Here is a 72,089-nt window from a genome sequence, read left to right on the forward strand (position 1 = left end):
GCTGTATAAACCCATGCAGTGTGACCCAAGGGTTCTCAGCCAAGAGTAACTTTGACTCCTGGAGGACGTTTGGCAATGTCTAGAGACCTTCTTGGTTGTCATAAGTGAGGAACTATTGGCAGGTAGTAGGTAGAGACCAGGGATGCTGTTAAACATCCTTTAACGCACAGGACAGAGTCTTTCCCACCAACAAAGGATTTTCTGGCCCCAAATGTCAGTAGTGAAAGGTTCAGAAACGCTGATGTGGCCTTGGCATGACAGACACTGGTTCACAGGTGTATGGCTCAGCGCTATTACTGCCAATCACAGTTATGCAGGAACACTTGTGAAGTTGAGTGATGAGGGCTAAGCAGGCCAAACGGCCCTGAAGAATGACGCACCAGGCCCATTTCATCCGCCCGTCCCTCCACCCATCCACCCGCTCACTCGTCCATAGGTGTTTATTGATCATGGCCTGTGTGTCAGGCGTGGCACCATGTTACAGATCCACCTGGAGACAAGGGGCACCCAGGGTTCTTGTATGTAGGAATAAATGCAGATCAATACAAAGGCGATTTTGCCTGTCTGTGTCCTGATAACAGAAGTGCTGGGTTTTATGAAGGCCAGAATCAAAGACAGTCATCGAATCCAGATATGAGGGTCAAGAAAAGAGGCTTTCTAGCCAAGATGTGCAGAATGAATAAAAGTCAACAGGAAGAAAAGGTAGAGAAAAAACCCCAAAGTGGCCAGAGGCTAAAGACAACATTCCATACTTCCAGAATTATGAGCGATTAGGAATGGCTGACCTACAGAGCGCAACGAAGTCCCCAAAAGTGACGGGTCTAGAACAATAAATATGAATCATGTTAAGACGTTCGAACTTCTGATAACATTATAGGATTTTTAAACTGAGTTATAAAAGAACATAACGTAAGATATTACTGTTATTTTTGTTATTACTGTGAATGTTATTCTTACTCCTTGAAAAAGTTGAAGGGAGGACAAGAAAATTGAAAATAAAGCAAAAATCCTCAATAGGGTTTATTTTTAAATAAAAAGTTCAAGTATTCCTAAATGGTAGCAAGTGTCATTTTACTTTTAGTCCTATTTCGTCCCTACGCCTGCACCTTACACAGTTTTATGTCAGCCCTTAAAGAAAACCGGAGCTACCTAAATGTGCTTTATTGGGCAAATGGTGCTCGACTGTGAGACTTTCCATAGTCACAACCGCCGTGAAAACACCCACAATGGGAAAATGGAAGGTATGATAACCTAATCTAATTTGGTTATATGTTTTCAAGAGGGAGGAAAACGTTTTTATTTATTTATTTATTTTTAATTTATTTTTTTAATTTATTTTTTTTAGGAAAATCTTTTTTATTTATTTTTATTTTTTTAAATTTATTTTTATTTATTTATTTCTTTTTTAAGGAAAATCTTTTTTAAAATGGAGGCAAGTCCTCCAGGATTCAGGTGGCAAAGTGAAAAGCTGGGGGCAGAAACTCCTTATGAGGCTCTCTTGAGTCCTCCCAGGTGCCTGTGAACTGGAAGCCACAAGATGAAAAATGTCCTGCTATTTGTTTTGGGGGCGGCTTTATTTTCATTTCAGTTCTGGCCTCCTGGAAGTTGACTTAAACATCCTTGGCGGTTCTAACCATCTATTGGTCTCCCTCCTCTCTGACTCCTATGCTCAGAAGGATGAAAATATAATTAAACTGTTGGCACTGCACTTCACAGTTTATCAGAGGCTGCATTATTCTTTAAGGATTTTATTCATTTATTTATTTTAGAGAGAGAGGGGAGTGGAGGAAGGGCGGAGGGAGGGGGAGAGAGAATATCTCAAGCAGACTCTGCTGAGCGGAGTCCTATGTGGGGCTCCATCTCATGACCGGGGATTATGACCTGAGCCGAAATCAAGAGTTGGACACTCACGGGACTGAGCCCCCAGGCCCCCCTCCACTGCGTTACTATGCGCCGTCTTACAGAATATCGGACGCTTGATTTTCGCCAGGCTTCACTGAATCACCATATTACTTTCTTTGGTTAAAGAACTCGACAGGGTGAACAAGAGAAAAAATGGAATCCGTGCCATTCAAATAATCAGCAACTGGTCGGACCTCCTTACCCTTACCCGAATATTCAGTCTTAAAAATTATAGCTTATTGGAGTTTTAATCATATGTGTTCTAAAACACATAGTGATATTTAATCATGAAAATAGCTTTTTTCTTTTTGCTTAATCTTTTGGCCTTCGCGATTGGCATTGTTTTAAAACCAAGAGCTCAGAACAAATACATCTTCTATGTTTTCGTGAATAAGCTGATCTATCAGTCACGCATGTTTAAGGCAATACATGCCAGTAGGTAAGGTCTGTATGCTATCTGTTAAAAGCAAAATGCATTATTTTAGTTTCAGGTAAAAAAAAAATACTTGTGAAGATAATTAAAGTGAATTCATTATGTGGTAGCATTTTCCTACTGAAGTAGAAATCATTTTCTGATTATTTATTCGGAAACTATAACAGAAACATATTGTCTTGAAAAATAATGGCATAGGTAAAAGCAGTAACACGCGAGATCGTCATTAAAAAGGCAAATAGAATCAGCAGCAGAGGAAGAGTGAAAAGACATTCGCTGTGTTTGGCACAACCCGTGAGCAGCAGGAGCTGCTGACACACCTCTCCAAAAGGAGGTTTATGTAATAAATTTGGAGGATGAAAGGACGTACAACAAAGGAGTTAGCTCCAGGCTGTACGGAAATTTCACACACGGGCCTTAATATCACCTGCATACAATTGCAGTGTCCTTTCCAAAATATGTAATTTTTTCTTCCAAATTTTTGAGGATAAAATACTTCACCTTCAGAATACATAGTTTCCCCTTCTAAGTATTGGTTTTCAATCAACTTTATGCTGCAGAACCGTTTTTGATTTACAGAAAATTCGTAATGTTAGTACCTGGATTTCGTAGACGCCCTAGACTACTGACGCCCTCGTTAACATTTTATATTAGTTGCTACATTTGCGACAGTTAATCATACCAACACGTTATTGGTAAAGTCTATACTTGAGTCGGATTTCCTGAGTTTTCAACATAAGGTCCTCTTGCAGTTCCAGAACCCTAGGCACCGTGGATACCACGTGACATTTGGTTGTCACGTTCCCTGAAGTGTCACTTTCCCCGTGAGCACTTGTGCTTCCCTTGCTTGGGAAGACGTTGGCAGCTGTAAGAGCCCCACGGGTGGCGCCTCAAGTGTAAGAGCGCCACGGGGGCTTTCCTGTGGGCAGGTTGGGGCCACGGTGGGAGGCAGGCAGGCAGGCTGCGGGGGTGCTCACGAGCGATGCGAGCCCCGGTGACCCGGTGACCTGGTGACACGGGGTTTGGTGGCCTCCTCTACTCATTGCCTTACGAAGAGCTGGTCATGCACCTTGACCGCCTTGGGCGAAAACACCACCTGGGGCGCGTCCCTCGCAGGCCAAGGCTCTTTCTGCTGATTACCTGCACCCAGAGGTGCAGGGCTCAGCGGAGACCAAGGCCACAGCCCATCTTGATCAGGCTCCTTCCAGCCACCATCAGCCCCACCACATTTCTGTTCTTTGCCATGAGGGCCTACAGGTGAGACCCCAGCTCCCTGCCTGCCAGCCCTGGACCCACTGGGAGGGCAGGACCTCTCTCCCCAGGTCTGAGAGTATGGGGCTCTGCTTCGGCGCTGCCCCATGAGGCCATGTTCTCCTTGCTCAGTGTATGTTGTTTTGTTTTTAACAACTGGACTTTGCACACCTGAAGGTCATTTGGTCTGTAAAAATAAATAAATAAAAAATAAATAATAAATAAAAAGACGTCAATCATCAGCTCCTGGGCACATTCTGGGAGCTCCCCTGAAAACAGTCCTGGGCAGCCTGACAAGATGGTGAACGGTGGCACCATAGTTTCTGGGGGTAATACTGTTATCAAGAATTTTGCAAAATAAATAAATAAATAAAATAAATAAATTAATTAAAAAAAAAAGAATTTTGCAGCAGTCTTTCAACACACACCGGTGCCCAATCACACAGTTCTTGCCAACGTGAACATAAGAGCCAATCTGAGCTGCGTTGACCACACGATCTTCCTCAATAAAAACATGGTCCCCGGTATGTAAAGGGAAGAATGCGACACCTTTGCTGGATTTCTTGAATGGTGGCCTATGGCATTCTGACTTTTCCCAACACAGTGGCGTCCAACCCTTACAGTGGGAAGTGCGGCTTCCGTCCTGCCCACTGTACACGGCCCAGGACTCACGCTGATGCGGATTCGATCCTTTCTCATCTTAGCAGCAGGGATCCACGAATCGTTACTTAACACTGTGGCTCATAATCTAATACCACTTCATTTATTTTTTTGCTCCCATGGTTTCAGCTTTGGCCCCTGGTAGCTCTTTCAACTGGCTTCTGAGTCCCTTTGGCATGACTCCATCATTGTGGAGTTCTTTTTTTCTTTTTTAAGCACTTCTTTTCTTTTTTTTTAAGTATTTTCTGATACTACAAGATGCTACAGGCTCATCTCTGTGTTTCCTGTCCATTCCTAGAATAAGCCATTTCTCTAAAGATTCTGGTTCCCTTTACTCACGGAGGGTGTTAGAAACCAAGACCTAGGCACCAGGTGTGCTCATTGCTTCTGGGGTGCCAATGCTTCTAGGCTCTTCCAGGTGATAGCAATGGAATACACGTGCGTATTCTATTCATCTCTGTGTATACACGTATCTATAAGTATTTCTATGTGTAACTCTCTTTTTTTTTTTTTTTAATTTTTATTTATTTATGATAGTCACAGAGAGAGAGAGAGGCAGAGACACAGGCAGAGGGAGAAGCAGGCTCCATGCACCGGGAGCCCGATGTGGGACTCGATCCCGGGTCTCCAGGATCGCGCCCTGGGCCAAAGGCAGGCGCCAAACCGCTGCGCCACCCAGGGATCCCCTATTTCTATGTGTAACTCTCTTTATCTGTATTGAGACATGAGTCTGTGCTAAGTTCTCCGACTCTAATCCATTACCACGTGGATAATTTTACCCTAGTCCACTTGTTCATCAGTGATGTCCCAGTCAGAGGTAATAAACCTGGCTCATACCATCTACCATCCTTTTGCTGGAACTTTCAAATCTAGTATGTAGTATTGGAGCTGTTAACCCGCACCCCTGTTAGGATCAACCTTTTCAACTAGACTATAATTTTTATGTACTGGTTCTTTTGCCTTTCTTCTTATAGATTCTGCTCCTTACCAGAGTTACTTAGGACTTTCTATCTTTACCCCCTTCACTGAGGTTGTTTCCTATAGTTTTAATAAGGCTACGTTGTGCAGTTATGTTCTATATTCCATGCTAAGATTCCCTACTCTCCGAATTTTTATTTTTATTTATTTATTTATTTTTTAAATTTTTATTTATTTATGATAGGCACACAGTGAGAGAGAGAGAGGCAGAGACACAGGCAGAGGGAAAAGCAGGCTCCATGTACCAGGAGCCCGACGTGGGATTGGATCCTGGGTCTCCAGGATCGCGCCCTGGGCCAAAGGCAGGCGCTAAACCGCTGCGCCACCCGGGGATCCCTGAATTTTTATTTATTAATTATTTTTTAAAAATTTGCATAGAGGTTTACTCTGTGCTCTAAAGCCATAAGGATTTTGAAAAAGGGGGTAGTATCATATGCATATGATGAAGGTGTCATACAGCGTAGTTTTACTGCCTTAAAAATCTGCTGTGCTTCATCTGTCCATTTTCCTCCTTCTTGCCATCTGATCTCCTGGCAACCAAGATCTCTTTACTGTCTACAATTTTTACCTATTCCAGAACATCACATACTTGGCCATCAAGCCAGCCTCTGATCTGGCTTCCTTACTCAGCAATATTCATTTAAGATTTATCCATATTTTTTTCTGTGCCTTGGTAGCTAATTTCTTTTTATTGCTGAATAACATTCCACCGTGTGAACGAACCACAACCCATCCACTCACCTATCGAAGGGCATCTTGCTTGCTTCCTGTTTCTGGTAATTAGGACTAAAGCTGCTATAAACATTCACGCGGAGATTTCTGCGGAGACGTAAAGCTTCAGATCAGTTTGGTAAATACCTCGGAGCACAGCTGCTAAATATTATGATAAAATTATGGCTACTTGTGTAAGAAACACCCAAACTGCCTCTACAAGGGCCTGGACCGTTTTACATTCCAGTCAGCAGCAAATAAGTTTCTGTTGCTTTCATCTTAACACTTACAGCATGTTTTGCAAATATCTACCCCCAATTTATGTTTTTTTTTTTCCTTCTCTGAACAATGGCATTTATATATAGAACTTTTTAATTTGATTAAAAGTCCAACTTATCAATTTTTTTCTTTTTGGATTATATTTTTGAGATTTTGATATTAATTGATACTTTTACACCAGTTTACTAAAAACATATTCTAGATTTTATTATTCATTGAGATTTTCCTTGGGGCCTAAGGATCTATTCTAGAAACACTCTATTTGTTTATGAAAAGAAGTAGCACCTTCTCCTGGCTTTCCTTTTACCCGTCTGACCTTTTTTAATCGTCTCCTGTGATGCTGGGGCTCAAACCTTGACATACTTATCTTTGCATTTTACTTTTCATTTCATCCATTCTGATAAGCTCTCAAAGCCTTGCATATATTTGCTTCCAAATTTATTTATCTAGTGAAGATACTTCTTCATTTTTGGTCTCGTATATCCCGCTGTTTACTTACATTATCACACATATGACCTACAAACATCTCAAATTTTCCACACTCAGTACTGAATTTTTGATATCCATTTACTACCATCACCTTAACCCCACTCAGTTGCTTGGGCCAGAAATCTTGGGACTGTCCTCCACCATTTATTTGTCCCTCTTCTGAACTCTGACTTGAAATCCCTCAGTAATTTTTTAACTTTAATCCATCCCCTGCTCTGATTCTCACTCCTATTACCCAATCTAAGTTGCCACCACCTCTCTGGGAACAGCCACGTGTTTCCTGGTTTCCCTGCTTCCATTTTCACTCTCCTCTCCCATTTTTCATATGTAACCTCAACTTCATACCTCTCAAGGACTTCTTATTTTGGTCAGGAAATGGTTCAAATCCTTTACATGTTCTCTCAGGCTTTACCTGTAACTACTTACCTGAAGCCACTTTTTCTCTTTCCTCATTACACTCTAGTCTCCTCTCAATTTTCAGTTTGCCCTCCTGCTCTTTTTTTTCTTTAAAGCTTTGACACATATACTTTGGTTTATCTTGAATGTCCTTTTGGCCACGTTTATTTGGCCGGCTACTAATTATTCTTTAGGATACAGCTTATTGCAATATTTTGGAAGAAAACTTCCTTGACTTAACAATATAAAACAAATGTCTCTCCTTTGTGTCCATTCACCCCGCTTTGGCATTTTCCTGGATATTTTCTTCTACACTCCCACAGGAGGATTTTCACATTCAATTACACACAAAAAACGCTGATAAAAAGGTATACATCCTCTTTTAGAGATTTTCATCTTCCACTTCGAAGACGGTGCCCTCACCTTATTGTCAGCTTACTTATTTCAATTAAGAGTGAGGGATTCTTAGTACTAAGGAATGAAATTCTTTCTCCTTTTTGTTTCAACGTGGTTAAAACTTTGATCACTGAAAATAACAGATGCTTTTGGGTGTGTTATCCAAGGTGACCTTTGTGTATTAAAAATATTAAGATAAAATATTCAATCGGGATACACAGTTAACTTTGGTTGGGGACTTTATATATTAAGTTTAATGCTTAAAAACAAAATATTGCTTTGACTGGACAGTTTATATCACCAAAAGCAGAAGGAAGTCATTACTTTCTTAGCTTTCAGGTTCATCTGCAGTTAACAGATTTTAACAATAAGAAGAACATCTTTATTCTTCCAATGAGTATTATTAGTCTTATTCGTCTAATGAATCTTGGTCTTCTGATTTCAACTTTGTGACCATCATTTTCCCCCTTACTTCTATATGAGAAGGCTATGCCCCATGCAGCTGCCAGAGGATGGGGTATGTATTGAAGCCTGAGCGACCACAGCTCATCATACCCGTCAAATTCAAGTCTGATAAATGTTATCCCCCTCATTCTACCTCACATTCATGTTTTGTGTCCAGTTTTTTTTTCTTTTTTAAGATTTTATTTATTTATTCATGAGACACACACACACACACAAAGAGGCAGAGACACAAGCATAGGGAGAAGCAGGCTCCACGTGGGGTGGGGAGCTGGACGTGGGACTTGATCCCGGGTCTCCAGGATTAGGCCCTGGGCCGAAGGCGGTGCTAAACTGCTGGGCCACCCAGGGATCCCTATGTGTCCAGCTCTCCATAGCATGTGTTTGTACTTCAGATTTGAGGGGGTGATCAATTGTTTGTACTTCAGATTTGAGGGGATTGATCAATTGTCAACTTCAACTACACATGATGAAGATCAATTCCCGCCACATCTTTCCTTGACTTTCTCCAACTTGTACAACATCTAACCAGATGGAAGGGTATCATTTTGCTACCAGCTCAGGCAAGGACACAAAGTGATTCTCAGTACACCTCCCTTTTGATTGTCATATACATTTGATTCAACATCCTACTGCTTCTTCATATAGTTCCCCAGACACTCCCTGCCCCGTCATCCTCAGCACTGCCCTAGATGTCATTTCTTGTAAAACAATTTCTGAAATGGTCACTTCACTAGAGATTTTTATAATACTCTTCACCTCACCCACTGAGCCCCCGCCCTAGCAGTTCACCTTTGTTTCTACTGCCACAGGTGTTCCAGACCGGGTTATTTTGAACACATCAACTCTTAGCTCCTGGAAGTTTATTTCCGTCTTCCTATTCCACTATAAATCAAGTCCCAGGTCCTCATTCTATAACCATATCCTCCTAATAAGCATTCCTCTCCTCTTCTTTCTTTTTTTTAAAGATACAAACAATTTCCTGAACTTCTTCCCAGGAAGCCTAATGTCAATTTTTCTTTATTCCCATTTTTTATTTTTTTTCCTTCTCTCAAAGTAATGTCATATGCCTAGAGATATTCTTTTAAAGACTACCAAAATTTCTGATTATCATTCTCTTTCACCTTAAATAATGTTTACCATGACTTCAGTTCAGAAAATCTTCTGGATAGGTCATAAAGGAGTTAATAATTTTTGCTTAGTTTATTATAGGCAAGGACATTTTATAAGGTTATTTCTCTCATCTTTTTCCATTTGTTTATATTTACCATTTATTCTTGAAATGTGTTATCCTATATTTTCATATAATTTATTTTGCTGTTCTCTTTTATATGATGGCCACGTATCTTTGCTCTCCTTATCCTGTAAATATGTATTAGTAAGACTGTTCAGTTTGAGGTAACAGAAAACACTTCTAAATTAAGTCCCATATGAAATTGTTGATGGATATAGTGTGATTCTTGGAAACAACACACCTGGAAAATCAGAATTGGGATTTTAGCAGATACAAGGGGAGGAAAACACAAGACACAGCTACCTTCATAACCCAATACATGTTTGGTCAGAATAATTGGACAGCCACAGGAGGATCTGCAAGTGGACTCTCCCTGACTCCACCGAGTTGCTTCTAAACTTGCCCAAACCTTCACCTTACCGCTAAGATCCCGAGTATAAGCACCAATTACTTGAGCAGAGGTTCTGTATAATTGAGTACAACTTCAGTCGCATGGGGTTAAAGAGAGACAGTATGTGACTCCTTGGCTTTTTGTCTTGGAATTCAAAACATATTCCTCTCAAATTGGAAGAATATTCAAATCCTGTTGGTTAAAGTTCCAGACATACATACATTATAGTAGCTCTCTATATTTTTGTCACTATTTTAGATTGTAGTCTAAGGAATAGGAAACACATTTGTATTATTTTTATATGCTACCATCCTGATTGCTAGGCATGATTTTATGTTTTTGAACAATGCTAATAATGTGATTCGTGCTTCAGTATGAATGCCTCCTTTTACAAGGTAAGGGAAAATTTCCTCTGTGATGTAGCATTTAACAGTGTTACATGCACTAAAATAATGAAATAAGCTTGCTTTTTTAAATATAGCATGTGTGGATGCTGATTTGAAGCATTCGGCTTCAAATATTTGTCTTACTTTTGGTCCCTGATTGATTAGAAACTCAAAATAGAATGTGTGAGTTTATGTGTCTTGTATATTAACTTAATTACCTGGTTTTAATGTGCAATCTGCTAGGCTTTATTGGCAGGGTATATCAGAACTTTTAATGAGTCACATCTTGTATCAAGCCACACTTTAAAAAGAAAGAAACCACATAATTAAATCAGGTTTAGTCCATTTAAACACATTGGACTGATTAGACACTTTGTTTTAATTTTCTGGGAAAAGATAGGAAGTTTTAAATTGTATTAGTTATTTACTTTGTGCTTTTATCCATTTGAAGTATAAATCCATTTAGGCTACGGAAAAGGAACCTAATATGTCTTTGTTTTTCAGCAAAATAAATGTTTGCACCAGATGGAAACTGAGAGCATATATACATGTATGTGCATTATTAAAATACTGAGATAATTGGCTCCTCAGATTTAATTTAATTTAATTCCAAATTATGTATATTTATATGTTCATTACATTCTCAAAGGGACCCTGGCCCGAAAGAGATCCAGAATCACACTTTAGTGACTTATTTTATATTTGTTTCTTACTACTTCATAAAATACATTTTAACAAAGTATCAAGTTAACCAGTTATTGAAAAATATTTTGTATTTGTACGTAAACATATAAACTACTATCCCTATAATATTATTGTATTCATTAATCTTCTTCAAATTTATTTTGGTGAAAGATGAAGTAAAAATGGAATCTTCATCTTAACTCATGAGTAAACTAGATATATACACCCAGTAGGAATATCTTGATAAATTATAAACTCAATAAATTCTCAAATTATATGTAATGGGTTAAAATGCTAATAATAAAGTGTCAACTTAAGAGGGTGTGGATTCTATAAATCTCATAATGTAAATAAAATAAAAAAATGGAGGAAATGTTCTTCAGAATTTAAACATTATTGCCTAATTAAGCAAAGTCTTCATTTACACTATTGACAAACAACTGAAATCTTGGTATACGCCTCTGTTACACACGCATCAGCCAACATTGGCACCGGAACTGCGCTGAGCTGAGCTTAATTGTTAATATTTTGGTGGCGAACGGCTGCCTGAACACTTGAGATCGATGGGCCTGGACACGGATAGAGAACAAAACTGCCAGTTCCACACTGGAGTGGTTCTGCCCATTTTGCTGTTAGGGGACGACCTCCCCACAACAGCAGAGGATACAAACGACTTATTGTTCCAAAACCACTGCTCTAAAATTAAACTCATTGCTTCCTTTGTAAGCCTTTGGGTATAGCAAATATGACTGTTCTTTATACATGATTCATGGATCTATATGAATAGATATATTGATCTAAAGATGATTCGCATATCTTTTTTTTTCTTTTTTATGATTCACATATCTTAAAAGCCATCTCTTCCCTGGTTCTGTTGGTCAGTATCGAGTCATAAGTTTATATGTATATGACGACTGACTGTAATCTTTACTGAATTATTTGACTGTGTTTGCCATTGAGACACAAATTCCAATTAAATATTGTTTTTTCTCCTCCAGATTACCTCTCAGTTCTCTAGCTAGTTACAGATTATAAAAGTTGGAAAAATGTATTTTTCATTAAAAAATTTTTTTTAAGATTTTTTTCTTTACTTATTCATGAGACAGATCGAGAGAGAGAGAGAGAGAGAGAGAGAGGCAGAGACAGAGGCAGAGGGAGAAGCAGGCTCCATGCAGGGGCCTGACGTGGGACTCGATCCCGGGTCTCCAGGATCAGGCTCTGGGCTGAAGGTGGCGCTAAACTGTTGAGCCACCCGGGCTGCCTGGAAAAATAATTTTAAAAAAAGTCCCCAAACCACACACACACACACACACACACACCGAATGGTATTTGTAACTGTAATTAATATTGAAAAATTCACAATAGTCTACAGGAATGATTTGTGATTCACTCAGTCTAGTGGAGAGTGTGGTGGGGAGGAGGGCGTCTAGCTGTGTGTTCATAGAGTTCAGACGTTTTTGGTGGCAGCAGTGGGCATCCAGCTGGAAAATGGTCAAATCCTGACTAATCTGTGACTTGGCTCTTGCAATGGGCTTGTATTACAGGCTTGCTGTCAATTGCCTCAGTTTCCCTATGCCATTCTCACTTTTCTGTTTAGGTTAACTGCAGTCAGAGTGTATTGCTTGCTTATGTTAGATGAATTGATAATGGGATTTTCACTTTTAAATAATTAAATATATCCTGTACCGGATGGGAGATTTCTCTCCTATAGGCCACTACTATTCAGTTGTTCAAGATTTTATCCATTCTAAGTTTTGTCACATAAGAATTCATTTCTTAAAATCAACCAATGGTTTGATGTGAAGAAGAGTTTGGATTCTATACCTGTGAGAGGTAAAAAGTCAGGTGGGTCTGTAGACAATGAGATGCCTTCACAATATTTGGTTATCTAAATAAAAGGTTAACTTCTTTTTCAAGAAGTACCAAAAATATGTTCTGTATTCCAAAATAAGAAGTGGTCAGAATCAACATGTTGACCACTACAGGGTTAGTTATGCAATAAAGAATCTTCCTAACGATTAGGACAGCTTGCAATTTGTATTTTTAATACAGCTTGGCCATTTTATTTCCTCCTTTTAAAAGATGCATGGTGGGTTCCCTGGGTGGCTCAGCGGTTGAGCGTCTGCCTTTGGCTCAGGGTGTGACATTGGGGTCCTGGGATCGAGTCCTGCATCGGGCTCCCTGCATGGAGCCTGCTTCTCCCTCTGCCTGTGTCTCTGCCTCGCTCTGTGTCTCTCATGAATAAACAAATAAAATCTTTTAAAAAAATTAAAAATTAAAAATGGATGGTTTCACCTAAAACCAATATTTCCTTGTATGTTAATCACCTAAAACCAGTATTTCCTTGTATGTTAATGAACTGGAATTTAAATAAAAACAACAAAAAAATAAAGGATGGATGGCATTAGGAACTAAGCATTTGTTACAAACAAACACCTCCTGAGACAGGAGACTTGCATACCATTACATATAAAGTGTAATGAGCATTATACAATTTCAACGACTACATTAGAGTTAATACTCTTCTTTAACTATGTTCAAGTAATTAATCTTTTTAACTAGTAAGTTGGACATTTTATTCCAATTATTCATTGAATTTAAACAACAGCACATCTCCTATAAAAGTTATTGTAATGGGAGCCCAATGGGGTGGAATATTAGAATTTGCCAGGATTCGTTGTGCATATTAACTCTTATCTTCATCTAATAAAGAAGAAAGAACATTTAAACTCCTACGAGAGAGGTTAATGGCCAGATGAGTGTTGAATTTCCATTTTCAGATCAGCAATTTTCAAGTTGGGGAAAAAAAAAGAATTGCAAAGATCTAATCACACTCTTTAATATTAAACATACCTCCTACAAATAGTGAAAGTACTGTACTTGGCAAAATTTCCTAATTCAAAGCTGGGTTTTCCACTGGAAAGAGTTAAATTAAACAAATATTTGATATGTGTTATCCCCAGGCAGGAGGAGCAAAGAAGAATATGGATGAGAGAGAAAGCTTACAATGGTGAGACAATAGAGGACAATCCCAGAGGAGAAAAAATAATAGTTGTGCTTTAGTTGTGCCAGGAATGGTAGTGAGTGGGGTCTGCAGATAAGTTTGGATTGGAGGTTTTATTTAATCTAAGCCTTGATGGAATTAGAAAATAATTGACCTTTAACACTTTATAGTGCCTATTAGGGGTTGGTATTATTCTACGCGCTATATGTATGGTCATTTAATGCTTAGAATAGTCCTATGAAGTTGGTCCTTTTAGGGAACTTGTTTGGAGGTCCTTGCAGAGGAGTGCAGCTTCTCACATACCCTTGACCCAAGAACCATTCTTTCTTATCAGGGAAGTCCATCCTCTCCCATCGAGTACACGTGTCCTGGAGGGATGCATGCGGAGTGTAAGGGAAGAAGGGGACGTCGGCCTCGCCAGTCAGAGCAGATGAATGAAGCCATGATCAACCCCGTCCATAGACAAGGACACCGAGGGTGGAAGATATTGCAGCCAGATCACTCTCACATCCCAGATCGATCTTATTAGAATCACCAGGATATAGATGAAGAAATTAAGGTAACGAAAGATTAAGAACCTTGCCCAAGAATACACAGCCTGCAACAGCTAGCCGGGCCGACTGAACCCAGCCCTAGTGCCTGTCCTTCCACGTTATATTCTCAGATCCCCTGCTCTGCCCACAGGCCTGCTAAGCTGGATCTTACAGGTCATGTCTCTTAATCATAAGATGCTGCCTCTTTTCCGTGTTCTCAGAGAGCAACTATTTTGTGCGAATCATCAAGCTGAGCCAGTGAGTTTGAGCTAAGAAATACAGTAAGAAGAGGCCAGTGAGCGATGGAGATTGAAGCTCAACTGTCATGATCTGGAGAAAAATCTGAAGGGACCACGATGGCTATGACTAGAAAATAAAAATGGAATCTGATGGACAGAAGAGTTCAGGGAAGACAGCAGACCCATGGGAGAGCCGGTGACACCATGAAAGAGGGAGAATGGTTTATCCCATTCCGGCTAACGTGTATTCTTATTAAACAAGGGAGAAGTTGAGTGTGTATGTGTTTCTGTTTGGATTTTAACATTGATTGTATCATTTGGGAGTCACTGAGAATTTTCAAACCGAGGGGTGAAATGGTCGGACAGATGGAAAGCACGGGAAGGAAGGTCGCGGCCAATGTAAGAGATGGAAATGGGAGAGCTTAAGGTAGTCATCGCAGAAACCTGTGACTGTTGTTGAGGGAAAGTGTAGTGTCATTAAGAATGGATCGGAAAGGGGCCCCTGGGGGGCTCAGTTGGTTAAGCATCTGCCTCCGGCTTAGGTCGTGATCTCAGGGTCTTGGGATCGAGCCCTGGATCCGGCTCCCTGCTCAGGGAGGAGTCTGCCTCTCTCTCCCTCTGCTCCTCCCCCCTGGCCTCTGTGTTCTCTCTCTCTCTCTCAAATGAATAAATAAAATCTTTAAAAAAAAATGGATCAGAAAATTATAGAGAAAAACCTGAAATTTTTCATATGCTAATTTATTTCATTTATATATTTTTAAAGACACAATACTTTTGGTGTATTGTTCCTAAAGATCTTCTGAATCGTCTAAAGATCATCTATTTTCCCAAATATATGTTTCACGCTTTATAAATTGGGGGTGAATACATTTTATTTTCTCCGTGATGGCCATGTCTCACAGTGCCACCATGAGGTAGGTCATCATGTGGAATTCCCCAAATTCTACTGCACAGGTAGCTACTCCTTATAGTTAAAAACAAACTCAGTTCTCAGGATCTGAAAGAGATCCCCACTGTTCTCAGGGTCAACATGGTCCGTAAAGCCCTGACATCAGAGCCTCACTGCCTCACTCATAACTTTTTTATAGATACGATGATAATTTGGGCTAGTCTCTATATTTACATGCACACTAATTATTTTAAACTTAGGAATTACCCCCCATTGCTTCCTTTCCTAGTCACCACATCTCACACATGCTCACACATACATGCACTCACTACCGTGGGTGTGCATATTTGTTTAAGGATGCATTCTAATCTCCCAAAAAAGGATTGAAGGTAATTTTACCCTGAGATATAGGAGATAGTCATCATGTATTTTGAATAAGTATAGAATCTAGATTCTGGAAGCAGTTGACGGTGGAGAAGCACACATTTTGGAGGTGACACAGAGGATGATGATGAAAATGTAGTGGGAATACATATTGCTGTAGTTTAGGTTTCCCAAGTAAACCAAGAGCACAAACGGGTGATGTGAAAAGCAAATCCGAATAACACCAGGTGTCCCCGGTGGTGGATTTCAGCACGATGAAGGCCAGGGAAAATTCCAGCTCTGGCTACTGCCCAGCGGCTTCTGCCTCACTGGCCGTGCGCTTGGTAGAGCTGACGAAGGGACGCGGTGGGTGTTCCAAAGGTGGTAGGGAGCACGGATGACAGACTTCTCCGGAGGCAGATACCCAGAAGAGCTGAAATAGAAATATTCGAATTTCAGGGTCATGATTATCTAAAATAAAAATTTTAAAGAAATTCAAATGTCATACACTGAGGGCATTAGGATGTTGTTTGTTTAACAGGTTGCATGAATCTTCTGCCTGTATTTTGATTGAGATAAGCATGTCTGATACCTATAGTTTTGTTTCATGAGTACTAATACGATTAGATTTTAATGTTTATTTATGCCCTCTAAAAACCATATGGGGAATATCTTTCTAAAGGTCATCCTTTGAATTTTTAAAGCTTTATAACTTTCAGTATTGCTTTAGGGCTTTCTCCACATTTGTCATCTAAATCTTAGCTGCGCGACCATTTGTCATTTATATATACATACACATGATACCAATTTGATTAATGATCTTCTCATTCTTATTCTGCAGCCCTAATGGACAAAATAGGGTGTTGACAAGTGTCCTGAGGTAGGTATGAGACATGCCAATTGCATTTCTTTAAGGCCAATGGAACATTTTCAGTCAAAGAACTTTCTGGTATTCTAAATGTCGACTATTTTTAATGCTTAATCTTTCAAAGTGTTTCAACTGTGAGGATGGTGAAATAATGATAATTACTGCAGTTGTTTTTGTTGACCCAGACTCCGACATTAAATCTATGTATGTCCAACCTCTTCAGGGAATGTGATCAGAGCATTTATCATCAAGTAAGCAAGGTCATTATTTGAAAAACCAACTAATGTGTAGTTAGATTCTCTTTTTCTCGTTGCTAACTTTAATTTTGTCAGGAAACCACATTCATTTTTGATGTTTTTTGACAATAATCCTGATTATAATATAGTCTTGAAGAACTTTATATCTGAATGGAGTTTTCAATAGCTTATTAGCTACATACCACAGAAACCTTATGAGGTCAGTATAATTATCTGCCATTTTATGGTAAGCTTATTAGAAAATATTCTCCAAAGTAGCATTACCCTCAAAGTAGCACTGTTATTTTAATATTCATTTTGATAGTAATAGCAGAATCTGTGTTTAATATTATATCCGCAGGCATACTGTACTTAATACATCTTATTGCCTGACACTTTTTTCATTTAGTTCCCATAGTTTCATGCAACTGGAAAAAATGGAAATGGAACTGCAAATGGAAAACAATAAAGACTAAAAGATAAATATATGAACTTCAACATTAGATATGAGTCCATAAAGGAAATTAGGAAAGAGAAGGCTGTGAAAATATGGTCAATCTGGAATAATTTTAGCTAGAAATTATTCATATGCAGTTATTTAACTCATTTTTTTATTGCCTCAAAATATATGGGAAGGTAACTATTTTTTAAAATCTGTATTATATAAATCAATATGAACTAATTAATAATATTATGAAATTCACACTAAAAACCTCTTTATTGTATGATAAATTTTTCAAATTTATCCTGCCCCTTGCCACTCTTATACAATTATCTAACATGGGCAGAGCCTAGTTGCTTTGGTCTTCCATTTTTGTTTTTTCAAGTATTATCCATTCTGAAAAATGTGGGTATAAAATATATGTGATACTTTTCTTCAGTCTGACTAGGAATACCTATATTTATACACGTACATATATTCATCCTAGATTTCAAAGGTATATCCATTTTTATTTTACATGAAGTCTTATATATCTGCACGTGTATGATCATTTATGTAATATACAATCTAACCAAAGTCTTTACTACAGCTAAACTAGCTCAAATGAATAAATCTTTCTCTCTTTATATAACTTTTCCCTATCAAAAAGCATTTCGAAAACCCATCTATTTTCTTGCCTGAAAGTAATTTCCAATGTTCTCAGTAGAGAACTACATATACTCTTTCTCTACAAGTAATCCAATTATTTTTCTAGTTTTCTAACGTTTACAGTTTTTCATTACTGAAACCTACCCCTTTTTATTTAAATTACTGAACACTTGCTGGGAGCAGTTCAGGCCTGAGTCCTTGCAAGATTCCCACCAACAGATGCCACTGGAAAAGTCTACATTTCTTGGACCATCTCTGGCCTAGAACGGATTGGGCCAGAAACAATTATAGGGGGGAAAAAAAGGATGGTCATCTATATACCGAAAATTTCATTAGAATTAAAATATGAAAAAAACCCCGAGTAATTTATGATCTTCATTGTAATTTAGAGTCATCTTATGATCTGTTGCCATTTGTCTTCTATTTCAATGCTTTTGCAATGTCTGAAGGAAAACAGTTTTGAACCAAATTATCTGGATGTTACTTTCCATTATTGCTGTGGGTGGGTAGACAGATAATTATCTGAGGTCACTGTATTTGATTTATAAACTGCAGGAAGAATGCTTAGATGCTTTTCTCATCTTGTCATTTTGAGAATTCAATGAGTTAATTAATATATGTTAAAGGGTTCTAAACAAGGGGTGAAACATGTAAAGTATTATTTTAATGACTTCTGAATTCAGCAGCAGTACCTATCTATAATTACATCAATCAAGATAATTGCTGCCAAGCATATAATGTAATAATGGGAAATGGACATGGTTAATAGTATAGAAATTATTTAAAAATACAAAAAAGTAATAAAACAGCCCATTATTAACAAGTAGCAGACTTGTTGCCTCAAACAAGTAATGAAAGTAAGTATATATTTAAAGGAAGTTGAATAAATTTAGATTGGTCAGTGTACGATGGGTAGGGTTTAGAAAAGAAAATTTTATATCTGATTTTGGAAATAAGAAAAAATAAGCATAAATATGTGACCTTACCTAAAATTAAATCTTGTTACTTAATCAAAGTAGCAATTAAAATTTTAACTAGGACAGCATAGACTCTTCCTTTTTCATCTAGCCATTGCTATGACTTATAATATACTGGTATTATTGAGCAACTACATATCTCTGAAAAGTTAATACAAGGCAAGTATTCTATTTTCCAAACTGTGTATTTTTTAAATGATTCTTTTCTTTTTTTAAATTTTTATCCATTTATGATAGGCACACAGTGAGAGAGAGAGAGAGGCAGAGACACAGGCAGAGGGAGAAGCAGGCTCCAAGCACCGGGAGCCCGACGTGGGATTCGACCCCAGGTCTCCAGGATCGCGCCCCGGGCCAAAGGCAGGTGCTAAACCGCTGTGCCACCCAGGGATCCCTAAATGATTATTTTCACCTTCATATAAATGAATATTCATAGCCATCATAAAATTTCATTAATACATTTCAGGTAATAGGATAGAGACCGCTCCCTCATAAAAAGCAACAACCTGATAACAGCCATATGGTTAACTAATCAATAGTTGTTGGTCATTTATTTTGAGTCATCCTCATTAACTGTGCTTAACCCCACGATTTCATGAATGACTATGTAAAATTAAGTATAAGGCATTATTCTTTTCATCCCTATGAAATTTGGATTTTAAGCATATCTGGACTCAGAAGAACCAATTCATGACTTATGCTAACAATGGCACATCAGGTTCTTGACGCTTATTCTCCGCTGTACATGCAAAAGCAAAAACAGATAAATAAAACATGAACATATCTAAAAGACATACCAGCCTCAAAAATAAGTTACGTATCTCTGTGAGCCAATAAGAGAACCAGAAATGCAAAGGAGCAAGTGAGGCTGAAGAGTCTGGGTCTGGAAGCCAACAGAAGTACATCCATAGTTTGGCCCCTTTGAGATAAAAGGCATTAAAATATTTAACAAAACATGAGAATTGAAAGTAATCAAAACCAGGAACGCTGCTTTACAGCTTAGGTAGGAGGTAGCTGGCACTTTTCCACTTATAAAATAAGACTGCAAAAACATACTAGTTCTGTGTTTTTGCTTAAGTTTTTAAGTCTCCTCTATACCCAGCATGGGGCTCGAACCCATAACCCCAAGATCAAGAATCCCATGCTCTATTGACTGAGCCAGCCAGGAGCCCCAACATGCTAGTCATTTGATCTTCTGCCCAAGGTTCTGGTGGCTCGTGTGACAGACGGGGAAGGGAGCATTCAGCCCGGAGTCTATAACTTGAGCCAAGCGCTGCCCTGAAGACTTAATCCACAGTATCTCTAACATCACCTTGGTGCAGGAACCCATAAAGCACAATCATTAGATCTGGTTGTGAACTACAGTGACTCAGGGATAATTATAGACAATTAGGAAAAAAAAATGCCCACTAGGCAAAAAGAAATGTAGAGTGAGGGTGGGAAAGAAAATAAAATAGAATTTATTTATTCCCACTGAAAAATCAAATTACATTTTTATGTTAATCAAAATGTACATGAAACTACAGACAAAAATATTAAAATTAAGAGCCACATGATGAGTAATTAAAGCATGCTAACTTACAGTGTTCAGGAGAATAAAAATGATTACTTTAGGCCTTGACAGAAAACTTATAGTTAAGAATCTATGTCAAAAAGCAACAATAGAAAGAATGGCTTCCAAATATCACAGGGAAAAAAAGGAAAATATACAGAACTGTTACCATGTCAATAGTAGACAAGAAAGTCTACTTAACTTTCTACTTGAAAGTCTGCAAGAAAAAATAATTAAGAGGATAACAAATAATCAAACAAATTACAAAATAAGGTTAAGATAATTAAGCCTACGTATATTAGTAATCACTTGAGTAACTGTATTTCACTTACCTATAAAGTTAGGAATAAATGGATTTGAAAACACTAAATAAAGTCCTGTACTACGCTTCTTACAAAGCACACATATAAAATAAAATTATACAGAAATGTAAAATTAAAGGAACAGAAAAAAGATACCAATTATCTAATAACCTAAAGATAATTGGTGGTTAAGCATGGAGTCTGGAAATAGGTATACCTATATATGATAATTTGATATATAATAATAATATAGTGAAAATGATGATAACGATTGATGATGATGATAGTGGTAGGTGTTCTTGTGTGCATATCATGTGCCAGGCTTTATTAAAGCCTTATATATTTTAGCTGATTTAGTTCCCATGACAAAGGTAAGGAGTATAAAAGCTTCTATAAATTCTATGTTTTAGATGGTTATCAATGGGCACCTTTGTTTTTAGACCTTTAGCATTTAAAATCTGAAAAGAAAACTTGACAGTTTGTAAAAAAAAAAACTGGTCTATGAATATGAACAGAAAATATATGCATGAGAGGAAAATCAAGAAGCTGATAAACTTATGAAAAGGAACCCATTTCTCCACCCTAATCAACACAACAGCTTATTGCTTCATGCTCATCAGTTTGGCAAGAACTATAAAGTCTGAAAATACACTAGTTAGCAAGGATGGAAAGAAACATAGACTTTTACACAAAGTTGATAGAAGAATAAATTGGTACTGCTGCTCTGGAAAGGTTGCAGACTAAATTCACCTTATACTCTACCAAGCAATCCCACTTCCAAGAAGACACCCTAGAGAAATGCTTCCCACACACCAACAGGGAAACGCATAGAATTTCTCACAGATCAATGCTTTTATTTGGGAATTATTAGAATTAATTTGATGTAGATAAGTCTCAAATGCATAATATTGATATGGGAAAAGAATTAAGGAAAGATGAAGTTCAATGCCGTTTACAAAAGTATAAAAATATGCAAGTTAACGCTATGTATTGTTCTAGAATCCCTATGTATTAAAAGTATAAAATCATGAATTGCAATAATGAAACAGAAATTCAGGTTAGTGAATACTTCTGGGGAAAGAAGGAAGAGAGCAAATCCAAGACATTTGTGCCGGGAGCTTTGATTTTATCTGTAATGCTTCATTTTTAAAAAACATATGAAGCAAAGACATGAAAACATTAAATTACACTAAAGCTGAGCAATGGCTCCATAGATATTTGGTGTATCATTCTGCCTATCGTATGGCCCGTTTGAAGTGTTTTAAAAAACCTTATGTAGTATTGTGGTATAATACTCTATAATACGTAACGAATGTAACAATATGATATATTAAATGTAATAAAGCAATACTTTCATAATCCTTACTTATAGCTATGCTCAAATGCACTTCCTTTCTCCCAGTTGTCTCAGTATCTTTGTGATTAGCTTATCTCATAGCATATGGTTATAATTTAATATATGTTTGCTGAGTAAAACAATATTAAAATTCCTCCATATACAGAGCGTATAATTGTCCACCAGAAAAACTGCAGTGGGTAAAACCAAACACAAATACAGAAACTTGGGATGTATTGATAAACCATCATGCATGCAAAGGTTTTACTTTTTTAGTGCTCTTCTTAGATATAATGTACTCCAAATGTCCTTGGAAATGTTCACATATTTTAAAAGTGAGACACATTAGTTTGGATCGAATTTAAGATGATTACTATATATATAATTAATTATATATAAATAATTAATTAATTATATATATATAATTAATTTTAAGAGATATGTGACAGAGCAATCTTGGCACATACTTTTTTCAAAAGTTAGCTCAATAATCCGTGGATCTTTTACTACAAGCTACGAGCAAAGGAGAAACCGCTTAACTCTACCTGAAATGCAAGGAATTAACATTAGGAATTAGCACAGTCTAAACAGCTGCTGTTTATAAATATAAATCCAACGGAGAGGTTTAGAGAACATACTTCAACCAAAAGAACAACTTAAGTCATATTAATTATGCAATATAAATAGTTCTAAAATTTCAAAATTTTACTAAAATTAGGGCATTTTCATATTATGACAGTGACTGGGGAAACAGCTATCAAGATGAATTCCAATTATCACTAGGAGTTATATATAATCTTTTTCTCCTTCCCTCTCCTATTGGCCTGGAAAGGAATCTACTTTATTTTGGCCGTAATTTAATGTTATCATTATGGTCCTTTGACTGATAGTTGACCTGCAGCCAAGGTAGGGATTTTACTGTGAGCCAAAGGGGCAGGTCTCACAAAGGAGAATGTGGTTGTTTTTAGCACGCAGTCAGCTTACATGCCCTAGAGTCAGAGACGCTGCTCTGCTGCTCTCGTTTAGGTTTGGATGGATTGTAAGAGAATGGAGATGGGGACACCTTACCCGCAGGGATCCAAAGATGGTATAATAGGAAGAGATTGGGAGAAGACATTAACTGTAATTTTTGTCATTTGTAAGAAAACACAATTAGACCATGACTAATTTCAAAATGAATTAAAATGACTCACCATACTAAATTATATAAATGACAGGAGCTGAAAAAAAGGCAACCTGGCAAGTCTATTGGTTTTTCCCTCAGATCAAACCTGGATCGCCTCACAACTGAGGAAGAAGCACCTGTGTCTGAGGAACACAGACTGCAGGAAGCCCCGCGGGATACAGAAGGTGTCTGGTCTGGGGGCCCAGGGTAGGAGAGTCCTGGGTGTCGCAGTTCACAAATAGGGCGGGGAAAGCATTGTAGGTATGCGCTTTTCTCTCCGCAACATAATTCTGGGCAGGTTATAGTCTTTCAATGAGTAATCTGAGACAAAATAAATAAGCATATACCATTGTATTTATATATACATAAAAAAATAAGATAAAAATTAAAAAGTAATAATCTAGCGCCACAAGAACTGGAGGGTTACTAATATTTAAAATAAGCAAAATAAATTTCTTCAAAAAATAGGTTATATTGATAATACAGATTAGGTAAAAGTAATTACAAAGAATGAAAACTACGTGGTAAAGGACTATTTCCAAAGAGAATTGACTTACAGCAGAACTAGTGGGAAGGGCCATTTTTATTTTTAAAATTAAGGGAGTATTTTCACTGCCAAGTTCCTTGGGCAAATTTTCAATGTATTGCAACACTAAAAGTGGAAGAGCTGGTTTTGACATGATTTTTCTAAAGATGTGCCGTTACTATTTTATCACCTTGTTCATAAACATCCACAAGTATTTGAGCTCCCCTCCCCAACTTCCTGTTTTTTGTTTTTGTTTATTTGTTAGGAGTGTGTCCTAGGGAACCTTTTAGGATGTATCCTAAAAAGTTTTAGGATGAATTATGGCAAAATATCCCAAAATGGTAGATTAGCTAATCTGTCAGAAGGAGTACTTTAATATTACACTTTGATAAAATCTTTCAAAACTCATGATTTAATTTTCATTTCATTCATACTAAATTGTTTTTTCTGGTAATAATTAGTTGTTTGTTTTTTATCCTGAGTCTTGATTTTTTTAATAGTAAATCAAACCACCAACGTACTGGTGGACACTAGTTTTGCGTACCTCACATAGGGTATTAATCTAAAATAATCTGTAAATCATTCAGACATTATAGAAGCAAGGGTGAGGCTAATTCACGCACTATGGCGTATAGTCAGGGAATTTTATCGAGTTTGGGTCTTGAAATAACATGATACAGGCTTTGTCGATACATTAGCACCACAGGATCTAGGTTGAGACCGTACATGCCAGAACAAAGGACCTATTTGTGGAGTTAAGGCAAGATCAATGAGCATAGTGAGGAGCTTATTCTATTTTGAGCTATTTTCTTGATGAGAGAGCGAGGCTAGACACAGTAGTGGCATAATTACATCTAAAATCTGCATGCTTATGAAAAATATTATATTGATTGATTCTTCTTTTTTTTTTTTTTAGAAAGAACCCTAATATGATATTAAGGTGATAATCAAATGTAGAATATGGATAACCTAGAGGGTAAGGTCTTATTTTTCATGAAAATAAATTAGACTACATTTTGAGATTATCTTAAATGTTTCTAGAATAAATAGTGTAAGGCAACTGAATTTGCCTTTCAGGAAAAGATAAAAAAAATAATTGTAATGCCGAGGATTGCCTGTCTTGGCTTTTCCAATCTAAGGAGATCATTCATTTTATAGTAGATGCAATAGAGGAATCCTAGAACTATAATGATTTCAGAGAGATTTTCCAAAAATTATCAATTTGAATGAAATGCTTCACCTGATCACAAACGCAGCAGTTTTCATTGTGAGCTAGAGGCTTTCCAAATGGAAGAGCCTGGAAACTGAATCCAAAGACTTTTCAAAATCTGTTATGAGAGAATTCGTTTTAATTATTTTGAATTGCTCACAAAAATTCTCGCAGTTATTCTTAAATCACCATGTCCAGTTTCATAATATTTTCTTTTCTTCCTGATATGTAAATGTATTTAATAGAGGTTTAAGCAAGATGAAATTTAGGGAAACATGGATACATCTGGGAATTAATTTCCTCTTGTGGAAGAATCTAATTCAACACTATCCCAGGTAAACTTGAGTTCCTCCGTTAATTTACTAAAGGATGCTGTGTCCATTAGAGTAAGAGCAGAATCGGTGCCCAGGTAACGGAAATAAACTGTAGAGTTTCCAAACCTCTGGCCGAGTCGACTGCTTCCAGCTGACTTACACCGTGTGACACAAACTTACCAGGGTAGAAAGATCGGATGCGTGAGAAGAATTTGTTAGTCTTACAAGGGACTTTGCATGTTTCAACGAAGGCCAGTAGAAGATGATGGTGTCTCCATGACAACCTCTGTTTTAGGCAAAGATGATATTAAAAATATTTCACATAAGATCCAGCTGACTCCTCAATCCCATTTACAATTGCACCCAAAAGCATAAGATACCTAGGAATAGACCTAACCAAAGAGGTAAAAGATCTCTACCCTAAAAACTACAGAACACTTCTGAAAGAAATGGAAGAAGATGTAAAGAGATGAAAAAATATTCCATGCTTGTGGGTTGGAAGAATTAATATTGTGAAAACAAAAAAAATAATAATAATATTGTGAAAACGTCAATGCTACCCAGGGCCATTTACACGTTCAATGCCATCCCTATCAAAATACCATGGACTTTCTTCAGAGAGTTGGAACAAATCATCTTAAGATTTGTGTGGAGTCAGAAAAGACCCCGAATAGCCAGGGGAATATTAAAAAAGAAAACCAGAGCCGGGGGCATCACAATGCCAGATCTCAGGTTGTACTACAAAGCTGTGGTCATCAAGACAGTGTGGTCCTGGCACAAAAGCAGACACATGGATCAGTGGAACAGAATAGAGAACCCAGAAGTGGACCCTGAACTTTATGGTCAACTAATATTCGACAAAGGAGGAAAGACTATCCACTGGAAGAAAGACAGTCTCTTCAATAAATGGGGCTGGGAAAATTGGACATCCACATGCAGAAGAAGGAAACTGGACCACTCTCTTTCACCATACACAAAGATAAACTCAAAATGGAGGAAAGATCTAAATGTGAGACAAGATTCCATCAAAATCCTGGAGGAGAACACAGGCAACACCCTTTTTGAACTCGGCCACAGCAACTTCTTGCAAGATACATCCATGAAGGCAAAAGAAACAAAAGCAAAACTGAACTATTGGGACTTCATCAAGATAAGAAGCTTCTGCACAGCAAAGGATACAGTCAACAAAACCAAAAGACAACCTACAGAATGGGAGAAGATATTTGAAAATGACGTATCAGATAAAGGGCTAGTTTCCAAGATCTATAAAGAACTTATTAAACTCAACACCAAAGAAACAAACAATCCAATCATGAAATGGGCAAAAGACATGAAGAGAAATGTCACAGAGGAAGACATAGATATGGCCAACACGCACATGAGAACATGCTCCGCATCACTGGCCATCAGGGAAATACAAATCAAAACCACAATGAGATCCCACCTCACACCAGTGAGAATGGGGAAGATTAACAAGGCAGGAAACCACAAATGTTGGAGAGGATGCGGAGAAAAGGGAACCCTCTTACACTGTTGGTGGGAATGTGAACTGGTGCAGCCACTCTGGAAAACTGTGTGGAGGTTCCTCAAAGAGTCAAAAATAGACCTGCCCTACGACCCAGCAATTGCACTGTTGGGGATTTACCCCAAAGATTCAGATGCAATGAAACGCCGGGACACCTGCACCCCGATGTTTCTAGCAGCAATGTCCACGATAGCCACACTGGGGAAGGAGCCTCGGTGTCCATCGACAGATGATGGATAGAGAAGCTGTGGTCTATGGATACAGTGGGATGTTCCTCAGCCATTAGAAACGACAAATACCCACCATGTGCTTCAACGTGGATGGACCTGGAGGGTATGATGCTGAGTGAAGTAAGTCAATCGGAGAAGCACAATCATCACATGGTCTCACTCATTCGGGGAATATAAGAAATAGTGAAAGGGATTATAAGGGAAAGGAGGGGAACTGAGTGGGGAAAATCAGAGAGGGAGACCAACCATGAGAGACTCCTAACTCTGGGAAATGAAGAGTCACGGGAGGGGGCGCAGGTGGGGGATGGGGTGACTGGGTGACAGGCACTGAGGGGGGCACTTGATGGGATGAGCACTGGGTGTTATACTGTATGTTGGCAAATCGAACTTTTATAAAAAAATAAAAAAAAAAAAAAAAAAAAAAGATCCAGCTGACTCGGACAGCCCCCAGTGAGCTGGGCCCGGCGCCCACCATTAGCCGGGCTGGGGGACCAGGCCCTGCAGCGAGACGCTGGCTCACTTTCCTCCATCAGCTACTGAAAGCTTAAAACTAGCATATTTTTGAGAGAGAGTTCCAGAGACAACCTATCCGTTCTCTTCATGAGTTTTCCTTTCAAGGCAGGTAATCAGCGTGGACCCGGAGCCCCACAGACTTCAAGAATCACAGGAGGTGATGTGGGACCCCCAGGTAATCTAGGCTCTGCGGGTCACACGGCTCCCTTCCAGAAGCTACGGTGTGTTTGCAGCTGGGAGGAAGACACGTGTGTGTCTGGGCCCAGGGCCTCAGCTCCAGATGCAGGAGACGTAATGACATACTTTGCCCGCTGCAGAGAGCTCAGCTTCTTACCCCCTTTCTGTGGAGAGTCAAGGATACAACTTACGGATGTTTCTGGAGCTTCTGACTCGCTGGGGGGACAGATCATGGAAGAGCCTGCCTCCTGGCTGGGCCCCTCTGGGGCTGGATCTTTTGAAGCAGCTACTGCCGACTTGCTCGCTGCTCTTCCCCGTCCTCTGGCTCTTGCACTAAGTGATGCTTCTTCAAGAGGAGAAGAACCCAGACCCCCCAGGCTCCACCCCATGCATTAGAACTCGTGGGAATGAAGGCGAGACCTGAGGTCAGCAGATTGCAGAGCAGGTTGGTCCCCGTGCTCACGTCTGCAGGCCGCAGGCCCCTGGCGCTGTATTTCTCGTTCAGCTCAGCAGGACTGCTCGAGCCGAGGCCTGCGCGGGGGTGACCTGAGCGGGAAGAAGCACGATAGGGTTGTGACCACATCTCTTTTCAAATGAGACATTGGGGGATCTCTGCCCTTCCTATCTTCATCTTCTCCTTTCAGCCCAGATAATAATATAACCCTGGTCTGTGCCGGTGCACATGCAGGGCTTTTTACCTTTAATCTAAAATTACTCTTCATGCAATGACTGACTAGTGTCATAGGGAAGGCACTTTCGGAATTTACTGCGATATTCTTTGATTCATCGACTTCGAGCTGTGACATTGATCGATGTTTATAAAATTCCTAAGCCTCCACTGGCAACTATGATTCTTATCTTAGAGCATATAATCAAAGAAGTGTGGGTGAAATTATGTGGGAAGGAAAAAAAAAATTCTTGACTTCTTTAAAAGAAATGTGTTAATAATAGCAATTATAAATTCAAAGGAAACATTTGAGCAAATAGAACTCCTGATCTGATGTTTTTATTTTTTTTATTTATTTTTTATTTTAATTTTTATTATTTTTTTGATCTGATGTTTTTAAACCGAATGTTGCCTCAGTTATTTATTTATTTTTGCTTGCTAGTTCGCCAGGTTGGCTCCCTGGAGGTATTTTATTTTATTTTATTTTATTTTATTTTATTTTATTTTTTATTTTATTTTTCCCTGGAGGTATTTTAGTTAGTGCTAGTTAATTTTTCCACCGACTCTGACTACCATTGCACATGGCAATTGCAGTGAAACTACAGGCTAGTTTTAAGGATCCAGTCATTTTATAGTTTTAGAAGTTCTGAGATACGGCATTGAGACATTAACTCATCTTAAATCATCAATCATCTTAAAAGTTGATAGTCATGCTCATGGTAGCCTTAATAGACTTTGTCCTTTTAAAGACGCGCTCGCGATCATACACTTTCTAGATGTTAACAGCCCAGCTCTCAGATAAATACATTGACAGGGGAGTTCCAAGAGCCATAACATTTTAAGGCCCGGATTATCACCCAAACACACTAAATTCTGCACTCAGTTAGGTCATTTGTTTTCCTGTCCAATCATTCCAGAATTCAAAGCCAAGTAGCTGAACACATGGCAACACAGTCATACAATCACAGTCCCTGAGGACATTCCTAAAACAGTTCGGGAAAAGCCTATTTGCTGAAAGTGGAACAAAGCATAATTATATTGAATTTTAAAACGGGTAGACCGTAAACGTGAAGGTTTCTATTCACTTCCAAACTGTCGCCGAAGTGCACTGGGGTTCCAGTCCCCGGGGGAGGGCTGGCCCTCAGGGTTTAGGGCCAGGACCTGCTGCTTAGTTGAGACCACACTTGAGATGGACTTTGGTTGCAAACTCCCTGCACCCCAAGTCCTCAGTTGAAAATACTGCGGCAACTCTAGAAGGTCCTGCGGGGAACGGGGCACAGCTGTGAGCCCTGCATCTGCTGGGGCTTCCGTCCCCCCCAAGCTGTCACACTAGTCTGCACATCACAGAGAGATCCCGGATTCACTTCACGTCATAAGCACTTGACTTCGTTCATTTCAAGTCATAAGCGTGTTTCCCATCTCCTCCTCCACTTTACTTACTCTAGGATTCTGATTAGTTCTGGGAAGGGAGAAAGAGCTATCTTTTTAATTTTTTAGATTTTTTTTTTTTTTTTTAAGAAAAGAGCTCTCTTAAATTACCAGCCTCTGGGACTTTTCTAAGAGTTAACACCTACTAAATAGTTAAACCCTATAAACCACGAGCCCTGGCAGCTGGAGCTAACCCAGAGTCCTGTAGTGTGGAGGTGGAGGGCACTCAGGTGACTGGTGGTAGGACTTTTACAAAACTCCTTGTGAAACAACCAGAGTAACAAAACGGGAGGATGGGCGTGCCCGACTGACTACCAGGCCTTTCACGAATATTAGATCACAGAACAACCTATGGTATCCGTGCAGACTTACACATACAGGGGAAGAGTTAAAAAAATGAAAAAAAAAAAAAAGAAAAATAATACTCAAGGAATTTATATCTCATAATTTAAGAACTGAGCATTATTTCAAGTAAAAACTATTAGAATCATTCTATGTGATAAATACAGAGAAGCTTTATTTCAGATATATGACATTAGAAGAGCAGATTTTATGGCTAGAAGGATCTATTCTTGAAAATGTACCGATTTTCTCAATATTGTACCACAATATTTCACAGCGTTCAAGATTTGTAGCTCATCCATTTTTTAGGGCTTGCTAATACTTATGTGGATTCATTGAGGAGATAATAGAGTAGACCCATAAGGGAAGTAGGCTTGAAGAGAAGTCCTAGTAGAAAAGGCAAGGAATTCGGATTATTCAGTTGGAGGAACCGAGACTACAGTATGAATTAGGAAGTAAACAAAGATTCCTTCTACGAGGTGACAGCGATCATATGACTCCACTGGGAATTCAACAAGAAGCCAAGCCTTGGTTAAGAACCTGGGTACAGCGAAAGTCAGTAGAGTCACGATATACTCCTCACGGTCAGTAATGTGGGGCATTTGGTCATATCTCCGAGAGCGATTTCTTTTAAACATAAGAACAGATTCCTGAGAATGACTGGACTACTTTCGGGTCAGAACTAACACATTCATCAATGATTAGGATGTTTTCAGTGGCCAATAAGTAAAAGCCTGATCTGAACCTGCTTAAATTATTTACTGGTTCATGTAAGTGAAGTAGGTCATGCAAGACCCAGTATCGCCAAGGGCTCCATTTCTGTCCCTGTCATTTACCTCACTGGTGATCCCAGGCTTCTAGGGCTTCCACTTTTCTTCAGTATATTCAGGATAGAAGAAAGACTGAATTTGTCCACAATCCACAGAAAATCTTTAGGTTTCAGTCTGATCGAAGCAGCTCAGGTCAGATGCCTCCACTGAACCAATCACTAGGAATAGGAAAAGAAGTGCTGGTTGGCTTCACTCAGGACCCTCACTCTTGACATGGAGCTGAGAAGACTTGGCTTCGCTGGAAGCACACCGTCATCGCTCAAAAATCTGGAGCTTTTGGGGAAGTGTTCAGTAGATGCCGAGAAAGCGCTAACGGATGCTCCACCCAGGTTCCTTCGTGCAGAAATAAACTTCAGTTTATCTTTGGCAATTTTAGGAAAATTCTATCTAAATTAAATTTTAAAAAGAAAAATGAACCCCCTCTCTTGCTACAAAAGTATATTAATATGCTCCAGGATATCTTATGACCCAATATACGGAGTATATAGTAATATAGTCCAAAGCTGTAACGAGGTAAGGGATAGAGTGGAAAAAACCCTAGAGATGTTATCAGGAGAACAGGGGTCCAGCTTTGCCTCCCTCACACTTAGTAGTTAAAACCCTGCAAATCGCCTACTTTTTCAGATTATTGGTTTCTCATTCTAAAATGGATATCAGACTTTACCTTTTTCTCCTTGGTAGAGTTTTGTATTTATAAGAAGAGATGATACATAAGAAATGTTTTGTAAAGTAGGTAATGTTACGTAAAATAAAGGAATACTGTTCTAAACATTAGATTTTTACCAAAATGTCTGGTCTAAAAATTGGCCCGAAATGGACATTTTTAAGAGCTTGCTGCATTAATTTAGAGCTTGTCAAGGTTTTATTGCCTGTAAGTTCTTGGAGATGTTTGCTTCCATAAATGGACTCCACATGTAGGTTACTCAATTTATTATGTTGCCATTAGTCTTATTTCATAAATTTGTAATTATTAAAGTACTCTTGAAAAGTATGCGCTAAATCTCCTTTTTACAGGGGATTTTAGTACCTATTATTGCACCTTGTTTTTTTTTTTTTTTTCCTGTTAGGTTTGAAATATTAGCACAATGGGAAAGGATGGATGTGGGATGTGTGTTCAGTAAAGGTTCTTCCATAACTCAGAGCTCAAGAACGGGATCAATGTCATTGTCTAACTGAAAATCAAGCTGAAATAATTCAAGGGAAGGTAATGAGCCGTCTTAAATTGCTATTCAAATACAAACTATCTAGTTTGATAAAGCTGCATCATTTGTATTAAATCATAAGATAATTCTGTTCTTTCAAATACTAATTTTAGGAAAATATTGCTTTTTGATCCTTCTGGGCATTAAACATATTTCATTGTATTAATTTAAAGGATTATTTTTAGAATTGCTATTGTCAGTTGCTAAAAAGGCTCAAGCTCACGTACTTCCCGTTGTCACCACACCTAACCCAGTGAATTCAGATGCAGTTAAAGTATAAATCTTTAATATTATGCAGTTATTTTAAAATGTCAGAAATTTTTATGTTCCCACCTGACAACCGCCACTCAGCACTGGCTTACTTCAAAGACACTCACGCTAAGACGTACCCACTCATGGTGTACTTAAAGTCTAGTGTGTAAGAGGTCTTGCACCAAATGAATGTGGAAATTAAATTTCATAAGAAATCATTTATGCTTTTATGGTTTTAGAATCGGGCAAGATAAGAGAATTATTTTCAAGATACGTGATGTGTGTGGTAGGTAGGTACTGAGGAAGGGCCTGCCAGACACTGAGGCAGAGGACATCATCCCCATCCTCAAACAGGAAGGAGGCCGGGTGGCCCAGTAGGTTAGCCACCTGCCTTGGGCTCAGGTCATGGTCCTGGGGGGACCTCTGGGACCGGGCACCTCGTCGGGGGCTGAGCAGGGGGCCCGCTTCTCCCTCTGCCTCTGCGCCCCGCCACCCCCACCCCACTTGTGTGCTCTCTCTCTCTCTCTCTCAAATAAGTAAATAAAATCTTAAAAAAACCAAACCAAACCAGAAGCTAGAGCTCTTGCGAGTGCAGACATTGGGCTGGGAGGTTTACACGCAGAAACCAAGTGGCAGGTGCACGCTCAGCTGAGGGCAGGGAGTCACGAGCAGCCTGCAAGGGCAGGAGGACAGTGCTCGCTCCTGCATCTGCCTGCAGAGGTCTTGGCTTGTCCTGCATCATGACGAAAATTCTCCAGAATTGTTGGCAACATTAAGAAGCAGGGAAATTATGGTCTTCCAGTCTCCTGTGAAAAAGTGAAGGTTTACCCCTGCTCAACATGCAGATCACATGTTACACCTGATACGTAATCCAAGGGACAACTACTTAGAGTAAACTGAGTATTAGTGATATTAGTAATGTGTAATAATTATTACAGTTACATAGTAACATGTAATCAGTAAAAATATATAATCAGTAGTATGCTTAGCTCTACATAATTCATACCGTATTTTCAACCCATACTAAGGACCATAGTTTCGGACATTTCCCTGGGAGAACTAGGTAATTCAGTGAATTCTGTGAAGGTAAGGGTAGGGCCAGGGAGAAGAATAAGGGAAGATCACAAGAGAAGGAAAACCTGAAGACTGAAATTAGATCATCACTGAAATTCTATTCTTCTCTCCATTTAAAATCTTTTTGGAAAAAAAAAAAATCTTTTTGGACTGGGCCACATCAGTTTAATAAAACTAAATTTAGCTTCCTCTTTGTCCAAGAGGAATAGATATTTAGAACCAACCAAAGTGAGCTTCGTGTTTGCATATATTTGGACAGTAGTGACTCAGAATCGCCGTATCTTGTTTGCATGTGTGTGAAATGCATTTTAGGTACGTAGCTGTCTACCTGCCCACCCCCCACCGCCCGCATTGATCTGATTGCCCAGGAATCTACCCACATCTATCATCCTGGATACCTGTCTCAAGTACCTGAGGTGGCCTAGATTGTCTACTGACAGGCAGTCATCACCCATGTTACCAAACGTTTTAAATGTAAACAAAAATAGGGTAGATAAACTTCATGCCCATCAGCACTTCATCAATAACTATGGGGACATCTACATTTCTGTATCAGTTGAATCAGTACAGAGTTTTATACCCTGAATAGTCATCGTTTAGTCACTTATATTGACGTTCAGGTTCTCAGATTTGTTTATGATGGGATATAATTATTTGAGAAATGATAGTAATGTTCAGGGCTTTGAATGCCTGGATACCCTTTGATTTCCACTGGAGCAACTCAGACATAATCTTTTAAAATTCCGTTCACTAAATCAAAAGTATTTCTATGACAGTGTGTGACATGTTTCTCTTATTTCTAAGACACAAATACTTCTATTCTGTACTTACTTTTAAGCCTTTACTGTCACTAGGGAGGTTATTGTCATCCTATGAAATAAGGTAGAATTATATAAAATTAGCATTATGTGTTCATTTAGATCTAAAAAATGCTTTATGGGGACGCCTGGGAGGCTCATCAGTTGAGCGTCTGCCTTTGGCCCAGGTCGTGACCCCAGGGTCCTGGGATCGAGTTCCTCATCAGGCTCCCCACATGGAGTCTGCTTCTCCCTCTGCCTGTGTCTCTGCCTCTCTCTCTCTGCATCTCTCATGAATAAATAAATAAAATCTTTAAAAAAATTATAAAAATTAAAAATGCTACATGGTTTTATATGGTTCAATAAAATGCCTATTAAAAGTTTATCCGCCCCAAAAAATAAAAAAATAAAAATAATAAAAAATAATAAATAAATAAATAAATAAATAAATAAATAAATAAATAAATAAAAGTTTATCCCCACTTTAAAATTCACAAGAATGTCATAACTTATATGAATTTTCTCCTGGTTACCCTGATATAAACATGACATGATTTACCAATGGGAAGTACCAAACCTTCAAGGAACTTAAAGTTTCAAAGTTCAGACCGAGACGAGCTAGTTGTTGCTATAACACATGATTATACTTTGGTTCTGGTGGTCTAGATAACGTGGAGAGATATGACTTCAGACTAGACTTACTTTATTAGACAAAGGGATTAGATTGACAAATATGTAATAAACTAAGACCTAAAAATGCAAACCAACCTCAAAATAGTCTAATTACTTTGTCATAAGAATAACAAATACTGGTTCTCAAAGATGAAATTAGGAAACATATTTTGTATGTATAGATAAAAAACTTTTCTCCCCTACAAACAAGCATATAATATATGGAATTCTAAAAGAGTGGTTTAAGTTTATTTTAACCCTAGAAGATTTAGAGGGAAGGCTTGGTTTTCTTTAAGTTCAGAGTAGTCAATAGGGTTTCCTCCAAAGAAGATCCAAGTGTTTGGAATCCAAGTTCAAAAGACTGCCTGCATGAAGTTGTTGTATTAAAAGGGCATATGATGATAGATTTTTGAATATTTTAAACAGTCAACATCCTTTCTCACATATACATAGTCACACTTTCACTTCCCAGAAGTCACTGATCACCTGTTATATTAACAGGGAATAAAGAAAGGAGAAATAAAGCTAACAAATAACTCCTCCATTTATCAATGGCTGGGTTACAAACCTGCCCAAAGTTTAGTGGCTAAAACCAAAAAAAAAAAAAAAAAAAAAAAAAAAGTCTTTATTTTATTCGTGAATTTTCAATTTGAGCAGGATTCTGTAGGCAGATCCCATTGCTACTCCATTCCGTGTCACTTGCGGCAGCTTGAAGGCTGAGGACCAGAGTCAGGGGGAGGTATTAGCATTTACTCATACAACTGGGAATTGATGCTGTTGACTAGCGCTCTAACTGGACCCTTGGCCAAAACATTTACACATTGTCTTTCCAAGCGACTTTCCATGCTTACAAAATGGGGGCTGGGGTCCAAGGAGGAACATGAAAAGGATGGGACAGGCATAAACTATTGCCTTTCTAAGGTAGGATTTAAAGACACGGAAGTGCAAATCTCCCACATTCTTTCAGTTGGAAGCAATGAATTAAGGTCAACTGATAATCAGGGGTGGGAATTTAGATTCCATTCTGAGAGGAGAGTATCAGAATTTATGGATTGTAGCTGTTTTTAACAACACTACTGAGGTAGGGCCAAAAAAAATGTGTATGTCAAAATGCAATTTGATAAGTCTTAACATATATGCACATCTATGAAGCCATCGCTACGGTCAACATGAAAATAATAACTATACGCCATAAAAGTTTTGTTGTGCTCTTTGTAATTCCTCCCACCTAACCATCCTCACTCTTTATATATAGACGTTCATCTGCTTTCTGTCATATGAGTTAGTTTGCATCTTCTAGAACTTCATAAAAACATGAAATTACGCAATACGTGCTTTGTTTTCTGACTTGTTTCACTCAGCATAACTATTTTGAGACTGATTCGTGCCATTATGTGTATCAACACTTGCTTTTTTTAATTGCTGAGCAGTATTCCATTGGTTGGATATACCACAGCTAGCATATCCATTCACCTACTGATGAACTTTTGTATTGAGTCCATGTTTTGGGATGTTATGAACAGTTCTATGAACATTTATGCACAAGTCTTTGTATGGACATATGTTATGATTTCTCTTGGAAAAATACCCAGGAATGGGATGACTAGATCATATGGTAAATCTATATTTACCTTTCTGAAAAAGGTGCTGAACTGTTTTCCAAAGCAGTTGTACTACTGCCATTTTTAGCTCTGATAGGTAAAGAGCTTAAAAGTTGTCACTCCCTCCCTTACAAGAAAATGCTGGGAATAAACATCAACCATTTTTGGCTCCATCCATCTGAGAGTGGAGGCTGCAGAGGAGGTCATCGCTCTGAAATTTAGAGGCAGAGATGAATTCAGAGAGATACACTATCCAAGATTTGTCTACATGAGGCAGAAGACCCTCCGTGCTATCCCATGGTAGAACCACCTACTTAGCTAGTAACTTTGACAAATTGCTGGAGACAACTGGAGTTGTCCAGTCGTCCAAGTTGCTGGAGTTGTCCAGCAACAAATTGCTGGAGTACAGACAACTGTGAGAAAGGGAAAGAGTATAGGAAGTCCCCCATACTTTCATGAACTTTATGTCCAGGAAGTCCAGGGGGGATTCTCACGGTGAGGAATTGGGGCAAATCTCCTGGCTCTGGAAAGAGGAAGGGAAGGACAGCCATTGTGCAAACCAGCTTGGTCCTTCTACTTAACAAAGGCCTACTTTCCAGAGGAAAGGATGTTACCAGAAGGCTTACCACACCATTTTACTAAAAGCTCATTCCAGCTGGCTGACCAAATTCCACCCACTCCAATCTACTCTAGCCTTCTGTCCCACCGAGGAGAAAATTAAAAAAAAAAAAATCAATAGGGAAGAGGGTTTCAAGGAAATTGATTGAGAATGCTGCACCAGGAAAAGAAGTATGGGGAAGGGGGGGGATCTATATCCCTGGACTAGGAGCAAACACTCTCAGCAAGAACTTACTCTGAGATATAGGCTCATTAAAACTGAAATTTAAAAAAAATTATAGAACATCCCCTCCTCTCGTCACCACTCTAAAATGCCTTAAATATACCATTGGAAAGAGCTGAAAGATGCAGACTTGCTCTGAGGAACAGCACAAGGGTAAACCCCAAACCCAAAGCCAGGACAAAAATGAGGACACTTTAAGAATTTGAAAATTCAGGAGTGATCCCAGGATTGAGTCCCGTCCCATGTCGGGCTCCCTGCATGAAGCCTGCTTCTCCCTCTGCCTGTGTCTCTGCCTCTCTCTGTGTCCCTCATGAATAAATAAATAAATAAAATATTTTTTAATAAATTGAAAACTTCAGTTACCTACAGCTACAGCAAACATTAAGCACAACACATCTCCCAGCCAGAGAAATACCAGGCAAGCCAGAGGAGTGAACTAAAGTGAAGTTTGAAGAGTCACAACACTCACCAGAACCAGACGCAGATATGACACAGATATGCAGACAAGTAATTTAAAGTAACTATGTTTGATATAATTAGAACTCTAACGAAAAAGTTGAAAACATTTAAGATCAGATGGATAATGACAGCACAGATATGGAAACCATAGGAACAACAACAACAACAACAACAAAACAAGGCAAATGACAGAAATAAAAACACAGCAAAAAAAATAAATGATTACCCTGAATATACTTATCAGCAGACTTGCTGCACCTGAGAAAAGAATTAATGAACTTCAAGATACTTTAACAGAAACTTCCAAAACTGAAACAAGGAAGAAAAAAAATTAAACAAAAAACTCAGAGCATCCAAGAACTATGAGATAATTTCAAAAGTTATAATTTATGCAAAACTAGAATGTCAAAAGGAGAAGAAAGAACAGATAAGAAGAGATATTTAAAGTAACAATGGCTGAGAAAAATTTAAAACTAGTGGTAGACACCAAACTACAGATCTAGAAAGTTCAGAGAAAACAATGTAGGTTAAATATCAAACCAAACCAAACCCAAAGCCCTCATGCTTAGGGATAATTTATTCAAACTGCAAAAACTGAAAGCAAAGAAAAACTCTTAAAGAAAATCATCTCACCAATAGAAGAACAAAAATAATAATTATAGCAGACTTCTCATCAGAACTGAAGCACAAAGAAGAGAGTGGGGAGAAATCTTTATAAAATATTAGAAGAAAAAAACAGCTTGCCAACATTAATTCTACATCTGATGAGCGTATTCTTCAAAAGTCAAGGTGAAATAAAGATTGCTCTAGACACACAAAGACTGAGGGAACGTATTACCAGGAGGTCTTCCCTGAAAGAAATGTTAACAGAAGTTCTTTAGGCAAAATCATCTCATCATCATCATAATCATCATCATCATCATCATACAGGCCACGCACTTTGATCTACATAAAGAAAGGAAGAGCACCAGAGAATAAATATAAAATAAAATCATTTATTCTTTCTTCAATCTTTATTGATCTATAACACATCTGTCTAATGAACCTTAGGGAAATGAAAAAAAAAAAAAGACAGAGAGGGAGGTAAACCATCGGAGACTCTTAATCCAGAGAACAAATCGAGGGTTGATGGAGGGCAGGTGGGCAGGGGAGGGGCTAGATGGGTGACGGGCATTGAGGGGGGCACCTGAGAGGAGCACCAGGTGTTGTAAGTAGGTGGTGAATCACTACATTCTACTCCTGAAGTCAATCTAGAATTTTTCTTTTTTTTAGATTTATTTTATTTATTTGAGAGAGACAGAGAGGGAAGGAGTGTGAGCAGGGGGAGGGGCAGAGGGAGAAGAGAGAGAGAGAGAATCCCAAGCCGACTCCACACTAATCATGGAGCCCAAAGTGGGCCTCAATCTCATGACCTGAACTGAAACCAACAGTCAGACACCGAACCAACTGAGCTACCCAGGAGCCCCTAACTAACTAGAATTTAAATAAAAACTTACAAAAAAAAAAAAAAAAAAAAAAACAGCTGCTTGTTAGAAGCAATGACAGTAGCAATTTATTGGGTAAGTGTAGTACATGGAGAAGTGAAAAGAGAAATGTCACAGGGACAAGAGGGAGGGCTGGAAAGTTCCCAGACGACACAGTGGGTGGCACAGGGTAATTAGAAGGTGGACTCAAGTCACGTAAAACTGCACAGGCCCTGGGGTGACCGCATGAAGGCCTTCTCAGAGGGAGCATACGTGGAACACCAAGAAAGGATAAAATTGAAGCATTTTTATAAAACTCTCAATTACAACAGAAAGCACCAAAGTGAGGGAAAATGACCGAAAGCAGTCGTACTGTTTTACACCCTCATCAGCGAGGTGTGAGGGCCCATCGAGCCACGTCCTGCACAGCCGGTCACATCTCCCAGTGTGCAGCAGCTCGGGTGCCCTCCCCTCGGGGACAGGGATGCTCAGCGTGGCTCCAGGCCCACGTTGGCCATTCTACAGCTGCTTTGGGGAAACAGGTATTTAGAAGCTTCACCCATTTTCAGCCTTAAGTAACTCCCCACCTCCCCCGCCCTACTGTTGTGTTAGGGACCTTCTTTATGGACTGTGGACATGCGCTCTTTTTCAGAGTCCGAATTCCAAATACATTCTCCGAATCTGTCACTTGCATTTTCCATTTATTAATAATGTCTTTCGAAGAATAGAAGTGTGTACTTTTAAAGTCCAATCCATCCGTGTTTTTCTTTATGCATAGCATTTTTGGGTTGCACCTCAGTCATCTTGGCCAAATCAACGCCACAAATGATTTGTTCTTTGAGCACATTTATGAACCCAACTCTGTTCCCTCATCAATTTGTCTATCCTGAAACCGAACCGTAGCGTCTCATCACTAACTGCAGAGTATGTCCTGTAGTCAGGCTGTATGGTTTTCTTTTTCTTTTTCTTTTTCTTTTTCTTTCTTTTTCTTTTTCTTTTTCTTTTTCTTTTTCTTTTTCTTTTTCTTTTTCTTTTTCTTTTTCTTTTTCTTTTCTTTTTCTTTCTTTTTCCTTTTCTTTTTTCTTCTTTTTCTTTTTCTTTTTCTTTTTTTTCTTTTCCTTTTCCTTTTCCTTTTTCTTTTCTTTTCTCTTTTATTTTTATTTTTATTTTTTTTAAGTAGTTTTAGTTCTAGCGATTTTTTATTTTTGGCTTGTTTTTGTTTGTTCGTTTTTTTGCCATTGGAATTTGACATTCAGCTTCTCAATTTCCATTAAAAAATATTTTATTTATTTATTTGAGAGACACACAGAGAGGCAGAGACACAAGCAGAGGGAGAAGCAGGCTCCCTGTGGGGGGCCTGATGTGGGACTCGATCCTGGGACCCCAGGGTCACACCCTGAGCCAAAGGCAGGCGCTCAACCACTGAACCACCCAGGCGTCCCCAATTTCCATTTTTTTAAAGTCTGCTGGGATTTTGGGATCATGTTGCACTGAAATCCTAGGTCAATTTGGGGGAAGATTAACTCTATAACAATACTGATTCCTGAACGCTGTAGATACTTCTTTTTGTAGATTCCATAGGATTTTCTAGATAGAAGATCATGTCATTTGGGAATAGTGTTTTATTCTTTCTTTCCCACTAACATGGCTTTATTCCTTCTTCTTGTCCTAACTACACTGATTGGAACCTCTAATATACTGTTGAATAAAAGACAAGAGAGGTGACGTCTTTACTTTGTTCTTGATGTTAGGGGAAGACATCCATCTTTACTATTATTTTTTAGACTCAGCAATCCCATACAACACCCGACGCTCATCACAGCAAGTGTCCTTTTGAATCTCCATCACCTATTTGACCCATCGCCCCACAGCAGGCATTCATCTTTTACCATTAAGCATAATGTTACCTAATAGTTGCATAGATTTTTTTAAAAAATCAAATAAGAAAAAAAATAAAAAAATAAAAAATCAAATAAGAATGTTCCCTTCAATTATCAGTTAACTAAGAGCTTTTCATCAGGGTTGTGGGATTTTTGTTAAATGTTTTTTCAGCATTTATTGAGATGTCCGGATGCCTTGTCTGCTTTAGTCTATTACTGTAATAAATTACATGGATAGAGGTTCTAATATTAAGCTGAGCTTGTATTGCTTGGTTAAAACTCACTTGGTCATGATGTATTACCCTTTTAGGTATTGTCGGATTTGATTTGCTAAATTGTTGTTGCAAGATCTCCCCATCTATGTTATGAGAAAAATTTTATTTTTTCTCCTGGCATTAGGGTAAAATCAATGTTAGCCTCATATTATAAGTTGGAAAATGGTTCCTACTTTCCCATTTTTTGGTTTTGGCATTATTTCTCTCTTAAATAACACATTCGATTTCCTCATAAAGCCATCTGGGCTCAAAATGGCTTTCGTGACAATTAAGTCTTTCTGAAATGGCTTTGATAGTTTGTGTCTTTGAAGAAATCTGTCTATGCCACCGAAGTTTCAAATATATTGACATAACATTGTACATAATTTTCATTATGACCATTTTAATAGCCTACACATATGTCGTGGCATCCCCTCTTTCACATCTTACATTGCTCATTTATGTCTTCTGTCTTTTTTTTCCTAGTGTTTGTTTAAAGGTTTATCAATTTTATCTTCTCAAAGAACCAGACCATGGTTTCATTGATTTTCTCTACTGATTCTTGTTTGATTCTATCCTTATCTACTTACTTGAGTTTTATTTCCTCAATTTTTCTTTTTTCCAGTTTCTTTACATGAAAGGTCATTGATTTAAGCTCTGGGCTTATTTTTCAGGGAGATCTAGCCTAGCTTTCAGCAGTTTATACCAGACATTCAACATTTATACAAAATGGGGTTCTCCAGAGAGACAGAATCAGTAGGAGGTAGAGAGAGAAGGAGAGGGGGAGAGAGGTCATAGGAATTGGCTCACATGATTAAGGAGAAGGAGGATTCTCACGGTCTGCTGTCTGCAAGCTGGAGAACCAGGAAAGCTGCTGATATAACTTAGTCTGTGTCCAAAGGCCTGAGAAGTAGGAGCACTGATGTCGAGAGCAGAACATGGATGTCCCAACTCAAGCAAAGAGTAAATTCACTTTCCCTCTAACTTTTTGTTCTGATCGGGCCCTCAAAGTGTTGGATGATCCCCATCTGCTTTGGTGAGGAAGACCTTTACTGAATCTCCTGATTCAAATACTAATCTCTTCCAGAAATAACCGTATAGACACACCTAGGAATAATGTTTTACCAGCTATCTGGGCAGCCCTGACCTTAGTACAGTTGACACATAAAGTTAACAACTTCCGCGTACCATTTAGCTCTTTCTGGGGGTGGGTACAGAGTCCTATTCTATCTGGAACTGTCATTTAATTTTGTATTGTTTCCCTCCTCATAAGTGAGGTAAAGCATGCACAGCCCTGGGTGAAAAAAAGCTGAGAATTTTGCATCATCTGCTTTTTAGTTTACCTATGGCTGGGTTTCCTCTCACTAAAATATAATACACCCCTAGAAAGGCCCCAAAGCACTAAATGAGATATATCGAGACTGTATCCCCAAAGCTTCAGTGCATTTACATTTAGTTTTAACTTTATTTGAAAAAAATCTGATCCCTTCTAGTAGTGGAAATCTATTAAAATCACTATTTTTTTTTTTTTACAAAAGATTTTATTTATTCATTTGATAGAGAAAGAGCAGAAGCAGGGTGAGCACAGGAGGAGGGAGCGGGAGAAGCAGGCTCCCCGCTGAGCAGAGAGGACGGGGATTAGGACCTGAGCCCACAGCAGACACTTAACGGACCCAGCCCCCTCCAGGGGCCCCTAAAATCATGACTTAAAACACATTAATTATCCCTCTCTCGTCACAGCTCTGGTATTTGTTTCATTGAGTACTCCCTCTTTTAAGTTTATGATTATTTTAAAATACTAAACAAAATTTATCCCGGGACTAATGACCACATCTACTTCTTGTTTGATGACTGTGACAACTGAATACTCATGTTTAATTAATATTGTCCCACTACTGAACAGGAGCCATCAATGCTCTAGTACATATCTGTGTGGCATGTAGAACTTCCAGAGGAAAAAAGGATACGTAACTGGCATGAAGAGTCCAAACACAGATGGACCAACCCAAATTTTCCCTTTCCTCAGCTGTTTTGGCATCATGTAAAAATAGCTTCTCTTAAAAAGAATTTGATGTTATTACAATGTAATTTCAAACCTGCTGATACAACAGGGATTGATATTTATATTCTTCATAGTCATGTCTATAAAAAGTAGTAAAATGTTGATTAAATTGAAATTTTACTTCAGCTGGCTTTATTGCGATAAAAAGGCACTGTATTTCTTCTTATTTCTTTGCCTAATCCACTTGCTGAAAATATAAATTCCCTAGGAAAGTATAACCTAGGCCACACTATTAAAATAGTAAGTAAATCAAAGTAGAACGTGGAGAGTTTATTTGAAGATAAAATATTGCAGATAATGTGATAAAATACTTGTCCTGAAAGTTATTTTGCTAAGGCATGAATAACCTAGAATGAGGAAATATCTGTTCTTAAGATTTTGTGTGCTTGCATGAGAAATATAATTTTTTAAAATATTTGTTCTACAGAAAAAAGTTTTATCTATGGACTCTATTAATATATGGTTAAACACTTATGATTGACTGATCAAAAGCTCAGAAAGTATTAAATATGTCCAATGTCATTCCTTTTTTTTCCCCAAGATTTTATTATTTATTTATTCATGAGAGACACAGAGAAAGAGGGAGAGGCAGATACACAGGCAGAGGGAGAAGCAGGCTCCATGCAGGGAGCCCAACATGGGACTCGATCCAGGACCCCAGGGTCACAGCCTGAGCCAAAGGTAGATGCCTAACCACTGGGCCACCCAGGAGTCCCTCCAATCTCATTCCTAAGTATCAAACTAGGAAATGCTGGCAGACGTTTGTTTTCACAGGCATATTTTCACTGTTAACACCTTTAAAAAAAAAGAGGTAAAGATAATTTGGTTCCTTATATAGTTGACAATTGGAAAATGATGGCAGTAAGTTCTTTGTTTTATAAACCACCTGTATGTTTCCCATATTATCATACATTAGTGGGTTGGAAAAAAAATCAAAAATACTTTAAGCATTGACAGTGGCTTTTCTTATAGTGACAATTTCATGATTATTTTATTTTTGTCCTGTTTGAAAATAAATTTTTGAATGAGAAGGAGAGAATAACCAGACAAGGAAATGACTAGATTTGGATAGGAAAGATAAGATAGCTGAGAAAACTAAGAGAAAACAGAAAAAAATGGTGTTCCAAGGTTTAAAAAATACTGAAAGGACATAAGACAAAAGAAATATAATAGAGCCTATAACTTGTAAGTGATCAGTGTGACAGTTGGCCAGCATGTTTTCCAGAAAATTTTAAAAAAAAAAAGGGTAATACAAACTTAAAAAAAAAATCTAAAAGCCCAGGAACAACATGTCCTTAATGAAAGTGACACCTCAGCAGCCATATGTAGAAATATGCAGCTTTTCTTCATAATTTAAAACCCAAGACTTCACAGGCTGACATTTAAAAGCAGAATCTTCTGGTAGAGGGATGGATGAGGGATAGCCACAACTATGTCCTCAGTTTCCCTTCTTCTTTGAGTTTCTTTTTATTAAGGCCGCTATCGAGTAGACCTCAGTGTAGGTGTCCTCTTCAGCACTTAGGCTTTTCCCTTTTCGTGCTTACCCCAGGGGAGCCCAAAACTTCCCTGGAAAGCAAAATTCTAAATCAATCAATCAATCATCAATCAATCAATCAATCAATCAATATAAAACAAAATAAAATTGAGTAAAATGGTTAAATAGGCTCAGAAGGTAATCTTGGTGTAGACAGAGGCTGCAAACTGGCCGACGCATGGTCCTCCTGTGTTCGGGAGACAACAGGGTTGGGGTGATGGATCCCTGGTCTTCGACGTGTCAAAGTGTCCGGTGAACATTGAGTAGGAAGTAGGTGGGGCTCCTTTTGGGAAGGTCGGGGTGAGGTGGGGGGCTGGGTGGCTGCAGGCAGGAGCTTCCCCCTCCCTGGGGCCGTGCCCCCTCCAAGCTCTGCACAGTCACCCACGGGTCTTCCCGGGGCCACCACCATACAGGAACTGGCTTCTCAGGTGGGGGGGTGCTTCCTGAAGCATCAGTGTGGCCTGCCTGGTGGTAACCGGGTGCCCTTCTCACCCAGCAGCACCTGTGCCCTTAGGAAGTTGCGTGACACTGCCTGGGCTGATGAGCAGTAGAGCTGGGGCCCGGTCACCCTCACCTGGGGTCCGGTCACCCTCACCTGGGACCCCGGTCACCCTCACCTGTGGCCCCAGTCACCCTCACCTGCAGACCAGCCATCCTCACCTGAAGCCCTGGTCACTCTCACCTGGACCCCGGTCACCATCACCTGCAGCCTTGGTCACCCTCACTTGGGGACCCAGCCACCCTCACCCGGAGTCCCGGCCACCCTCATCTGGGCCCCGGCCACCCTCACCTGGGGTCCAGTCACCCTCACCTGGGACCCCGGTCACCCTCACCTGTGGCCCCGGTCACCCTCACCTGCAGACCAGCCGTCCTCACCTGAAGCCCCGGTCACCCTCACTTGGGGAGGGTGGATCTGGGGACTGGATCCCTGGGGCCCTGTGTCTCATGAATAGATAAATAAAATCTTTAAAATCTAAAAAAAAAAAAAAAAAGGAGCGCACAGAAGGCCGGGCAGCGGCTCCCTCCTGAGCCCGGGGACACGCGGGTGGCGACGGCAGGTGGTTTCCTGGAGCGCCGTGCTGGGAGGGAAGGCTTCCAGAAACAGCAGGGCAGAGGCTTTCCTACTAGTAAGTGTTTCCTGGGAGAATAAGGCTCAGGTAAAGTCTAACACCCCGAGTTTTGGCCTGTGAGTTCTAGATCCCTGAGCCCCGATACACATTTATTTCTGCCTCTACTTCCCCGGGTGCTGCTGCTTTTACAGAACCGAGTCACACCGGCAGTTTTGGACATTTCTGAGTGGGGAGAAGTTAATAGGGAAGTGAATTTGATGGGAACCCATTTGGCTTGATCTATAATTTGCAGGAATATGAGGCCATCTGCTTTATGTTCATGTTTACGTCAGTAAATTTGTCATTTTATGCCTTTCGTTTGCCTTATTTATGTAGCTGAAATGTCAGAGTTTTACTAATCACGATTAGGGAATATCGCCACCCAGGAAGATCGGGCCCTTGGTTGAAATGGAGCAGTAGCTTGCTTAGGGAATGGCTTGATAGGCTGGATTAAATTTGACCTGTTTATAGGATGTTGACCACGTAGAAATGCAAGGTTCCAGGGTCTGGCCGTCCTGACACTTTCCGGGGCAGCGTGACCAGCCGTCTCGTCTACTAGCTCAGCACAACTGTCCCATCCAGCTCTGCACCCTGCCATCCCGCCCCGAGGAACGTCCTTCTGTTCCAGGGGAAATTTCAAATAAAAATTCCACTTGAGTGTTTTTTTTTTCCCTCTCAATAAATGCTTGTCCCACCCTGGACTAGTTGCCAAGCAATATTACGATTGTTTTACAGTCAGTGGGAAGTAAATCAACGGTACTTTTCCATTTGCAATATGCGCCTCCCTGAGAAAGGAGGTTGTTAGGCAACAGATGACGTACGGGAGGAGCAGGAAAAAGCCTTTATAGTTAAGAATTCACACCAAATACCACTCCAAATTCTATATTGAGTCAATGTTTTAAACTTTTGTTTTGAAATAATTTTAGATTCAAATACGGTTGCGAGAAGAGTACAGAGTTCCTGTGCGCCTCCCAGCTACGTGCCACCAACGATAGCATCTTACAAAACCCTAGCACGGCCACCAAAATCAGGAAATTGAAATCGGCACAAAATTACAAACTACAGACTTTATTAAGATGTCACCAGCTTTTACACTCACCTCCTTTTTTCTCTTTGCATTTTGTTTTTGCTGCACAAAAAATTCTGTAAAATTTCACCCCATGTATCGGTTTGTGTGACCTCCGCTGAAGTCAGGATAGAAAACCATCCTGGCACTCTCAAGAGTGTCTTTCAGTCCGAACTTTTGGGGTTTTTTTCTTGATACTTTTTATTTTTTGGACAAAATTTCCGTTTTTGCTTCTAGAGCATTCCTCACTTCTTGTCATAGCTTTGTGTTTTACTGATTCCTATTTAAAATCACTGTCAGATAATCGCAACATTTGATATATCTTGTATTTCCTGTCGATTTTCTTTTCTCATTCAAACTGATATTTCTGGTTGCCAATATGACGAATCTTTTTGGAATATAGTCTGGGAATTTTAAGCCCTGTTATAAGACTTTATCTGTTTATATCCCCTATTCCAGGATCTAACGGAGGCGCTGAGGTTCAGGAGGCATGGCCCAGGCTCACTTCGCGGGCTGTGGCTTCAGTGCCGGGACGTCGGAACCTTGGCAGTGCTGCCCTGGTCTGCTCCGTCTGTGTGCTTCTCAGCGAATGACCAATCCGAGACCCCAGCAATATTCTGCACCACAGACGGGTTTTCGAGTGTTTTGCTTTGAGATGCTAATTGGTTTGGTGCCCAGGTCACTGGGAAATGTGCCCAGAACGCCATACACAGGGTCTCCTTCTGCAGCTGCCTCCCTCGTCCGGTGCACGACCTCCTCTTTCTACTTGGGTGGAGGTTGGATGCTTCATCTTCGCTGTCATCCACCTGGAGCAAGCAGGGGACGGTCAACAGGACTCCCAGTCTTGGCAGAGAGATGAAAGGGTGCGCTTCTTTGATGATGCTTCCTTAATTTAGGATGGGGATTAGCCATGAAGCTTAATCTCAGCTTCTGTAGCCTCAAGGGTCGGTGTGGAAGGAGGGGAAGGCCCTATCGCTCATGGATGGCCATTGGGGCGCTGACACAGGCCCCACAATGCGGGCTGGGAAGGGGGGTGCGGGCCTCCTAGGGTAGGGCAGAGACGGAAGGCAGCGCCCATCCGTGGTCCCTGTGGCACCCGTGGGCAACCAGCAAGGCACAGCTCTTATCTTCTTATCCCAGACCTGGGGGGGAGTCAGAGGAGTTGCAGGATCGCCCTTCACTCACCTTTGTATAAAGAGGCTGTGCTTTCTTGGGGCTTTAAAAAAATTCTCTTTGCCTTGGCGCTCCTGGTCCATGGGTTCGCCCATCAACTAGCCTAGGATTTGCAGGAGGCGAAACAAACAAAAACCCGAATTCACTTTCGGGTATTCCTCAAGTCATAAAACTTCTAGTTTGCCTTTTCTTTGCTTTTAGATTTCTCTGGTATTTATTTATTTTGTCCAGATTTTTAGCTATAATTGGTGGGAAGAATAAAGAAGAATGTACTAACTCTTTCTCTAGAATGGAGAGACCACCGCTTAATCAACTTGAAGGCCAGATATTTAGTCTAGGCTGATTTTCGGTTTTTCAGTATTTGCTAAATATGTTCTGAGTGCTATCAACTCTCCTGGAGAGTTATAAAGGAAGTCGAAGATTAGCCCCAGACCTCCACTCTATGACCATCAAACTGAGTCAAATTCAGTCAAAATATATGAAAACTTTCTGTTCGCCAGAGACATTTCTGAGCTAGGGTTAAACATCATAGTCTAGCTGGGGACATTGAAACACGTGATCCCATTACAAATGGGTAAATAATATATTATGAAATGTTTTAAAAGCTTACTGAAACACTGAATATTTTTCAGTGTTTTTTTAGTGAATATTCTTCAATATTCAATATTTTTCAGTGTATATCTCACTGAATATATTTCTCTTTTTTATTTCTTTTTTATTTTTTTTTATTTCTCTTTTTGTATATGTACAGTAGCACTACTGTCTTGTGATCATTGAGTTGGTTTTGGAAGGTAGGCAGGAGTTCGGTAGCCTGTTTGGGAGAGGAGACAAAGAACAAAGACGCCAATTTTCATACAAGAAGTCTTCCAAAGCCACACGACCAATGAAACCTATACAGACACATAACCATCAGATGTGGGAAAGGGAAAGGACAAAGAGTGGGAGAAATGAGGGGCAACGTGTTGTGATTTAGTTGCGGGGAGCAGCATGTTAGCTGCCAAGATCAGCCACAGACGAAGGCAAACCCTGTGCATTTGAGTTATGGGAGCAATGTGGGGAGAGCCACAGGACGGTCCTACAACGGGATGGGTGTGTGCTCCTATCTTGAGAATGGCTGCAAGCGAGGAGCTCCTTGTTAGTCGTCTGAATGTTAAAGGTGCTCCAGGAGGTACAACAGACTGTAGCTTACAAATGACAGGAGTTTCTTTCTCCAAGTTCTGGGGCCTCAAGTCCACGGAGATGGGGTGTCAACGTGGTTACTTCTGGTGAACTCCCTCTGCTGAGCTTCAGACTGTAGACTTCTCCCCGAACACTCACATGGGCGGAAAAAGTGTTAAAACACTCCCCAGGGTCACTCACATAAGGGCGCTAATCCCACTCAAAAGGGTTCCACCCTCATGATCTAATCTCCTGAAGCTCTACCTCCTAATGTCACCATGCGGGAAGCTAACATTTTATTTTATTTTATTTATTTACTTATTTTTTTTAGGAAGTTAACATTTTAATATATGAACATTGGGGGGAGGGGGGCATAATATTCAGTCTGTTACAATAGGAAAGAGAAGTAGAGAGCTGCTAAAATTAAATGTCAGCATCGTCTCTGTATAATGCAGTGCTCACTAGTACAAAGGAATAAGGAAAAAGAAAAGAATGCTAAAGAAGGCCACGGAACCTGATTATTAAAATCACTCCTAAAGAATGACTCTGAGGTGGCAGGACCATCTGTTAATACCAGGAAGAGAAAATATGATTATAAAAATTCTTGATGAAGTATTGTTTCTTTTTTAATTTTTTTATTTTTTCCTTTTTAATTTTAAAAAAACAGCATTTATTTAATTTCTAAATGACTTGACTATTAAAATTAAAAAAATATTTATTTAATTTCTAAATGACTTGACTATTAAAATTAAAAAATCATTTACTTGATTTCTAAGTGACTTGACTATTAAAATTAAAAAATCATTTAATTTATTTAATTTCTAAGTGACTTGACTATTTCCCTTCAAAAAGCAACAATTTATTTTTGAAAATGTCATGCCAATTTTAGACTCTGATCATTTTTGATATTAGATCAATCGTAATGGAAGGAAGGGCAAAATCAACTTTTAAGAATTGCTTTCATACTACATTGACTTATATAATGAAATTAATTTTGAAATAGTTGAGTTATCTGATTTTAAAGAAACCACAGTATTAAGATTAAAGATGCGGAAAATTAAATTCCTCCTTAGTGTGATGACATGACTTACAATCTCTTCAGTAGGTAACAGCGATCAAACGAGTCCATTGAAATCACGCGTTGGTTTCTTAATATTTCATTAACTGATGGCATATTAGGAACCCTGACCCTATTAGGTTTAGGAAGGCCAAACCTGCTACTCCAAAGATGGGGAGACTGAAAATAGTAAGGCATAATTGTCTTACTTCCACCTGCCACCCAAAATGTCACAGAAAGACAGTGGGCCTTGGAAGGGAGAGGGCCTCTCTAGGGCTTTTGCAGGAACCTGTGCTCTGCTGAGGGCAGGGGGCCTGCGAGGCCATGGAACGGGCATGTTACGATGCGAGGGCATTTGGCCGTAGCCACGCTGACCAGACTCCAGACTCGTAGGGGCTTAAAGGCCAAGGAGATTATTTATTTATTTATTTATTTATTTATTTATTTATTTATTTATTTATTGAGATTATTTATTTTACGTCACAAGATGTCTAGAGGTAAATCCTCAAGGGTTGGCAGGACAGCTCACGAGTAGCCACAGGGATCACCTCCCATCTTCCGGCACGTTCCTGCCATCCTCTTGGTCTGAAGATGCCTGCTGAGTCTTTAATAACTGCATCCACTGTCAGAGAGAAGAGACTTTGAATTGCTTGTGAACAGAACCAAAGCACCCAGTTCTGTGGAGATGGAAAGGATCTTGCCACATGGTCGATTCAGCAAAAGCTGATCAAGAAGATGGGACTCCAATAAATGCGGGGCCCTGGAATCCTCAATGCGCTTTGCATTACAAGACTGAACTGAACGGCCGCATCCCCGGGAATAGGCTTTATTTTCTTGGGCCTTTCCTCCCCCTTCTTCTGGCCCAACAACTGTTTAGACTAATCTCTTCTTTCAGTTGACTCATTACTCAGACATCTCCTCTCTTCTCATAGTTTTAGTATCTGATTGCAGTTCACTATGAAATTTGCTTTCTGTCTAGCTCAGAAAGTTTGATTGCTTGTATCTCCCAGCTTTTGTAGTATTTTGTCTCTTTGTCTCTGTGTATTTGTGGCCTTAAACCTCTCTGTGTGGCTTTCTTAGGTTGCAGTTATGGCCTCTAGTAGCTCCAAGGTTCACATCTTTTCAGCTTCGCCAATGGAAATGACCCAACTCTTATTTTTTTTTAATTCTCTATCTGAAATATCCTAGAGAAAGAGTGTTGATGGGTCTAGGTCATTTGCTTACCTCAGAAAACATGGGTAGTGAGATTAATTCCACTGTGAAATTTGTGTGAGTGAATGTTCAATCATTTCCCTAAAGAAAGAGTAGGGGGCTGCTTTTTTTTTTTTTTTTAAGATTTATTTATTTGAGGGGAGAGAAAGAGAATTTTAAGAAGGCTCCATGTCCAGCAGGGAGCCCGATTCAGGGCCTGATCTCACAACCTGAGATCATGACCTGAACTGAAATCAAGACTCGGATGCTTAATTGACTGAACCATCCAGATGCCCCAGAGTAGGGGGTTTCTTAGAAGAATAGGGAGAAGAAGTCCTGATAGGATGAAAATTACCATATAGGTTCTATTTATTTACCTTTCCATGCTTAAAAATGCTACACAATAACTTTTTTTAAAGATTTTTTTGTTTAGAGAAAGCATGCACGTGCATGCACAGGTGGGCGCGGGGCAGAGGGAAGGAACCTCTAGTGGCCTCTGCACTGAGCCTAGAGCCTGACACGGGGCTCGAGCTCATGACCCTGAGGTCATGGCCCAAGCTGCAACCAAGAGTTGGACACTTAGCCACTTGGGCCACCCAGGCGCCCTTACCCAATACGTTTTTGTGGTATGGTCTGGAGTTCTTTTAAGCAGTTCATAAATTATTTAAAATTTCAAAAGAGAATCCTCCTTTCCCCTTTTTCTACAGGTTTTTATTTAAATTACAATTAGGTAGCACACAGGGCCATATTACTTCCAGGTGTAGAATTTGGCGAGTCAACACTGACATGCAACACCCAGTGCTCATCACCACAGCGCGCTCCGTGATGCCTGTCGCCCACGCAAGCCGTCCCCACACACCTCCCCCTGGTAACCATCAGCTTGTTCTCCTTAGGGGAAAGCCTGTTTCTTGGTGGGCATCTCTATTTTTCTCTCCTATGATCATTTCTTTGCTTGTTTGTTTTTTAGTTCCACATGTGAGTGAAATCACGTGGTATTTGTTTCTCTGACTTAGAGAAACCCTCTTTTCTCTCTCTCTCTTTTTAAACCCTCTTTTCTCTTACATCAGATTGCAGGTTGTCTGCTGCCGAGCACAGCTGAGTTGAAAGATAATAGGAACGCATTTGGTCTAACCGACGGCGAACACAAGTATCAAGCAGTGTGCGTATCTTCTCAGGTGCTGTTCTTCTAGAGTGGACTCCAAGAGTTCTAACAAGAAAAAAAGAAAAACTATTAAACATATTTTACACTGACGAAAATTGTGAGGTAAAATACTACCTTCTGTCCAACAAATACTGAACCTGAATACACCCGTTAGAACCTTCTACGTTCATTACCACACTCTACCAAGAGTTATGGTTCCAGTTGGACAGTCACATTTGGGACCGGGACTGTAATTTAGCAAAACATACTCCCACTTAGATTCAGTTCAATCTCATTATCTCTGAGAACAGGGCGTCATTGCAGTTTGACTGAGCAAGTGATGTCTGGTGGCTTCCAGCCCAGGTGGGCAGTTAGTAATAAAGGCGGTGACTTGCTGTTGGAAGCATAAGTGAAAGGTAGGCCAGATGCAGAAGAACAGTAGCGCCTTTGTCTAAAGGCAATAAGAGCCTCGAGCTGCGTAAGATGATCGTTAACACCGCTTCTACGTCTGTTACATCACTTCACTCTTGCATTGCCAGGGAGGCATTAATTATCCTCTTCATTTTAAGAAGAGAATTGTTACCAGAGATATTCACAGAACTTGTTCAAGTTCTCCAGACAGTAAGGTCTTCCGACCCTAGTTCAGCTCCATTTTTACATCACCACCCGTCCTTTGGACACAAGGGGAGATGTTCCAGGTCAGTTCTATAACAACGACGTGGAGGGACTTTACTTAAGATGCAACATGTTCATCTTTACGACAAAATCAGAAGATGGTGATTCATTCGTTCCTTCTACAGTGAATGTATTACAGCTTTATGTCCAGCGATTTGAACGATGCGCAATACACACAGTGGGTAAGATGAGAGAGGTCTGTGACAGACGGACAAACGAACGAGCACAGAGTCAAGCAGGCATCACGCTCCACTCCTGACACAGTGACCTGTTGAAGACCTGGCTTCAAAACCCTTACGAATTAGGAGGAGACACAGACACATCCATAAGCAAGTGCCACACAAGGTGAGGGATACAAGGTACAGGACATACTAGATGTTTCGAGAGCATCTAAGTAGTGGAGAGGCTGACAACTCTCCAGCTCCGGGTGTGAGGCCGGCCCTGGAGGACTGACAGGACGCTTGCCACAGGGAGAGGGAGAGAAGGCCTCAAGCTCAGAGGTGAAGGTGTGAGGACACGTGAGGCTGGGCTGGCAAGACGTGAGGCTGGGTGTCCCTGGCAGCACGTGCAGGCCACCTTCTGCACCCCAGGCTGGTACCCGGGGGGCACTGGGAGGGCCTCCTGAAGCAGCGGGGCAGCAGGACAGATGTTTTTTGGTGTCTGGCTTGTGAGAGAATGAATTCCGAGCCTGAGCAGAGGTGATGGGGTGCACACGGATTCTGGGGAGGCCAGGCCCCAGGTGCCAGGGCGTGAGTCTGAGAGCTCAGAGAAAAGCCACACATGCAAAATTATATATGCAAGCAAACCTTTATTTGTAAGTAGAAAAAGGATCACGAGAGAGGCCTAACTTTCAAAGGACGACAAATGTCACAAAATTCATAAAATCCAGCAAAGTCACCAACTCTATGAATTCCTTTCCTGACACAGCTCTGATGCACACACATAACATCTTACAGATATTATATGTAGTGGGTGTAGACCCTTCTGGATGCGTGCTCTTCAGTATCTTCTCATGACAGCAATTTCATAATAGTATTTTCTGTGGAAAGACGTGGAGGAAATTAAGAACATTTCCATCACAGCCGATCGATCCTTTTTTAAATTGATAGTCAGGAGGCAAAAGAATTGTGGCCTTCCACGTAGTCGTAACTGCTGCTGATAGCACTGCTGCAGATTGTGCCCTAAAGACGGGAATTCTGATCAACTTTATTTCAAGCATTTTTTTTTCTTTTATCAAATAAAGGAAGAAAAAAATGTGGCAGGTTTATAATCCTTGTGTGTGCCACCCTATGAATCATAGTTCTAACCCCAAATAACTTCTGTTTGGATTAGGTATTTACGGGAACCAAATAGTCTCGTAGATTTAGGTTCGAAAATTAGAATAATTTCATGTACATCAGCTTCTGGTTCTGTGCGTGTTACACCACACTGCTCTGCATTCTGGCAGTCGTAGGTGCCACAGGACACCTGCTCGGGGGGGACAGAGCCTCTGGCCTTCCTGCTGGGGCACCAGGTGTGTGGGTCTAGTGGGTGGAAGGAGCCCCTGGGAGCCATGCCCACAGCACGGAGGCCGCAGTCACTCGCAGCGGCGATGGCACAGCAGCTGATGGATCCCAGTGAAGCACGACCCCAAGTATCGGCAACGCAACTGCCTCTTTGCTGGATTCCAAACAAGCTCCGTGGGCGCCCTGGCACTGCTCAGCATGGGTGGGCGTGCGTGTTATGAGGGGAAATCACTGTGGGCACAGCCATCCTCACTGATAGCGAGGACACCTTTGGAAGAATTAGAACCTATGAATGATGAGCCCCTCCCAGGATGCTGGAAGAAAGAGGCCCCCGAGCCCACACTGCATTCCTGAGGAGCTCACCTCTGGGAACTGCTTGGATATGAAGAATGAGACAGGCAGGACTCATGGGAGGCCCATGGATTTTCCTGGCTTGTAATCCTGGTTCGATGATATTATGATACACAGGAAAAAGTAGGTGAGCCAGTTTTCCAGATTGGGTGGCCCCTCATCCTGGGATAAAGTCCCTCTTAGCACTGAAAATCTCTCATCCTAGAGATACCTCCCCTGGAGGTGAAAATCTTATTTTTCAGGTGAGGAAGTTAGGGAGACAATAGCGACCTGAGAAGGAATCCAAAAAAAGGCCCTACGGAGAGAGAAAAATTGCTGTTCGTGTTAAATGAAGGTAGCAGAGCCTGTCTGCCTCCATACTTGTTGCTATTTTTACCTCTGGCTACTGATGTTTGCATATTACTGTCATGGACCCTCCTTTGTGGGGTCCCTCCAGGTGACCCCGAGGTGCGGTGTACTCGCAAGCGTCAGCAGTCTGTCCTTGACTTGCCCAGGTATCAGTTGCGCTTCATGTTGAGATGCTGTCCCCGGGAATAAATGAGGGTCCCCCCAGTGAGGACAGAGGCTGTGCACTTGGAGCTGGTCCTGGCGTGAGCATCAGCCACCATCACTTGTGTTTGGCAGGAAGTCGGAAAGCAGGAGTCCTGAGAGGCTTCAGGGGCAGGGACCGGCCCCAGGTGCACCTGTCGCAGGTGTGGGTCCAAGGGAGCTAGAGGAGATCTGGGCCTCTGTGGGGTGCGACGCCCATGGGCTCCTCTGGCTTGTCTGGAGGTGGGAGCCAGGGAAGGCCAGGGGCCAGACAGCGAGGCCAGGTCCTGGCCACTCAGAGTGGTGGCAGCCGGGGTGTCGTGGGACTCGTGGGCCGCTGGTGGTGGACACGGCTGGTCGGGGTTCCCTCGACACCCCTGGCGTGGCCTTTGGCTGAGTGTGGTCAGTCTTCTGCTCACTGATTAGCCTTGGGACCATTCTGGCTGTGTTTTCCAAGAATTTCCAACAATTTCCATAGTGAGGATAGCAGTCATAATGACGATGATGATGTCAGCGTGACGTGGACAGCAGCGAGACCTGAAGGCTCAGCGACTTTGTTATTTTGAGGGCGGGACACGTTCAGCTGCATCAGGAAGGCAGTTGATGGAGGCACAGTCCTTGGCACCACGTGCGGAGGGTACCGGGGTCGGCCTGGGGGACGGGCTGCTGACGCACAGACACTGAATCCCACGATGTCTCCCTCCTGGAACAGGAAGGATGGGCTACCCTTGAGTTTCTCAAGGTTGCCTGTGGGTCGTCACAAAAACTCACACGAGGAGAAGGACTCATTTTGAGAAGTGAGGCTGCTTCAGGATGCAAACGGGTGCTCCCAGGAAGGAGGCCGTGGGGTTCAGTGGGGCCTCCCAATCTCTCCACTGAGGCTGCAGCTTCCCTGGACTTAAACCTTGACTCAGCACATGCAGGCCACGTCCGTGCTGTCCAGTGATTGTCCCTGAGCCAAAGTTACCTTGTGAGGCCCCCAGTGTACCTGGAACTGTCGGAAGCGACATGATGGACACGGGGAGCAGGTCTCTGAGAGCTCTGCAGACGTGCAGAGGCCTTTGCATCCAGACCTGAGGCCTGCGGCCTGCAGCCACCATGGCCACCGTGGCCAGGGAGCCGCCCACACGCCCTCCAGGCCCGGCCTGCTGTCCTGGGTGAGTAAGATCCCAGGTTACCCGAGGTCAGGCCGTCGGGACACCTGAGCCACAGCAGGAGTCAGTGTCCCGTGGCTTTGGGGAGAGCAGGAGACCTGACGCGTCCCGCTCGGGTTCCCTGCGACAGAAGAGCCCGTGTGGGCTCTAAACCCCAGGGCAGCTCAGAGGAGCCTTACGGGGAGAAGGGAACAAAAAAACAGCTGGCTTTTTTTTGCAGGAGAAAAAGACACATGCCTGAGTTATTCTTGAATTAACTGTAAGTTGTGTCTGTTTAATTAGTCGGTATTTATTTTCTTCTTTTAACATGTCCCACATTTTAGCCTGTTAAGAACTCATAAAAACCTAGCCTTCGACATTTAAATATCCAATCAGAGGTTTAAAGAGGAGTGAAATTAAATTGCAACGTAAGAGGAGAGGAAGAAAATGATAAACTACGAACATACTGTTGTATTTTCTTCATAAGTATCTAATTATTTAAAAATAAAAATAAATTACTTTATTATTTTGTTGTTTGCTTCCAATTGCAATTGTCAACTGGCTCTATTACCGTTCTGTTTAAACCATAGCATTGATATACTAGAACAGTAAGTAATGAGTAAAAATCTATCAGGCTGTTTTGATTCATAAATAATTCTTGAACTCTGGACATTCATAGAAGTCTATGTAAAAATTTCTTTTTTTTTAAATTTTTGATAATATCAATTGGAAAAATGAGATTATATTTAGAGAATCCTGAATTTCTATGCCTTTGAATACATGATTCTGAGTAATAGAAGTAACAAAGATCAGAGTAAATATAGCCTCATTAAAACCATATAAACCACTACAGTACATACAATAATAAATTTGTTTTTCCTTAGAGCATGTTAAATGTTACTTTATATTCTAACTTCTGAACTTTCAGTTTTAATTTTCATACACTAGAGATCATTACTTTCACTCAAATAGTAACTTTAATATCTCAATGTTTCAGCTTAAGATAATAAAGATTTTTCTTTGCAGTCAACGTTCTAAGGCTAATTTTATTCTATGTGTGATTTTTTATTAAGTCATTTATGTCATCTATTTTATTATTATCTCTGATACACTTTTTTTTAAAAGATTTTATTTATTTATTCATGAGAGACACAGAGAGGCAGAGACACAGGCAGAGGGAGAAGCAGGCTCCATGCTGGAAGCCAACGTGGGACTCGATCATGGGACTCCAGGACCATGCTCTGGACCAAAGGCAAGCACTAAACTGCTGAGCCACTCAGGGATCTCTGACTCAATGACATTTAATGCATGTTCATTTTTCATTCTTTCAGTTATTTATTTATTATTCAGGATACATTCCTAAAGTTTTGTTAGCCCGTAGAGCCAAGTCTCAACCCCAAGTAGGCTTTTCTTTTTTCATTCCCTCCCCCCTTTTTTTTCCAGCATCACTCAAGTATTTAGCTTGCATGTAGTTATTTCCCCCCCTGGCTCTTCTATAGAAAGGGTAGCACCTTCTACAACACCTTAGTTTTTATTTCTCTGAAATACATATAAATTATTACTGGATAATTGGAAGCTAGTGATAAGCATTGATATTCCTAGGTGTTTCTCAATAGTGAATTGGGCCTAGGATTCTCTTTCTATTCCCTTCCTAAATGTTATTTGAGAATGTTTTGGTTCTTTTCATGTTGTCAGTCAGTTTAACACAGTCTTATGTGGATAATTGATTTAATTGATGAGTAAAACTCATCATTCTTCAATCCCAAATGGGATCTTCATGAAAGTTATGCCAAGATTTATGGGATCTTAAGTCTTCTTCAGAATATACTTCCATTGTGATATTATCTTTTTTACCTTCCCAACCATTTCTACCACCTCATTCCCGTTTTTTTGGGGGGTGGGCTCTGAAATTGATGAATTTCCACCTTGTAGATTCCTCAAAACTCTTAGATCCTCCTTTGCAAGTCTCTGGATGGAGAATGAAGTCTCTACCTTAGCTCTTCAAATGTCCTCTGATCTGTATGTCATCTACTCTGCACTTCTGAAAGCCTTCATGGCTTTAGTTCTGGAAGCTCCACCCTCTCTTCTGAACTACTTCACTCTTGTGTGCAGTTTTTCCATTTCTAATCAGTGTTAAACTCAAGGTTAGGGCCATGCTATCCATGAAGCCATGTGCCTTAATATATTAGCAGAAACTAGAATTACTAGTTGTCAGCATGCTCTGATGACAGACCTATTTGTCTTTTCTATGACAAACTGTTTTCCCCTGAAGGAGGAAGTATCCACATCTTGTTTTTAAAGCTCATGCCAACTCAAATCATTCAATCTTTCTTCAACAAACATTTTTGAGCTCCTTCTTTATTCAGGTCCTGTGTTTGGTGATCAGGTCTTAACATGAAAACCAAACGAAACAAAATACAGTCCCTAATCACAAAGTTTTCTCAATCCAATTCATTAATTTGTCTTCTAGGTGAGAGTGTTCTAGAAGCAATCATAGTTGCCACATTTAGAAGACATGAACCCAGAAAGCTTCAGGAGATATTTGAATGGAGTCGCTTTAGTTTGGTGACGTGGTGAAAGGTCATTTCAGGACATCTTGTGCAAATACACGGCAGGGTGAGAGGCCACGCTTCTTAAAAGGGTCTGTAAATCACTCAGTGAGCTGAAGGGAAAGGTATGTTTGAAAAGTGTTAGGAAATATCAAAATGAGATGTTTATAGAAGCTGAACACGGAGGACAGAAGGCAATAATGTACTTGGAAGGAATTTACTTGAAGAATTACCATATATATTTTTGCTTTTGTACTTACTCTACTTCATTCATCTTTGCCAAAAATCGCATCCCCTGTCTCATTCCTCTTCCACAGTCTGATAACCTAATCTACCCTGTAGAAGTCCTGACTGGAAATGGCTAATGTGTTCTCTCTTCAAGTACCAATTACTGCATAGTTGTAGCTCCTGGAAACGTCCATGTTTTAGCACATTCACAAAATGTACACCCGAGGGTGAAATTTTAGCCACTTAGCTAAGTGTGTATGAGAAATTGTTTTAAGCATTAGGTTTTTGCCAGCCCGGGAAATAGTTTCTGCTTCCTATTTCTGTCAGTTTCACGCCTGAAAACATAACATATACTTGAAGGTTGCAGCCAATTTGTAACAAGATTTATTCATCCCACCCTCGTAGACCAAGACTTCGATGATCAGTTGTGAAACTTAGAAGGTCCATATTACTTATAGATTTAATAAAAATAGATTTAATAAAATGTTATGATGTTTAGTTGAATTTATGTATATTTGATAGTTTGTATCTTCTAAGGATTTGGTCCCTTTTGCCTAAGTTATTGAATTTGTAGTTACAGTTATTTATAGTGCTTTACTATGTTTTTAATGTCTATGTACTTTGTAGTCCTGATACGTCCCTTTCTTACCTCATATTGTCATTTGTGTTTTCTTTCCTTATTTTTTTACTAGCCTGGCTAGAAATTTGTCAATTTTATCTTTTCAAAGAAAGTTTTTAGATTCTTTGATATTTCCTATTCTTTCGTTCATTATACAGTGGTAATAATAGTTCTTTGACACTAGAAAGACTAATACTCAAGAATTTAAGGGTGTGAGTCAAATGTGTTCATGCTCTCAAATGAAGTATGCAGTAAGGATCATGTGTATGTACATAATCACACATGAGAATGCATGAGAGTAGAGTCGCCAATGCATGCACTTAACTTACTATAGACTGCAGCACTTTGTCTGGTTTAATCCACATTCAATTTTTAATTTGTTCATTTATTCTTTTGTTCTGCAATTATTTACGGAAAACCTACCATGGCCCTGACACCTGCGATGGTCTGGGACTGTGCAGCAAACAAGGAGCCAATCCATGAACACATGAAGCCTAAATCAGAGTATGAGATATAAACTATAAACTAAAAAGTAAACGTCAGATAATAACAAGTGGTGTGAGAAAACAAAAGGAAGAACGTCAACAGGTGGTGCTGGGGGAGGGCTATTATATATCGGCTGGTACTGGGAGGTCTTTTGAGACTATGTGAGCTGAAGAAGAAAAATTGAGCCACGTAGACCAATGGATAAGAATACCTCGGGAGGAGGAAACTGAAGTGAAGAAAGCCTTGTGTGTTTAAGGAACAGCAGAGTGGTAGCTCTAAAAAATGTACTAACATTTATGAAGATGAAAGAGGAATAATTAACAAAAAACATCATAACAGAGTAAATCCATCGTGGAAGCCCAAGCTCTTAGAATTCAGTACCCATTCTGTACTTACTCTAGAGACAAGAAAGCTGTTAAAACTCTGGCCTCTGCCGGATACAGAGCTGGATGTTGAGGTCAAGCTAGTAGGAACCCTAGTCTCACCATCTACGTCGTCTCCTTCCATTATCCATGATGGACTAAACAGTTATCTCAAAAGTAGGACCATTTGGAAGTCCTGGTTCCTGCAGAGAGACTTTCACTTTGCTTTTCCTTTTACTCTAGCTGTTTGGTCATCCTCAGATTCTCACATGCATACACATTACTATACACAATCGTGCACGCAAAACTAAGTGAGAAAGACAGCATGTGAGGATACCTCCCTTCCAAAAAGTAATTTTTGCAACATGTAATTATTGGAATATATCCTGTCTTTAGAATATTACTCTTAAATAAGTGGTGACACCATAACAGTTAATTGAAAAGGAACCCACTTCCTCTGAGATAGTGTAGAAATGCATTGCTTACAAAAACTTCAGAATACGTATTCAAATTAGGTGAGCAATATAATTTTCAAGTCAATGATGTAAACATATCTTTAATGTCATGTCTTAATTCCTAAGTAACATTTTATTTTTTTAAAGATTTTATCTACTTATTCATGAGGGACACAGAGAGAGGCAGAGACAGGAAGAAGCAGGCTCCCCGCAAGGAGCTCGACTTGGGACTCGATGCTGGGACCCCAGGATCATGCCCTGAGCAGAAGGCAGACACAAACGCTGAGCCACCCAGGTGTCCCTCTAAGTAACATTTTAATATCTAAATATTTTTTTAAAAAAGGAAAGACAACAAGTAATAATTGGTCAGTGAGTTTTGCAATTGTTTATGACAAGTTTACAGCAATTGAAAATTTGATAAAAAGACATGAATTTTCCTCTTGTTGAATTCTATTTAAACCAAAAATACAAAGGGTGGCTCAGTCAGTTAGGCATCTGCCTTCAGCTCAGGTCCTGATCCTGAGTCCTGGGAGAGAAACCCGCTGAGGGCTCCTTGCTCAGCAGGGAGTGTGCTTCTCCCTTTCCCTCTGCCGGATGCTCCCCCTGCTTGTGCTCACTCTCTGTCAAAAAATCAATAAAATCTTAACGAAAAAATAAGCCAGAAATACAATAACTTGGTAATACTACATAAATGGGATGACACAATGCTCTGCTTTCTCTGTCTACAGGCAATTTAATTTGACTGCAAGGAACAGTCAAGCGTAGATTCTTTCACTGGTATTTCTTAAAATGGGCTACTTTGCAGAGTAAAGAATAGTCCAGAAGTCTGCCCCACTTTCCTGAGCCCTGTATCTCAGTCTTAGTCTTTGGTGGTGAAGCATGTTTTGCCCCCAGTGGATATTTCTTCTAGTAGATGGTTTACTGAGGGCCCACCATTGTACACGGACCACTGCACTGCATACTAAGAACATCTCTAATTTCCAGGAGCTTATAGTCTAGTGTCTGATAACAGGAAGACAGTTGCTCAGTGGCATATATACGGACAGGTGTAGTACGTTGGACCAATAAAATAATTATGTGTTTTTTCCTTTTAGATAACTAGTGGAGGTGTTGATTCCATACGTTTCCATCTTTGGATCTGTAGAAGGATTATTACTGAGAAGAAAAGGAAATGTAAAATACAAAAATGTTTTCATGTTTTCTGGCCATGGTTTGCTTTGCCCTAATCTAGACGTTGATTTCTGACAGGAAGACAACGTGCCCAGTCTGTGAATTCTCTAGTGGCAGTGGCATCACGAATCTTTACAACTTCTGCATAGTTAGTACACGGCAGTAGGTGCTGAGTGATTGGGGATTGTCACTAACATCCTTCACGGTTCTCCAGAGACCTACTAGATAGTGTGGACCTGGAGATTCACACGTATATTGTGTATCTACCGCTCTCAGAGCATCCCTACGAAGGAAGGATTGAGAAGTTGAATTGATTATCTTCTCACTTGTGGTTATTTACGCTTTCACCAAGTTACATGACTTTTCTATCTCATTGTAATTTCTATTGTTCAGAGGCAAACTTTGTTAGAATTGGTCCTACATAGATCAAGAATCCACAGTTGAAATGTATACTAATGACCTCTAGGTAACAGTCCTTCAGCTCCTGTGACTGTGATAATACTCCTACCAAACATTATGAAAATACTATTTCAGATCCATTTATATTGATCAGAATATCCAGTAGAATGAACTCCAAAACCAACTGAAAGACATAGTCTAGAAATGAACAATAAGCTAAGCTTTCAGTTGAGTTTAATAAAATGAAATCTCTGTAAATATGGAGATGGGACAGTAGCATTTTCTAATAGTTTACAGCTGATGTTATGCATTATATACCCAATAACTGCCTTTTCTTTCCATAAATGAAACTTTCACTTTTGTATTAATAATTATAATACTAAATAAGATTCTTGTTAATTTCCAGGTGTATTTTTTTAGTATTAGTGTTTGGTTATAATACAGGCTTTTAAGAAGCATATGTTTGAGAATTTCTGATTAGTGAAGGAAAAAAATAATCTTGAACTTGGTTATTTATGAATATAGAAAGAAAACACATACACATATACATACATGCATGAAAACATGATGCTCATCATGTATGGTACACTTATGCACACTTGGATTTTTTTATATATTGTCATTTCTTTCACATTCTCAGTCATTGGTCATGAGGTCAAAGGTCTTCATCATTCAATCAAAGATTTAATTCAAAATTGGATTTTCAGAGACCAGAATGAGTTATGTCTCAAATATTTGATTTAGTGTTAATGTTTTATCTTTGTTGTTGTTTTATTTCTTTTGATAAACAGAATAAATCAATTTTAAAAAAAAATCAAAATGAGTAACATGACACAATTATTCATTTGCTTATTTTTTTCTCCTGTGTTTGCAATATAGAGTACTGGTAAAGAATTTATTACACAAAGAATAAATACTGATTCTGAAACTAATCCTTCATGTAAACCACCAAAACATAAGAATGCCCAACATTTATACATGAAGTCTTGCATTGAACAAATGTATACCTGCAAATTACTCTAATTTAGTTTTTAAAGCAATAAATCATGATTCTATAAAAATATATTTTTTATAAAATAGAATAATACAGATTCTATTTGCATATACGTATTTACAGTTTTAAATGCACCTGGTCTTGGAAAGAGTTCAATTTTTGTTTATAGTGTCTTGCATTTCTCCATATAAATTAATAATGATCAGACTGTTGTGACACTTTTCAAATTCTAAATGATTTTCAACTATTAATAAATCTTAACAGTGCTATGATGTAATTAAATATTGAGGCATGTGATTAAGAAGGCTCATGAACCACTTACTTTCTGGGAATCTACAGAAATTTACTCTTACATGATGATGAGGTGTTATAGTAACGAAAAAGAGACATTGCATGATGTAATTTTTTTTGAATGCATATTACCAAAAATGTAAAGATATTCATCAGGTGTCTGTTTCTTGTCTTTGGCATCAATAAAAATAGAAGGAATATGTCTAACGTTTTGGTAAGTAATATATATTTTATGCCTCTAATTTTTCAGGATCTGAGTTGATTTGAAAGCAGAGTTCTGCTTTTTGAGAAACTAGAAAAATAGCATATCTCTTAGTATAGTTCTCTGGAATATCAATCATTTCTATAGCACTCTGTGCAGGACTTGGAAAAAGACAAAATATTAGCATTCCTAGAAGTTCCTAAAATGCAACAATTCTGGGTGGTTGATTGAAAAGACATGTGCATTATTTAGATAAAATCAGGCAGATGGAAATGTAGTTTTTTTTTTTTTATCTCTTTGATTGGGATTGTAAAAAATTTTAAAGCCTGATATATTTTAGTGCTGATGGAATATTATCCATAATCTATGCTTATAAAAACTATAAAAAGGTATAACTAAGATTATTTTCTTTCAGTTTTGCCTATACTCAAAGAACATGAGGGCTCTGGTTTGGAAGATGGTGAGAGCAAGGTCACACTATTTTGAATATGCCACTGGGAATTAAAAAAATTACTTGATAAGGCTGCTGAAAAATTACTTCATTTTAAGCAAATTGCATTTTTATGTTCTTACCAGATGAGTTTGTAAAGGGAAATTTCGTATTTTCAACTCAACAGACTAGCATGACATTTAATTTTTTTAAATAAATGTGAGAAAATAAGAACATATACTGACAAAGTATGTGATTAGTTTACCTGAACTTCTCTGTCGCACTTGTGTTGTGTTAGTTAGTCTGCCTCACGGAGAAATAAACACCAAGCTTGGGGAGGCCCATTTGTGGAATGCCAGCATTGAGGAGCTTTGCAACAGATCCTCAACAAAACCACCCTAACCAGTGCAAATTACTCCACCAACCATTTAAAGTATCTGGAAATTGTCTTCAGGACATACAACAACAGCAAAAGAAACATTTATTCTGGAGAATCTATAAAAACTCAGTAAGAGCAGTAAGAGTATGTGGCGCTTGCATCCGCGTCAGACACAAGTAGGATCTGTGCTCCCAAGTCCTGCACTCAGTGTAATAGAAGCTCCACTGTAGGAGTGAGAGGCCAGAGAGGGGGGGAGGGGAAGGGGGAGGGAGAGGGAAAGAGGGGGGAGGGAGAGGGAGAGAGGGGAGAGGGAGAGGAGTGGGGGGAGGGAGAGAGGAGGGAGGGAAAGAGGGGGAGGGAGAGGGAGAGAGAGAGAGGGGACCAGGAAGGGAGGAGAGGGAGAGGGAGAGAGAGGGGAGAGGGAGAGGAGTGGAAGGAAGGAGAGGCGGGCGGAGGGAGAGGAGGGGGGCAGGGGAGGGAGAGGAGGGGGAGAAGGAGAGAGAGGGGAGGGGGAGAAGGAGAGAGAGGGGAGGAGGAGAGGGAGAGGAAGGAGAAGGAGAGGAGTGGAAGGAAGGAGAGGCAGGCAGAGGGAGAGGAGGGGGGCAGGGGAAGGAGAGGAGGGGGAGAGGGAGAGAGAGGGGAGGGGGAGACGGAGAGAGAGGGGAGGGGGAGAGGGAGAGGAAGGAGAGGGAGAGGAGTGGAGGGAGGGAGACGGGGAGAGAGGGAGAGGGAGGGAGAGAGAGAGGGGAGAGAGGAGGCGGAGGGAGAGGGGGAGGCAGAGGCAAAGGGAGAGGGAGAGGAGGAGGGGCAGGGGAGGGGGAGGAAGAGGGAGAGGGAGGGACAGGGGAGAGGGAGGGAGAGGGGTGGAGGGAGGGAGAGAGAGAGGGGGAGGGAGAGGGGCAGGGGGAGGGAGGGGGAGGGCTCGGTCCCTGTCGTTCCCAGGCACAGGCTGCTGTTCTGTACTAGTTTCCCGGGGCTGCTGCCAGAAACCACCACACACCAGGTGGCTTAAAATAAGAGAACTTGCTTGTGTCGCTGTGGGCTGAAGCTCGGGCTGGCAGCACAGTGGCTCTGGCCCCCGGGGCTCTAGGGGAGGGGCCTCTCCTTGCTGCCCCCTGGAGCTCCCCGTGCTCCTTGACCTGCGGCTACATGTCTTCCATCTCCGCTCCGATGGTCACACTGTTTCCTCCTCTGTGCATCACTTCTATGGATACATGTCATTGGATTTGGGCTCATTCGGATAATCAGGATGAACTTTTCACCTTCCTCGATGGCTACTCGTGCCTGTACCTGAGGAGCAGTGTCACACGACTTCCTACCACAGGATTTTGAAGGTTCGACCACATTCTCTCCCTTGGTTTTGTCCCGTCATCTCAGGGCAAGCTGGATGCGCTTTTACCGATGCATCCTCAAGCCTCGTGGGCCCCTGCACATGTCGGGGGGCTGTGGAGCACTGGACGGGAAAGGCCATGTCATGGGGTGCAGTGCTGGGCAGGAGAGGCCATGTCATGGGGTTCAGAGCACTGGACAGGAAAGGCTGTGTTGTGGGGTGTGGAGCCTTGGACAAGAGAGGCCATGTCGTGGGGTGCGGAGCGCTGGACGGGAAAGGCCCTCTGCAGATTTTTCCTGAATTATCCCATCTCTGTCCCCCCGGATGCCTCTTGGGTTACCCCGTCCATATTCCTGGCTCTCACTGGGATGCTTGAGCGCGTGTGCAGAGTCGCACATCTGCTTTCTTCACCGAAGGCTCGTCTGGCCCCACGCGTGGCCTTCTGTCTGGAGCACGCGTTCCTAGCAGTGAATTTGATACTCGGGTCTTCTGTAGTTTGGATACGCTGAGAATTTTCCAGATTCTCGAAAGCTGGCTCCTTCCCCCTCACCTCTGGCCCCTCAGCTTGTCCCGTATGGTGCTGCTTGCGACGGAGGAACCCAGGCCTCCCCTGGCTGGTCTGCTGGGCTGCCCTGGGCTCAGGCCCAAGCGCCCTCATGGGGGATCAGGTGCCACCGAGCGGCAAGCTTGGTGGCCTGGTGTCCGGGACCGTCCAGCAGAGGCGGCCTGCCCTCCAGCTCCAGGCCACAGTGCCCTGCTGAGCCCTCAGTGGGGGCCTAGCCCCAGCCCCATTACCACGACTCAGCCCTGGCAACCCGAGGACGGTGACACCGCCCTGACTGGCCACCTAGTAAGTCCCGAGGTTCCAACTCAGGGGACGCGCCACTCACTGGCCCCCCACCTGGGATTCCCCAGGATCGACCCTGTCCTGAGCCAAGGAACCAGAGTGGTGGCTCCTCGGTGACCCGGACTCAACGAACCAAGAATGAGCTCACTTGGTCCTGCAGAGGGCTGGCAGGAGGTGCGAAATTACCAATAAGGGAACAATCTAGGTGGATTTCTGACCTATCATGTCATTTTTATAAGCAGATTTAAATGTCATTATTCGTTGAAATGCTTGGTAAGTTACACGCGTATACACAAGCGTAGCGACGTGCAAGCGTTAGGCTGTACATGGAACCATGTGGCTCAGCACACAGCCCTTACGCATCATACGTGATTACGTGTGTGTTACATATGGTAACATGGGCGATCAAGTCCCTACTCTGCACGCCTCCAAACAGATAATCTGAAGCCTACATTGAATTAAGCTTAATTAATGGAAAAATACTTTTAATTACTTGAGTCAGGGCATATCAGATGTGAATTATCTGAAATAGGATTTTTTTTAGCAGTTTTTCTTAAGATTAATCTGTAAACTCAATAAACCCTCTCAGTCTTATATCTAGGAGTTTTTTTTTTTTTAAAGAGCAATGATTTTGTTTCCCTTATTTCACTTTTAAATACATCAATAGCGTTTCATTAAAAATTGGAAATAAAGGGCTCCTGGGTGGCTTAGTCGGTTGAGCACCCAACTTCTCGTTTCCACTCAGGCGATAATCTCAGAGCTGTTAGGTCAGGCTCGACCCGAGGCTCTGGAGCTGCTTAGGATTCTCCCTCTCCCTCTGCCTCTCCTCTCCAAAAAAGAAAAAAACAAGGTGAAAAATGATCTTTCCGAAGCAAAGTGAGTCCATCATCTTATTCCTTAGAGACAGGCAGTTGGAAGCATTGGATAATCTTCTAGACTTTCCACGTATACTACTTGCATTTGGCACTTCTTCATAAAAATCAAATCATATTTTCGCCTGCTTTCTTCAATTTACTTTTTTGATTAATTATCATTATTTTTTTGAGAGACAGAGAGATGGACGTGCATGGGTACAAGAGTGGGGCGTGGGGGGGCGGCGTGGGGAGAGGGAGAGAGAGAATCTCAAGTAGGCTCCACGCCCAGCTGGGAGCCCTCATGGGGCTCGATCTCACTGCCCTGAGCATATGCCCCTAAGCTGAACCACCTGGGCCACTCAGGTGCTCCCAGGGTGCTTACCTGTTGGTTCTTAGGTCATCGTCCTGCGGGAGTGTGCAGTCGCTTGCTACCTACGTCCAAGGGAAGGAGAGCATGCTGCTGGTTGTGAGCACATCCCCCCCGCCCCCGGCTCCCTGAGGTCCCCAGAGCCCAGCAAATGCCCGGGCCTGGCTCCCTGGGTTCCCTGGAGGGCCGCCTCCTTGCAAGAACGGGAGCACCTGCCGTGTTTCAGGAGGGTTCTTGAGGTCCCGGCCGGGACAGGGCCTCTGTGGCCTCTGCTCACTATCATGGTGACAGTGTTGAGCCTGGGCCAGTCCCAGGGTCCTGCTGCTCTGCTGGGTGCCCCGTCGGCCGCCCTTCCCCGACCCACCCCCGGGGGCTCGGGCTGCCAGGGCCCGCTTGGTCCGAGTGGGGGCCACGACCCTCGGGTGATCTTGGGGCAGTGCTTTCCCCTGGGGCCTTTCCTCTCTTAAAGGTCCTAGGAGAGTTGTTGATTTTCAGTCTTTTCAGCTTTTTCCGTATTGTTGGACACAGTGGTGACTTCCAAGCTCTTCACCTGTGGAACCGGGAAGCCTCTCTGACATATCTTTCTTTGGTTTGCTAAGACTCTTCAGTTTGTAATTTAAAAAAATAAATTTGGAAATATTTGGCTATATTTTTTTTTTCAAATACTTGGTTCTTTTCGAGTTTCTTTCTTTTCTATTCTGGGACATACAGAATTGAACTCCTGGTATTCTTATGCGTGTCCCCGAGACGCTCTTCATGGTTTCCTAATTTTTTTTCTCCCTGTTTTTTAGATGGAATCAATATTGATTCAATAATATTGAATCTGGGCAGTCCTGGTGGCTCAGCAGTTTAGCGCCGGCCTTGGAATCAGGATGTGATCCTGGAGACCCGGGATCGGGTCCCACGTCGGGCTCCCCGCGTGGAGCCTGCTTCTCCCTCTGCCTGTGTCTCTGCCTCTCTCTCTCTCTGTATCTCTCATGAATAAGTAAATAAAATAAAAATCTTTAAAAAAATAATATTGAATCTATAGTCAGACTTACCAACCCACAGTTTGTCATCTCTGGTCTGCTCAAAAGCCCTCTGATTAATTTTTATATTTCAGTAATTATAAATTTTAGTTCTGGAATTCCCATTTTGTTCTTCTTTATGGCTTCCATTTCTCTGCTCAGATTCCTATTTCTTCCTTCACCACAAGTATATTTCCTGAGCATATTTATCATAATGGCTTGAAAATTTCTGCCTGTTGCTGCATCTGAAACCCTGAGCGACTAGTATCTCTTCACTGCTTTTCTCTTGAGTATTATCCACATTTTCCTCTTCCTTTGCGTGGTCAATAATTTTCAATTGTATCCTGAACCCATAGACACTGGATGTGATAGAGATAATAGATTCTATTATGTTTCTCAGAAGATTATTGATTTTTTTTTTATTTGCTTGTTTTTGTTTCTCGCAGGCAGTTAACTTGGCTGAACCCTATCTCTAACCCTGCTTCCTTTTGATGAATAACACTGAAATCTGTTCAGCTCTTTTGGCTTGGCTGGGTTCCTGGTAGACTGGCCCACACATGCATAGTTTAGGGGTCAGTCAGAGATCTGGGCAGAGTGTATATCCAGAACACGGGACTTTCCCTCTCTGTTTCTCTCCTTTTCTTTATTTCTTCCTTTTCTTTCTAACTGCCGTGGTCACCCTAAAAACTCTGTCCTGTTTTCTCCTGCTAGAAACCCTGTGGATTCCCTCTCTGAATCTTAGCCCCACCAGTGGGCAGTGACTGGTGCTTGTTTTCAGGTGGAGAGATATACAAAAGGCGACCTCATTCATTGCTGCTCCTTTATTCCAAACGTCAACTCTCTTCGTTTATTATTAGGTGATGCACAAAGAAGACTGCAGAAGACGAGACAATGAAACTAATTATTCTGCATGAATTTCAAGAGAAAACGATGTGAGATACGAATATTGGTCAAGATGAAGCAATTTGTAGATTAAGAGACTTTAGGCAAGGGTAAAACATATAAATTAGTTATTTAGAGGGAAATGGATAGGATTTATGCGCCATGCCATAGTTATAGGGTTGTCCCAATTTATGGAATAAAAAAAGCACTTGAATGTCATGAGAACTACATACAATTAATCACATACAATTTTAATGTATACAGAATATAATTTTTATTTTTTTATTTTATTTTTTAGTTTTTAAAGATTTTATTTATTCATTCATGAGAGACACACACACACACACAGAGAGGCAGAGACACAGGCTGAGGGAGAAGCAGGCTCCATGCAGGGACCCCGATGTGGGACTCGATCCCGGGACTCCAGGATCATGCCCTGAGCTGAAGGCAGGCGCTAAACCGCTGAGCCCCCCAGGGACCCCCCAGGAATATAATTTTTAGAGCATAAAGTGAGCATTTGCCAATTTTTCTTCAAGGCAGTTTCCTAGGAATCACATATACTCACATTTTATTCTATTTGATTGTATATTTTTAATAAATCAAAAAATATTTTGCATGCACGCACCCTCAGAAAAAAATAAGTCAACACTACTTTTTTACTTTATCAGCAATAACTGTCAACCCCAGGTACCATATTTATCGAAGGTCAGCTTCATGGGATTGAATGAGAAAATAGCCGTTTATTGTTTTTGCCCCAGAGACCTTCATTCAGCTGAACTAACGGGACTTTAACAGTGTGAGGATAGAGACCGTTAAGCAGACGGTGATTTGGTGCTAATTTCTGTGAAGCCCGGGGATGGGAAGAAGGAAGGAGGACCGCAGGGCAACGGATCCCAGTGTCTGCTCCTCCCAAGAGCTGGCCTGCTCGCTCTCAGCCAGCGGGGGCCCCGTGTCTACCATACATCACCCCCTCATAAGGCTTCATATTGTACTAGAGCCTATTAATAAAGGTGCTGAGATTTCTGCGGCAAGGGAATCCATTCAGTGGTGTTTCATCTGCTGTTCCCTAAACATATTTGACTACAAATGTCTTGT

The 72,089-nt window shown here is 40.6% G+C and overlaps 1 long non-coding RNA gene across 3 annotated transcripts; it reads right to left on the reverse strand.

Annotated features, from left to right (window-relative positions):
- Window positions 1-15,725: 15,725 nt before the first annotated feature.
- LOC140624191 (uncharacterized) lies at window positions 15,726-56,452 on the reverse strand. Of its 3 annotated transcripts, none has more exons than XR_012023703.1 (3): window positions 53,110-56,452; window positions 52,873-53,017; window positions 15,726-16,113 (listed from the first exon to the last, which is right to left on the reverse strand). It is a non-coding gene; the product is annotated as an uncharacterized lncRNA (long non-coding RNA). The 3 variants fall into 3 exon arrangements; XR_012023704.1 differs by lacking the exon at window positions 15,726-16,113 and adding an exon at window positions 47,231-49,215; XR_012023702.1 differs by lacking the exon at window positions 15,726-16,113 and adding an exon at window positions 51,088-51,241.
- Window positions 56,453-72,089: the final 15,637 nt, after the last annotated feature.

This window comes from Canis lupus, chromosome 34 (assembly GCF_048164855.1).
Source record: "Canis lupus baileyi chromosome 34, mCanLup2.hap1, whole genome shotgun sequence".
Lineage (NCBI taxonomy): Eukaryota > Metazoa > Chordata > Mammalia > Carnivora > Canidae > Canis > Canis lupus.